The sequence below is a fragment of the Protopterus annectens genome, chromosome 13.part0 (genome assembly GCF_019279795.1).
Source record: "Protopterus annectens isolate FY-2018-M chromosome 13.part0, PAN1.0, whole genome shotgun sequence".
Taxonomy (NCBI): domain Eukaryota; kingdom Metazoa; phylum Chordata; order Ceratodontiformes; family Protopteridae; genus Protopterus; species Protopterus annectens.
In genome coordinates, this window is record NC_056747.1 from 1,091,016,420 (window position 1) to 1,091,088,508 (window position 72,089).

A 72,089-nucleotide genomic window follows, 5' to 3' on the forward strand; every position below is an offset into this window, starting at 1 on the left:
GATAGCTAGGGATGTGCAGAATAGATGCAGGGAAGGTCCTTAGCTGTCCATTTCTTCTACAGCAACAGCTGTGCCTATATACTGAATTTGGATGTACATTTGGACACTCAAACTCCTGAGAGGGAGGTGTGAGGACAACAATAATGTGTTGTGAAGCCAATTAGACAAGATTACATATGTTCAGTGGGCACATGTGCTAAATGGACAGCTATGTATAGGGTGCCTTTTTTTAAGGCGAGAGTGGGATGTTGGGGAAGGATAGTAGATATATTTGGGGAGGTAGGTTGGGTAGGAAGACAGACAAGACAGATAAGACAGCATACAGGGGTGGTATGTGACACATGTGCCGATAAACACCTTGGAGGGCGAGGGGTGTTTGGTAATCGGTAGCTCACGAGCCCCCATATTGATACAATGGGACTGTGGTCCCCACCATTGAGCAGTCACCACTGCACCTTCATGACCCCAAAGGTGGCTGTGCTGGGGGCTGAGCAGGAGGGGCAGACTGACCCTCTAAGTGCACCACATGGCCCTCAAGCTGGCATAGCAGATCTCCAAATTCCTTGCAGAGCTCGCTAAGCACCAGATCCTGGACTTGGCTTTGGGTGACAGGATCCTGTCTGCACTCGGGGGGGAATGATCCCCATTTGCTGAGGCAGTTCCACCTGAAGGTGGTGCAGGGCCAGTGAACAAGGAGGTCCTGGAATGGGTCCCAGATGTACTGGGGCCTAGTGCCATGGCTAGATGAGGCGCAAGAGGTGGATCCACTGGGTTCAGCCTTCCCTGACATGCTATGGTGTTGCAGTTTTAGAACATAAGTTGGTTAGTAATGGTAATCACATTCTAGGATTAGTTATAACAGCATGCATTAGTATTCCAATTAACCCAAAACAACAGATTTGGAACATTTGCATAGCAAACAGAACACATGCATATATGGAACCACAGTGGGCATGACACCAGCTTGCAGGTTACATTGATAGCAACTGGCCACCAATGATAGTATTTGAACAGGGAACATTCATTGGAATAAATTTCAACATTTTTAGAACAACAGGACACATGTCCCAACAGTAGGTTTGGTGGAAAACATACCCATTCATTTATGTGTTTACATTATTGGTGAAAATAAGGTGGGGGAGAGATAGATGTCAGTTAAATGTAGATTCTTGCTGTGGCCACAGCTTTAATGATCATTGCACTACTCATTACTATTATTACAACTATGGCGTTGGGTTGAGCAGTGGTATGTTTGCACACAGTATAATTACAGCCTTCTAATAGCTACTTTATACTTTATCTTACCTGGAAGACCTGTGGAAGGAATGTCTGTTAATACTACATGACTTTTTCTACCCATATTCACATAGTCAGGGTTACATATGTGCACTCATACTGTGTGTGTCTGTGTGTGTGTGTGTGTGTGTGTGTGTGTGTGTGTGTGTGTGTGTGTGTGTGTGTGTGTGTGTGTGTGTGTGTGTGTGTGAATGTGTGTGTGTGCTACTGACACACTCTGCCTTGATTTCTATCGGTCACCCTGGTTATTGTTTGCAGGGACCAGTAGCTGTGACAGCATGACACTTGTGAATATTTCTTGGGGGAGACCACTTGGTGTATGTACTTATCTTGCTGTCATTTGCAGGCTTGGGGTTGGACCATGGGTGTTGGACACAGTATAACTACAGCCTTCTTATAGCTACTTTTTATCTTCTCTTACCTGGAAAACCTGTGGAGGGAATGTTTAACACTACCTGACTATTTCTACACATTTTGACAAAATACTAGTTGAAATTATGCATACAGCTTCTACCACTATTGGGGTTTGAACCGTGGCTGTTTCTGCTAAAAATATAACACGTGTGTGTTTCATCAGAAGGAGCTATTGAGAAACTGCTTCCTCTTTCTTGAATTATTTCATTCTCATTCTCTTTTTGTTGTACAGTCTGACCTTGTAATTACAACATTCTTATACATACATTCCTATACATACCTTTTGACATAGCACAGTGTGGAAAACAGTGGTTAACACAACATTACTATTCAGATATCAGATCTTGGTGCATGACATTTTTAATATCAGTTAATCTCATGTCTTATAGAAGCACTAACTTTGTCAGATGGCACTTGATTGTTTAATGCTTTCAGAGCTATAGTTGCTATGCATAACCTGCACACATTTCAAATCATACCATACCAGACTAAACACAACCAGTCCAGGGTTTTGAATTTTATTGACAGGCAGTTACAGTTTTATTTATATATAACCTATATGAGACTATTACTGTAATATTATCTGCTTTATTCAGTACAAAACAAACCCATTTTTAATACTGCCAGGTGACATTCTACTGCTTTATATTTGTTTGGTATGAATGCTACAAGCTAGATTGTTACTCACCAGCCTCGCGACACAGCCTTTGCAACCTGCTGGCATGGGCTTCCTGATTTACAGCCCATTCAGCTGGAGTTGTAATGAAGATAGAGAAACATTTATGCATACCTATCCATCACATACACAGGCTGGACTTTAGTAAACAGTTATTGATATGAATACTTACACATGCCAGGAACATCACCCCTCTGCCATGCTTCTTGGACCCACTGGTCCAAGAGCTGTCTCTTCCTCCGCTTCAAGTCGGCATAGTGGTGCTGGACCTGCTCACCAGTCCGAGGGATGCCAGTGGCACTGGTGAGGTCACAGGTGAGACTTTTCCAGGCTTCCACTTTATATTGAGAGCCCTAGTACTGGTCTTGCAGCAGTCTCACATCATGGTTTTTAACAAGCAGCCTACCATGACCTGGGACTCCTGTATGCCCAGCAGTACACCTGAAAGAGCATACCCTCTCCAACACCTGTCATACTGCCTACAGTGGGGAGCTGTAACCAGTTATGAGCTGTATTCCCACCTGTGAGGTTTAAATATGGCTGATTTTCTGCCCTTTGCCATCTTTGGACAGTTTTGAATATGCTGAGCTAAGTTAGGTTACAGGCAAACTTGCTTAGCTAAGATTGGTAGTGCTTAAAGGGGCAGGTTCAGCACTGCTTACCAATGGGCAAATCCACTTAGCTGTGATACTTATTGCTTAGCATTCATATTTGCACAATGCTTACACCCGGTCAGCATAGCTGTGCAATGCTTAGCATTGCTTATGTTTTATTTTATGGACTACCATGTGTGGGATTAATTCATCATTCCTGACATATTATATATTTGTTTACATTCCCTGACATCACCAATGTGCCTTCATTACATTTATTCTTGTGTGACTATACTGTATGGGGCATTTGTGTTTATATGGGGGTTTCACAACTTTATTACACTGACACCTCACATCTGGACCTACTACACTACTCTGGTTAACAAATATGTGTTATTTGTTACCTAATTATTAAAAAAATTATGTACTGCTTTCACATGTGAAATGCTAATTAGTTTGACTGGGGGATCAAACCAAGTTCTAACCACTTCACTCTTTCTGCATTGCTATGTTTTGGAGTATATACCTATTTAGCTCCTTATGCTGTATAAGCTAGGCTGAGCAGAGCTGCATGATGTGCACACCCACTCAGTTACACTTAAACTTTATTGGGGACTGAAAAAAAATAACCTGTTGTGTTTTATTTTTGTACTATAGGGGTATGCACATTGATTTCTGCAACATTATCTGTGGGGGCTGTGCTTTTACAATGGTGATGACATGGCAGGCTTTGCATTTGAGGTATGCTCCACAGACGCTAATAGTGTCTGCCATATCTCTCAACTGTACAGATTGTCACAGACTGCCCAGATATTTGCCTTATATTTTTGTCCATTTTTCATAGAATGGTGGCTTTCTGGCAGATTAATGGCAAATCATTAAAGATTACTGCTAGAAAATACTGACAGACATTTGAGTTTTAGACTTCATACCCTTCAGCACATTCATGCTAATGCATAACCTGTTATTTTATCAACTTTCTAAGTCTGTATGAGCAAGACTTATTTGCTTTCTCCAGATTTCTTACTCTAAGAGGTTGAGAGGTATTCCGCGGACAATCTTGCTGCCATTACATTGCCATACAGCAATTATGGAGTGCAGGGAGTGTGTGTATTGTGAGATCATTGCTCTCAGACAGACACACCCCCTGCACTCACACACAAAACCATGTCCTTTTAGAGCATGGCAGCGTGCCTTCATGCATATGCATGGCACACTGCCGTGCTGCACAGCAATGGTCCCTTCCATGCAGGAATAAGCTATTCCAGCATGGAAGTTTGCTGAATCCTGGGATGCAAGTTTGTACTTAACTCAGCTTGTAATACAGTTGATTGTAGGATATAGCAGCCAGCCAAACAGCTCAGATATTGAGCAGAAATAAATTCACAGATATGTGACTAACACTTATAAGCACAGAGAAACCCTCTAGGCTAAGAGTTTTACACCGAATATTAAAGAAGTGAAAACAACAATAACCCCCACTAACTGCAGAAAGAGAGACCACAATATTTAATGAAAAAAATAAGCAGAAAAATAAAATGCAGTACTATCTTTAACACTGCAAGTTTGTACTTAACTCAGTTTGTAATACAGTTGATTGCAGGTATATAGCAGCCAGCCAAACAGCTCAGATATTGAGCAGAAATAAATTCACAGATATGTGACTAACACTTCTAAGCATTGTAGAATGTATTCTTGATTCTTATAAGGATTGTAGATCTATTCATGTATTCAATTTCAAGGATAACCATACCTCCTTCAGAATGAGACATATATAATCTTGGTATACATTGATTTTTATGTATCACTTGATAAACATGAAACATTTTTCTTGTTTTCCTGTCCAACTTGTCCAATACCTTTTGGGACAAGTCAATCACCCCAAAACTGAGAGTTTATCTAAACAACCCTGTCTTGGTTTGCAGTTGACTGTGCATCTGTATTTTATTTTTAACATTGTTTTTCACTGTAGGAAGAAAGGGATAGCTTGTAGACAATGATATTTACTTTAATTTATATTTTGAATTACAGCAACGACACACAGACTTGTGAAAAGACAGACCAAACCACGGATACCTTGCTCGAGCAATCCAAAAAAAGGAATACAGTTGAATAAAAGTAAACAGTTAAAAAACTGTTAGAGAAAGCCAAACGATCACCTTAACGTCACTTTATTTAAAACGTTTTCGCCTTGCTTAATAGCTTGGCTTCATCAGAGGAATGTAGAACCAGTTTCAAAGTACAACTTATAAGTACAAAAGGAAGTGATGTCATAATACTGCATCTTTTCTTAAAAACATATTACATGACAAAAATACATACTACTAATAAGTAGGGTTTAAATAGAAAAATACATGTAATACATAAGTATTCCAGTAAACACAATTAAATCCCATAAAATGAAAAATTCATTTAAAAATACATTTAAAAATAGATAAAGGAGAAAAAAGAAGTAACTCTACCTATTATTATGTACAAAGAAATTGTTTCTTTTAAACAAGAACACCTAGTTAAAAACTATCAAAAACTTGTATATGTGTTAGTATGTATAAAAATATAAGGATCCCTTATCAAATTAATTTTTATTTAACGAAGGTAACTTCTTAATTTTAGAATAGGCATAATATTACAATTATCATTCAATCCAGGCCAATGAAAAGCATCGGTCCTGAATTGCCACTCCAACTCTTTAATTTCCAAAAGAAGTGTAATAGGACCCCCCCTAATTGATGTATTAACTTGGTCTATAGCCATAAATGAGAAACTATGCCCTTCATAATCAATCAAATGTTTAGCCAGCGATTACTTTCGCTTCTTAAATGTGCTCATATATTCTATCTCGGTCCGTCTTCCAATATAGAAAGACGGACAGCAGTTGCAACAACATAAACAACAGATCTACTTTCGCAGTTGAGGGGGTATCTAATATTATACTTATGATCCCTCAGTTTAAATGTCTGGCCAGATTTGATTTTACTACACCTGTTGCAAAAACCACAGGATACATACCCAATTTTTGTTAAAACTTCTATCTGAATTATTCTTCTGTAATAGTTCTTTTAAATTTGCATTTCTTTTATACACAAATTTGGGAAACTGCCCAAATTTCTTCATTAAGTTTGGATTGCTCAAAATGAAATCCCAGTTTTTCTGAATAATGGCAATAATTTCCTTTATATCAAACTAAAAAGTGGTCACGTAACATAGGGCTGGATCAAAATCAGTTGTTTTTTTAAGGCCCTCACAATTAAATTGTGTAACTGGGGCTTGGATAGGTTGGAAATCAGCTTCTTGTTGAAGGATTATTCAACTCCTGGTTTGTTAAAATCGCTTTGTAGAAACCATTGCATCTTTTAAAGACACTTCTTTCAAAATCATGTACAAATTTAGAAGGGTAACTACGCTTCAAAAATAGTTCTGTAAGAAAAGCACATTCTTTATAGAAATAATCCAACGTACTGCACATTCTCGCTGCTCTAACAAATTGTCCTTTGACAATAGCTTTTTTCTGTCTATAAGGATGGTGGCTAGAGAAGTGCAAGAATGAGTTACGTGGGTTTTCTGTGTATTTTTGAAGTGAAGGTGCTTGTATTGAAGTCTTTTTCTAGCTTCACATCTAAGTAATCAATGCTAGATGTAGAAAAGGTGTAGGTGAAGTTCAAAAATTCTACAGTCTTATTGATAGATGACATAAAGGAATCAGCCAATGTACTATCACCATCAAATAAGATAAAAATATCATCTAAAAATCTCGTGTAGTATTTGACTGGTTTCGAAAGCTCAGGTGAGGAGAAAATAAAGTGTTTCTCCCAATAGCCCATAAAAAAGTTGGCTACTGATGCTCCACAAGGAGAGCCCATGGCCACTCCCTGTTTTTGTAAATAATATTTCTTATCAAAGATGAAATAATTTGTGGATAACACTATATCCAGAATTTCTGTAATCACATCAATTTCCATTTTTGGAGCTCCTATTTCAGACAACAGTAAAGCCAACCATTCAAGTGCTTCTTGGTGGGGTATAGAAGTATATAAGTCAACCACATCAACAGTGAGAAAATTAACATCACTGTTGAAGGGTTGACTACTCATGGCTTCTAAAAAGGACCATGAATCTTTACAAATTCCTGGTAGGTGTATAATATATTTAGATAACAATTTGTCAACAAGCTTTGCACTAGGATAGGTCAACGAGGACCTACCGTCAATTAAGGCCCTCATTGGTGGACTAACCAAATCCTTATGTACTTTTGGTATGCCGAACATGACGGGTAATTTGGGTAATGTCATGTCTATATAATTATAAGTCTCCAAGTCAATTTTTCCCTCGAGATATAAATCCCGAAAGTACCCCCTTGTTCTTTTTTGGGCGACTTGGATCTCATTAAGAGAAACTGAGTACATAGTCGTGTCAAGTACAGAAAGCATTTTTTCTTTATAGGTTTTGTCGTTGAATAATACAAGGCCACCTCCTTTGTCAGGTTTTACAATTCTAACAGGTGTGTTACATAAATTTGCTAACAGTTCAGATTGAACCTTACTAGTGTTAAACAAAATGTTAGAACATTTCAGAGGTCTATTATTAAACAAGTGTCTCAAATCCACCTCACATGCCTGCTCAAACGGAATCAGAGATGGATGAAGGGGTGGGTTGAATACACTTGGTGACTTTAAGGATGTAATCAGAGCAGAATCAGAAGATTCATTGTTATAAAACAATTTCAAATTGAGTTTCCTGACAAAACATTTCAGATTTATCATTTCTTTTGAAACGTCACCAAACTTGCTGGGCACAAAAGTATGGCCATAGGATAATAACTCAATTAGTTCACCAGATAATTCAAAGTCGGTGAAATTATAAATTTTAAAGTCACCATTCTTATTCAATAATACCTTTGGGGCCTGTTGGACATTAATTTCTTCATTAGCCCTAGCAACCCCTGGATGAACAGTCAAGGAGTCTCCCATAAAACAAGAGGGAGAAGTCATTTCCAATTCCGTCTCCTGTTGTTCCGTGACCGTGGGTTGCGTTGTTCTAAAAAAGTATTGTTGTTATTGTTGTAAAAGTTATTGTTGCCCATATTGTTATTTACATTTGCACTTTTGATTCTATTACTGCGCCTTGGACCAACATTAGAATTATTGTCAGGAACTTGTTGAAAACCACCTTCATTATTATCCTCCTCAATGTCATCATGGGTTTCAGCATTTGAATTATTACTAGCCCCATTAGATAATGGTAATTTATGATCAGTAAAACGAAGTTTGGGGTAGGCGGTGTCATTTTGATAGGCCTGCCTATCCCTCACCAGTTTCTTAGCTTTGTTGAGTTTAAGTTTAACAAGCATTGCCTCTATACTAGTTAATGTCCGGTCATAGTCTATTTTAAACATTTGAAAGTTTAAATCTTCTTTCAACTGTCTGTCCAGTAGGTCAATGTCTTTCAACAATACCTCAATTTGAAGCTCATAATGTTTTGTTATGAGCTGCAATAGTTGAAATCCTTGTGTCTGAAACAGGTCTTTCAATTCATTAAAGAACAGTTCAGTGTTAATAAGCCCTGATGGTGCAAATGGGTTACGAAGGCCTTTAGGAATAAGCCCTTCTTGAATGCACTGTTTAAAATACGATGATTCCAGTTGCAGTTTTTTTTAGTTTAAGAACACTATTATCAAACGCTTTCAATTTATCTGCAATACTACTAGTGGAGTCAGAAACATTAACTGAACCCATGTTGTATCCGTGGTTTGGTCTGTCTTTTAATTTATATTTTGTTGTTTTACTTTTAATGTTCAGTGTTTGTTGCTAGAAAGGGATAGGTTTCAGACAGGTAAACTATAGCCATCCTAGGGGAACTATAAAGCTATAAATTCACACAGACTGTACATAGGACAATCCACAGCTTATCTTAATAATCCTGTATTGGTTTTTGATTTATCTTTACTGTTAAAAAATAGGTGTAATTGTGAGCAATAATGAGCAGAAGCTATGGTTTATAAATGATTTTTTTGTGACTTTCATGACTTGTATGGTCAGAGCAACAACTTTACTGTACTTAATTTGATATTTAGTTGTATATTATTTGTGTGACTTTTCTCTTAGAAGTTGATGTAAGTTCTCTTTGAATTCTATGGTAACTGATTTTGATTATGCCTCACTTTTAGAATATTTTTATTAATTTGCAGCTGAATACGGATTATTTAATTGAGTATGCCATTAATGATTTGCTAAAGCAGAAATATCTCTTACAGTGTAATAAATGCTATGCATATTTAAAGATAACACTGGTGATCTGCATTCCTCGTGTCCAAAGCTGGATGATTTGCTTACCATTATTAGCAGTCAATCTAGACTCACTGATGATGATTGCACCTGTGCAATTGGCATGGCTTGGAGTACTGTTGCTACATATATCAGTGACTAGACAGATGAGGTAAATAATGTTAGGCAAAGAGCAAATAGAACACATTTAGTAAAGGATTTTGAAATTCTGGATACAGATAGTCAGCAATCTGAGGATTCAGAACATAAAGAAAAAAGGAAGAAGTTCCTAACAAATAAAGATGAAGGAAAAAAAAGAAACGGTTAAATGTTTGTAAAGCAAAGAGATACTACTAAAAAGGATGTTATGTAACACACAAATTACAGGGAATTATAACATTTTTTTATCAGAAAACCTTCAGTCTTCAGAAAAAGGCAGCATTTTTCCAAAAAAGGAGGTAGAAAAAAAGAGGCAAAAGGCAGGTGAGAAGAAAGAAATCAGAACATGAAAGGATTGAAGAACATTACTGTATGAAAAAAGAGGAGAAAGACAGATGTTGACAACATGGCTCAACCTGTGGATGTACAAAGCCAGCTGGATAAGAATTGTCTGCTTGCAAACTTAATAAGCAATGAAAATAATGGGATTAATTAAACTAATGGTGATGAAGATCATTCTTTGGAACAATTCAGAGAGCAGATATTACTGAATTAGAAGTTGAAGAGTCTTCAGATCTGGTCAGAAAATGTATTCTTGCAATTGTAGATTCAGTTGTTAGAGGAACTGATACTTACATTTGTAGAGAAGATAATAAACATTGAATAGTGTTATGCTTGCCAGGAACAAAAAATTGAGGATGTGCGGTAGGCCTTTACAATGCCTTAATGTAAGAAAATATGGATATGTTTTTATTCATGATGGTACAAATGATCTCATCAGCAAGGACCCTTTAACTGTTAGTAGAAAACTTATAGACTTTTAAACAGCATAGAATGTTCAGGTGTTAGGACGTATTTTTCACAAATCACATATAGAAAGGGGAGTCATATCACCATGAATAAAAGATTTTTGGGGTAAATGCCTACATGAAAAAAAATGTCCTGTTTAAAAAAAAAGAAAATGTGTAGAGCATCGGATCCTAGTTTTGGGCATGCATTTGTTCAGACAGGATGGCATGCACTTGGCAAGATTAGGAAAGAGAATTTTTGCAGAAGATATTTTGCAATATTTGACAAATACAAGGCAGGACTTTTGACAGCTCAAACTTTTAACAGTTCACAGATAGCAACATCTGGTTCATCTCTGATGGTTATTAATTTTAGGAGTATTAGTAGTAAAATTTTCTTATTGGAAAATGTGTTTTCATAAGATTTATGCTGTTAATGTTTGTACAACATGGTTAAAGAACAAAACTGAAAACCAGCTATGTCTGGGTATAAATGTTTTTACTGTAACGGACATTCTGACAATATCACATGGAGGTGTTATGATAGGTATTAAAGATAGTTATGAGACCTGTGATTATTACATGTTCAGTGATAACACCAATAGTATAGATTGTGTAACTGTGATAATAAAGACAACCCTGGAACACATAAAGATTGTTGGAGTGTATAGACCACTAAAGTCTAGTGCAGATGACCTACAGGAATTCATACATTTCTTGCATGAAACACAGGAGGGAATAATAATAATGTCCGGGGACTTAAATTTACCAGAAACAGACTGGAATAATATTGATTCAACAGCATTAGTAAGGGCATTATTCACAATGCGTGTTCAGAAACAACAATTGCTTCAGACTGTAGAAAAAAAACAAGGGAGTAGAACATGCTAGGCATTGTTTGCGGTCTTAAAGAAATTATGGTTACTTCATGTCAAGTTTTACCACTGTTGATGTGTAATGATCAATGGGTAATTAAAGTCAATTTTCTGCTAGATAATTTTGCCAAACTGAAATCTAAATCAGAGCACAGAAGAGTAACAACTGATTATAAGAATGCAAAACAGTCACTGTGTAAAGCAAATTAAAGTGATGCATTCAGTAGAAAAACTACAGAAGGAATTTGAAAAGTTTTGAGTGTGGAATTGAATGCAAGTAATCAAAAAAATTTTTAACATCAGGATCTAGGCCCACAATGTCATGAGGATATGTTTCCGTAAGAGCAAGATACTTGAGTAAAGTGAAAGACAAAAAATATAAAAATGGAAAAGAGGTTGAACTACACTTTTGAAAACTGGAATAAACAAGATAAACAAACAAAGTATAGTATAAGACAAGATCAAGAAAAATGTTTTTAACATAATGAATATAAAAATGATTGAGCATAGCAGGAAAGCTTTTTATATTTCTATATAAGATGTGGAAGGAGTAAAGGCATACAAATTGATAAGTTGTTTGTGGATTCTAAAATTTATTCTCAGACATACCAAATTATAAATATATTTATAAATTCTTATGCAAAACAGTTTGGCTCCACAAAGGAGGTGATAAGTTGCCCTAGTGACATCCAAGTAACCTCACATACTGAAATCAAATTAAATTATATTGAAAACGAGCTATGCAAACTAGATCCAAAAAAAGCACAAAGAGAAGACAGAATTATTAATAGTGACCTGATAACACTTCAGCAAAAATGTATATCTATTATTTACTAGGTCATATAAATATGGGCAAGTTCCTCAAGAATGGAGACATACACTTATTAAACCTCTCTTTAAGGGAAAGGGGAGTAGGACAAACCCAGAGTCATACAGATCCTTAAGTCTACTTTCATGTTGTGGAAAATAATGGAGAAGGTAATATTGAAAACATTATTGTCAGAAACAGAAAGGTTGGGACTTGAACCATATATTAGCATGCATGTGTTGAAAATAGCTCTATTAAATAGATCTGTTACCACCTGTAACATGATATTCTATTATAATATAATGTTATGAATGAAAATTTGCACTGTGATATAATTTATATATATTTAACTTCAGCATTTGATGGGTCATACACAAAAGACTGATCAACAAATTAGAACAACTAGGTGTCGATGTACTCTTGATAAGATGGATAGCTGCATGGCTTTCAAATAGGACATAGCAAGTATCATACAGCAATTGTACAGGTGAAATTCTTGATTGCAGACAGGGTGTTCCACAAAGCTTTGTCCTAGGTCCATGTTTGTTTAGATTTTATCTTTCAAATCTGTCCTTTCCATTTGAAGTTTTCTATAGTCTGTATGCAAATGACTTGAAATTGGGTAAACAGATTACATGTGTTACAGACAGGTCATGTCTGCAAAAGAACTTGACTAAATTGACCATTTGAGCACAGGAGAATAATATGCTGATAAATACATCAAAAAGTAAGCATATGAGATTTGGGAGACATAAACTGAAAGGTGAATATTTAATACAGAAGTTATTGAGACTGTGGATTCATTTAAAGACCTGGGTATGTGAGTAGATCTCATTTTGAGTTTTTCTTATCATATCAACCAATTACTTAATGATAGTTATAGAATTAAAGGTTGTATAAAAAGATTTATAAAGTCTAGGAAATCAAAATTGATGAGGTCATTGTTTGCTAGTTACATTAGACCCAACCTTGATTATGGAATAAGAATATGGAAACCGTATAAGAAAACAAGCATGAGTAAACTGGAAGGAGTACAGCAGAAATATACCAAGGACATCCATGAATGTTAAAATTTAAGTTACTATGAAGACTGAAATATCTGAACTTCTATAATGTTTCATACATATATTCAAGAGGATACCTTATTCAAGTATATAGGGCATTTAGAGACAACTACCTCTGGGAATGTTTGGGGTTATCAAAAAGTAGTAGAAAATCATCAGACAACCTATGTAGAAGACTGTATAGGAATGAGAAGTGTACTAACTGGTTATGGGAACAACTGTTTTGGTATATTGGCAGGCTAGAAGGACATTAATGCCCATACTTGAAATAGTTGTATGTATGTAAAACTATAAGTTAGAACAGGAAAAGCAAATTAATTTATAGCTTAGACGTTTCTCCTGTATGTCAAGGCAGTTTTCAGTATTAATTTTAGTCTTCTAAAGTGTTTCTTACTGAGTTTTATTCACATTTCTTCATGTTTTATTGCCTATCCTTCATCAATTCCCAAATATTTATATAGTCCCTCCTACTCAAGTTTAGCAGCTTTCCTGCTTTAAATGTTGCTTTTGCACATTTGTCAAGCCCAAATTACATTATATAATCTGAGAAAGTTTTAACCACTTGCAGTTGTACTTTCAACTCCTCATCTGCTGAACTATACTGTCTTAAGTCATCCACAAAGAGTATATGAAAAGTCTTTAGACAAGGCTGTTTTGTCGGAGCCAAACTGTAGCTATGGATCTATGTATCTATGTATCTATGCATCTGTTAAATAAATATATTAATGGGTTAAGGGCAAGACAAAACATCAGTAGCAACAGAGAACACCCTGGAATATTTACCTTTTAATTTTTAGCCCTGGGATAATAATTTACCTTTTGTCATCACTTAACTGCAAATTAGTTTGTCACTGTTTTATGGCTGCTATAATATAATTGATTAATACAGGATGCATCTTATATGTCTGTAAGTATTCCTTTATCCTTAAATGTGGATGCTGTTAAATGCTTTTTTGTCATCTCTTCATACCATACCTAGATTCTTCACCGTTTTAAAATTTTCTCTTATGGCTTTATTTAGCAACAAATGAGCTTTTGTTCCATTTGACTTTCTTTTATTACCCTTTTACTCTATTACTATAATTGACTTTTTCTATATGACTATAAACTCTGTCTGTATCAATTCAGGTAAATAGTTTGCATATCATCAGAAGGGAGAGTATTGGTATATGGTTTTTAGGATGGCATGCAGGTTTACTCTGAAGGAGTAGTATCATTTTATTACTTTTGTTAACCAGGTTGTCTCTTTGGGATGCACGTATAAGCAATTCTTATTCAGGGCCAAATCTTTGTGTAAAGATGATAATACCTTTAGCCAGAAGTTAAAGTATTGCATCTGGGCCTGGGGTGTGCTAGTTAGCAGCTATCAATAATTTTATTTCATTTTTTCTGGATGTTACTTCATCCCATTTCATACTTTTTATATTCAAATTCTTTTATAGTCCATATTTAGGAAAATGCAAGTAATGTAAGATGATAAGATAGTTTCAATGGAATGTAAATAATGCAATTATGTTTACTTTAACAGCAATAAAGATTTTTTAATGACTTGTGATAAGCTGATGAGGTTGTAATAAGACTGAAATGGATAACATTTAGGTCATTTTCCACAGAAATTGCCAACACTTAATTTGTCAAGAGTCTGTTCCTTTTCCCATCATTACTGTGACCTTGCAGGTAATGTATATCGATAGAGGAGTTATGGGGGTGTCTGCCAAAATTGAGGGTTAGTGGTGAAGTCCTATAAACACATTATTCAGAATTTGTAGAGGTTGAATTTTGTCAGCTTCCATTTTGATGAGGTGAGTTACAATGCAGCTGAAACCTTCATATCTTTGAGGATCTTCTATGCTGTCCTGAATGCATTATGAAAGACCTCAATGTAATTATATATTTTTGAGACAGTACATGGGTTGAAACAGTTATATCTGTTAAAGAAAATCTGATTTGATTTTTTTTTATTTTTTAAAGGAAATTTAAATCTCCCATGGGTTTTGTAAATGCATTTCCCCAAACATTGATCTTGAGAAAGTCAAAATCATGCTACATTCCATTGGCCAGAAGGATAGGCCCTGAATGCATCCCAGATGGCCTGGGGTTGATTGCCAAATGACCTGGTGTTGACTAGTGACACTGGCTGTGGAGAAGATAGAAAGAGAAGTTTTAAGTAAGTAACAAAACCCATCTCAACCATCCTGGGGGTGAGGGTGAGGGGGACATCTTGTCCACTGTAAAATTGGCATCTACTGAACAGAGAGGTACAGAGCATGCAGCACAGTGAGTCAAAGATATCTGCATAGCTCTGTCAAGCCTTATTCATGAGATAGCCACAGTTTTCTGCGTGTGTGTGTGTGTGTGTGTGTGTGTGTGTGTGTGTGTGTGTGTGTGTGTGTGTGTGTGTGTGTGTGTGTGTGTGTGTGTGTGTGTGTGTGTGTGTGTGTGTGTGTGTGTGTGTGAGAGACAGAGAGCATTAAGTGTTTTTGTGCATGGCAATTACAAGAAAAAGGGGTTAAAATCTAAACCTGGAAGGAAAAATTCCTTGATACCTGCATGAGGGACAGAGCTGCCCCTTCCACAATTGTCTTTGTAAGAAGAATTTGGTCCAGTTAGGAAGGGGAGGTGAGATCAATGGCCAGCTGGTGTACGTTAAGCAAAAAGAAAAAGAAAAGAGAAAGTCGGATAAATGCTCACAGCTCCTACAATAGCTGTTCTCTTTATAGCCACAAATAACAGGAGAGTATATCTAATTAGTAACCAAAAATGCACTCACACGCTCATTTGTATTCCTAAATTGCAGGTACATCAGACCCTTTTTTAATCATAAGTTACACATGCAGACTGAAGTTCTGGACTCCAGATGGAGGAGTGTACAAGGTACAGCCTTTGATTCTCACTTTTGAGGAAAACTGGTAGGCTTAAAACAGAGCCATACACATGAATTTACTTAGGTAGGAAAGGTAAAAAGTAATACATTGTATGGAATAGATTAAATGTCAGTTGTATTTAAAGGAAAACGCCACCTTAGAATTCAAAAACCACATTTTTTCATATTATCTTTGTTTTGGAGCTCTTTAATGCCTCAGAATTACTCTGTGATTCTTTAACAGTTTTAATGTGTTTCCCTCAAAATGGTGGATTATGGGGCCTTCCTTGGTAACGTGATCTTGTTTTCTTGTTTTCATTCCTTCTTCCCAGAATACATTTCAAGTACTCTTTATATTACTCATGCTAGACATAAGGAAGCTGTGTTGTTTTCTCACATCAATTAAGAAAAAATGGCAGGACTAAACAGATCTTCTGTAACAAACCTACTTCTATGGTTCCCTGACTGAGCCTCATTTATGTGTCTGTCAGAGCTTTTTCTATGCTATAAAGAGCTGTTAGCAAAATAAAGTAGGTATATAGCAGACTTTTGTAACTGGATCTTTTGTCATTCTAAAAGAAATGACACACCTCCAACACACTCTCATGCTGTGGTGTGAAAACTCTCACTGCAGTAAATGATCCCTGCTGTACATTTCCAAGTGATAACTAGTACGACTCCAAGCTAAATATATCTGCTACTTCCTAATACCTCAGTGGGAACATTTTTCTCTCTCATGAATAATACAGAATTAAAATGTTCACCCTCCTGTTTTTCTATTTCATATTTATTTAAATGTTGGTAACCAGGAAAGTGAACTGGTCCCAGCACCCTTTTCAGCCATGACTTGGGCTACATTGGCAAAAATAATAAGTATTAAATGCACTTAGCAACACAAAGAAAAAAAATACTGACATAAAGACAGTAGCCAAGATTGCATGTGCAACAAATAGCCAATGTGTGACAGTGACCAATAAAAAAATAAGCAACATCATTTACTAGAATGCACACATTAAAAATGCTTAACTCTACTATGTTGCTTATTATAAATAATGAATTGTATGCACTCATATTGTGTGCACACACACACACACACACACACACACACACACACACACACACACACACACACACACACACACACACACACACACACATATATATATATATATATATATATATATATATATATATAGACAGAGAGAGAGTATGTGTGTGTATGTGTTTGTGTATGTGTATATGTATAAAGTACATGTACAAAACATATGAGTGTGTGTGTGTGTGTGTGTGTGTGTGTGTGTGTGTGTGTGTGTGTGTGTGTGTGTGTGTGTGTGTGTGTGTATAACAGAGAACTAGATTATATGCCTGTGTGTGCACTTCATGTCCTTTCAACAAAAACAAATCAAGCTCCTTATATTCAATCTTGACACCTGCCACTATACTGTATGGCACTGCAATCTCTAAGACTCAGGAAACTACTTCATATACAGCACCTGCATCCAAGATCCTTGACCTACCTTTGAAAACTAGTGCTTACCAGCCGTTCTGCCTCAGTAAATAATGTATGTGTTATTGTCTCCTAACTTATGTGTTGTTCTCTCCTAACTTATGTTTTATTCTCTCCTAACTCTAAATTATGCAATCCCCAAATGGCTCCCTGCACACCATCAGAACTCACCAATACCTTCCATCAATTCATTCTGCTTTCTTCCCTGCCTACACCCCTAACTAGCCTGCCCATCAAGCCTGTGTACTAAGTAAACTTTAACACCTTACTTAGCTTCTAAACTAACAGTTACACCTTCCCCCACTATCCACTTCTCTCTGACTTTTCTTCCTTTACTTTAAACCCTGACCTTCCCACTGCTGGTTTTTGTAGTCTGTGTACTGCTGCTACCTCTATGCTAACACCCTGTTAATACTCTGCCTAGCCTAAATCTCTCTTTCCTACCTACTTTCCTTTTGGAACCCTCCTATTTCTTGATATCTCTTCCCTCGCTTTTGGTATTCCTTTCTTCTTTTCCTCTTAATTTAAACTTAATTTTAAAACCACTTGCCTTGACTGCTCCACATCTACTGACTGTTTTTCTTTGCGAGTGGCTCTGACCAGGGGTAGCCCCACTCCACTCACCTTCGCTATGCTCGGACTCACTCCACTCCCCACCCTACTCCCATTCCTACCCACCACCCCCCATATCCACAAACCTATAGTTGGAAAGACACCACCCACAATCAACTCTCAATAAATCAGATTATTTCCCACCAAATTAACAGCAGAATCTCAAATCTGTCCCCTCCCCATAGGATAACAAAACCTATCAAACAGCTAAACCCTATTCACCCTCCCACATACTACCATGTACTACATCTCAAATCATTTTTTTACTATCATTCTCCATTTTATTCACAGTATTATTATTCTTAAGCTTAGCCACAACACTCACAAATAAAATAGCCAGAGACAGCTATTCTACAACAACATCCTGCAACAACATGCCCCAAAATCAAAGCCTCTACTCAAATATTTCCCTGCAATTATTTTACTATCCTTTCCCCTACAACTCCAATACCAAAATAAAAAGACAATGTTGACATCAGACCCCACATTATTGCCCCAAATCCCAATCTCAAAACTAAGTACAACCCATTATATTCTCACCTAATTCACTAATTACTAGAGAGTAGAGATATACACCCCAACCCCAGACCAAACACACAAGCAAACTCCAAGAGCCTAAACCTATTTACATCAACCTAAGAAGCACATGCAATAAAATAATCCCTCTACATGCCTGGAGAGAATAAAATAAACCAGATATATTAGCCATGACAGGAACCTGGCTAAACCAAAGCATAAAAGATACTGAAATTATACCTCCCAACTTTGCCTTATACAGACTAAACAGACCAAAAGAAGGGTGGAGGAATAGCTCTCCTTTATCTCTCCATACTCAAAATATCTCTGTATCCTCACAGTATACCCGAATTCCAAAATGCCACATTACTAATAACCTCCCTAAACCTTAACAACTGAAAAAAAAATCTGTATCATTGTTGTCTACATCCCTCCTAGAAACAATATACCAGTCGTGGAAGATATACTGTCCTGGACTACTGAAAAATCAAGGTAGAAACTCTTATCTTAAGTGACATGGATATAAATTGGCAAACCATCATTGCAGACTCCTCCACCACAAGTATTAACCTGTATGGTTTCAAACAAGTAATCACCAACCCAACTAGGTTCAACAAAGACTTGACAAGTCACCCCACCTTAGACTGGATTCTTGCATCTCACTCCTCCAATTTCTCTTAGTCTCACTAAGTGACCATCTCCCATCTTTTGCAATCAGAGACATCATCCTCCCTCCTCGCAAACACACTGTAAAAACAGTTAGAAATGCTACTAGACTTAACCAACAAACCCTCAACAATATAATATCAAGTATTAACTGGACACCCTTAAAAATTCTACCCCTCAATGATGCTGTACAATATTTCAATACCTCCTTCCTGAAAATAATTGATAGCCCTGCCCCTGTATGAACAAAAAGAATAAAGAAAATGAAAAAACACGTTTAACTGCTAACTGCCTAGACATTATGAAACAAAGAGCACAGCTTGGCATAAATGGAAACTTAACAAAACCCAGCAAAATCTCCAATCCTTTAAAACACTACACAACACAGTTGCTAAACTAATGGATAAATGTAATGAAACCAACTACTTGAACCTCCTGCTACAACACAAACACAACCCCAAAAAACTCTGGCACTCTGTAGCTAACTTTCTCAACCCAGGAATTAACAAGGATCACTCCCCTTCACCCAATACGCCCCATCACAAATAGCAGAGGAATTCAGCAAATACTTCAGAAAATCTATATGAGACCTACTCACCTCCAGAACTAATTCAGGACACCCCAACCCAAACCTAAAAAGGGCTGTACTGAAGATCATACTGTAGGATTCAGAAACACTGTCAACACTGTGCACATGGCATAATGTGGAATTCAGCTCCTCCACCAAATCAGCAAGCCATGATTCATAAAGTTCTGTTTGTGAACTGCTGCTCCCTAAGAGCACAGAGCACAGTGTCTACCAATGGTATGAATGTCAAATATAACTGTACTGTGGTCATTCATTCCAAAGGTATACTGAGCTGAGTGCTAAATGATAGCCACTTCCTTTCTCTGCAGTAGTGCCCTGCAGTGGCTATTCATTCCAAAGGTGCACTGAGCTGTCTGGTAAGCAGCAGACACTCTAACATATGCAGTACTCCTGCTCTGAGATCATTCACTCCAAAGGCATACTGCACTGTGTGCTAAGCCATAGACATTTCACCATGTGCACAGCACTGATGTACTGTGAAAATTTACTCCAGAGCTGCATGGAGTTGTGTGATAAGAAATGGTATGTACACAGCACAGCTGTACTTTAGGCATTCATTCCAAAGGTGCACTGACCTGTGTGCTAAATGATGACCACTCCCTTTCTCTGCAGTAGTGCACTGTGGACATTCATTCTGAAAGTGTACTGGGCTGTCTGATAAGACTGGATACTCATCTATGTGCACAGCATTGTTGTACTATGACAACGCACTCCAAAATGTATATTGCTCTGTGGACTGAGCAATGGTCACTTTTCATGTATAAAGAACAGCTGCACTAAGACCACTCATTCCAAAAGTGCACTAAATTGCTAAGCAATAGTCAATCTTCCATGTACAGAGCACAGATGTTTTGCTGTCATTCATTCCAAATGTATACTAGCCTATGTGTTAAGCAGGTCTATATCATTTAATCAAAATACATATTCATCAAATACATATTCATCGAACACTAATCAGCAAAATTAATTTCAGAGATTCCAAGACTTTTACCCAGGGTTATGAAGCACTTGGCCATCACCACAGGTTTTCCCTTTTCCCCACTGTAGTGCAATTCTGGAGTTGGTATATATAGTCGGGGGATGTGGTAGGCGAAATCCCCCCCTACTTGGGTGGGTTTGATTTAGTGCACCGTCTGTTCCAGAAGGCTGGTGGGCAAGTGGTTTATAACCCTTGTAAAAACTCTAGGGTTAGATGAAATGAATTTTGCTGATTAGTGTTCCATGAATACTTATTCAACAAATAAGTATTTTGATTAAGTGATATAGATCCATGGTAAGCAATGGTCACTACCCATGTGAACAACACAGCTGCACTGTGGTTATTCAAAACAAAGATGCTTTACTTTGGTCACTGATTCAAAGGTGCATTGAGCAATGTGCTATTTAATGACAACTCCTCCATGTAAGCATCACAGCTGCACTGTGGACATTTATATCAAAAGAACCAATGACTACTCTACCATACACACAGGACAGTTGCAATGTAGACATTCATTTCAGAAGTGAATTGAGCAAAGCATAAAGCAATGAGAACTCCCAGTGTATACTGCATATCAGCTCTGCATCTTATGAAGCCTTTTCTATGGTGCTAGGTATGAGACCACCTTCATTACATTGATAGAATGTAAAAGACTATTGTACTATATGATTTACAAGGGGATACACATAAAGCATCATGGGAAGGGGGATGTTTAATTGCACAGGCAGAGTGTACATCCTAGCAATAATGAACAATGGTGAAGGCACAACACATGGAGTGTTGGGGTTTTCCTTCATTACACAACTAGGATACAAAAAGGTAGAGCAGCATTGTCTGTTCTTTAAGCACACAGCACAGAAGTATGCTGCATGGTCAATCAACATACATGGAAAACGCAGAGATAGACAGCAGAGTACAGTCTATAAGGTCATCATACAGAAGTGGTTAAAGGGTTAATTTTATATAGGGATAAGGATCACAGATTTAGCAGTGTGAATCCCAGAAACAATGAAAAAAAGCACTCTAGGGAATCCATTTAGTAAGGTGCTTAAAAGTATAGCACTGTTCATCTTAAAAGTAATAGGTGGTCAAAGCACTTCAAAGGGTGTGCAATAGTGTGGTAGGGTACACTACATGACAACACTATTTAGGTACAGCCTACCAGAACACAAGGCAATCAGCAAAGCATCACCACTGTGACACTGGATTCATAATATAGCAACACCATTTTTTGTACTGCACTTGGTAAAGGAGAGATAATTTAATGTTTGAACATAAAGTGCACTGGGCAGCATAACTAAGAATCTTACAACATGATATTGCTTTTTCTGACACCACTGCCTAATATTGGGTGATGGAGTACCATACTGCACCCAGGGGATAATAGGCTACAGAGCAGACCAGTGAGGCTAGGCTAGTACATAGGAATGTATAATATAGTTTATGAAAGTTGTGGAACTGTATTGTGCTCATTGCTCATTCCTGTGTATGGTCTGATTATCTGCATCATAACTTCAGATTCATAACCCTAAATTATGGTCACCCAGTATGAAATCTTGCTGGGTTACAGGAATGTATTAGGCTGTGGTTATATCATTGCATACCAATGTTCCATTGTCACTGACAACTAGCACTTTCTGTACTGTAGGTTTGTAGACAGCATTTCTTTGCTTCATATCCCATCCTCCTTAGCCACTGATCTTTTAGCACCATGTGCATCTTATCTTTGCAGGGAACTCAGTTTTGCTGTGCTGTGACCACCCTCTCAGTATTCCATTGCCACTAACCCAAGCAATTCATGGCTTCTATGACTGTAAGGAAATCAATGCTGCTGTACTTTGAACATCATCCTCCTTTGTCACTGACCCCTTTAGCACCTTGTGCAGTAAATGTATGGTGCTCAGTCCTACTATCCTGCACACCCCACCTCCCATTGTCACTGACCCCTTTAGCATCTTATTCACTGATTCTTCCTTTGTCACTGATCCCTTTAGCACCTTGTTCACTGAGTCTTCCTTTGTCACTGATCCCTTTAGCACCTAGTGTACAGAATGTAGAACAATGGTGTTGTGCTATACACCCTGTCTTCCATGGTGAATGGCCTCCTTTGCACTTTATGAATTGCATGTTTGTAGGGTGCTCAGTGTTGCTATGCTGTGTACTCTGTATTTCATTCTCACTGACACCTTTAGCACTTTCTGCACTGAATGCACTGAGCTCAGTTTTGCTGTGCTGTGCTCTCTGAGTCCCTTTGTCACTGACCACTGTAGTACTTTGTGCACACAGTGCAGGGTGCTTAGTACTACTGTCCTGTGGACCCAGAGCCCCATTGTCACTGACACCTAACCTTTCCAGTGTGTTCCCTGTGCATGTCTATCCCAGACTCCTGGTTTATTTATTTATTATTTATTGTCTATTTATTAATCATTTCTTAACCACTGTCATTGATCCATAACCAGCTGGAGTGCTGTATGGTGCTGTATATTTCATGATGCATGCCCCCATCTTTCTACTTACTCCCCCCCCTGCACCTTTATATTATATTTTTGTAAAGCACAAGGTGCTATTCTACTGTGATTATCTCTGTTTGGACAGGGTATTCACTTAAGAGAAAACAGAAGATTTGATTTGTGATCAGTGATGAACTGAAATTAATACCACAAATGATCAGACATATCTCACCAGATAAGTTTCTAATGACTGTTGGTATATTATGGATAAAATTAAAATGTTTGTCTATAAAGAGTACTTTTCAGGTTTATTTATTTCAGTCAAATTCAACCAGATAAAATCAGGCTGACCAGCAGGGAGCCCAGTATGTTATCGAATATAGTTCATGAGGACTTGGACTTGTTCTTGGACTGTTAGTGTATGTGTGTATGCATGTAGAAGATAATAGGATTGGGTTTGGTTTGTAACGTTAGAGCTATTTTTTGTCTGTTAGTAGATTAGTTATGTCCTCTGGGTCTGCGTATGTGGTATTACTTACTATTCTTTCTGCTCACAGTGCTGGACATTGTTTCTGAGATTTCTAACATAGTTACAGAAGGCTTTGAGGGTATCCTTCACCTGAATGACTGACATACCTAGCTCTCTGGCTTATGGCTTCAGTTGCTCAGGAGGTTCACTGTTTAGTTAGGTTTAGCATTTTTTTTTTTTCTTGAAAAGTTAAGTTTTTTTTTTTTTACATTTTTTTTTTTTTTTTTATATACTCTGTTCTATTTTGGTTTTTACTATACTATATTTAGTCTTCTTAAATATTAAATTATGTATTATATGAACTAAAGAGGGAGACAGATGCGTCTCTGCAGCTATATAGATGTGTATAGAATTTGAATTTGACCAGGGAGAAAGTAGCAGTTGGTGGGAGCAAAACTGCCACATATTGATCATCTCCAGTTTTTTGCCCCTGGTTGGGTGGACTAACTGGTCCAGAAGGTTAGTACTGATGAAATTCAGAAATTACTGGGCATACATGTTTGAAGATGTATGCATCCACATTAATCATAGGATCATGGGAGGTTACTAGGCTGATGACCCTAGGGCCCTTTCAAGCCTAGCCAGGTTTTACCCTTATTTCCATGATCAGCACCTATTGCCCCTGTCCAAGAGGGACACAAGTGGAACCCCCAGGGTGAATTTACGGTTAACCATCCAATCATCCAGATTGCATTTAAAGAGGGTCAATGAGGTGCTTTACTTGACATGAAGCGGGAGTCTGTTCCAAAGGTGTGGCAACCTCTGTGAGACAAATCTATCCCTCCAGCTGGTTCTATTAATGTCACATACCAGGTTAAGGCCTTTAGAGAGAGTAACCCATGTACCATTTGACTTACAGATATGCAGGATTTCTGATAAAGCAGGGTCATAGATTGCCTTGTATGTAAGGCAGAGACCACCTCTGAGTAGTCTTTATGAAACAAAATAAAATGACAGTGATTTCAAATGATCCTCATAGGACAGATGCTGAAGACCTTGAATTTTCCTTGTGAGGAACATTTGTGGTTTCTCCAATTGCTGCAGGTACTTGGGAAAGGTACATACCAAAAAGGGCATTGTACTCAGTTATTGGCCTGATGAGGGAAGACTACAGGGAGGTTATAACTTTATTTTTTTTCTGGCGGCAATGCCCTAACTTATGAGATGAGCAATATTAAATGTCCTTCTTACCACTGAGGAGACATGGTAATCAAAGGTAAGCTTGCTGTCAACCTGTGTGCCCAGATCTCACACCACTAAGTGCGTAATTAGGGTGTTGTTATTGATGTGGTAGTTAGCGGGAATTAATGGGATGGGAAGGGCTTAATGCATAGGGGTTCCATACTAGTTAGGTAAGAGGTGTGGACTGAGGGGAACATGGGGGGGTCCTTTAGTTAACTAGCACGTGATAAGGGGTTTTGTTAATAGTAAGTAGGACTTGGAGGAGTTCCAGGTCATTATCTAGGTTTAACAAGTCTGGAGATGTCGAAGTATTTGCAAATTCTATGTACACCATATGCTACTTAATTTAGGAATCAGGGCCTGGTCTTCAAAAATCTATACTGCTCCAGTTTCCGATGCTTAACCCTCCCCTCCTTTTTTTTTTTTTGTTATTTTGAGAGAGAACTCCATTTTTCTACATAGAAGTCAGGTTTTCATTATTGGTATGAAATTTTCAGATCTTACTGATGGAAACACTAGCTGTGTGTTTTTGTATGTCTCCCACATAGCCATCATGGATGGATTTGTTAAATGCATATGCTGATTTACTGAACAGATAGCTGGTTTGCTGAAAGAATAGTAGCATCATGGTGATGTATCCTAGGCATTGTAAAAATGCTAATATTAATATTTTCAAAAAATGGATATACACATTGGGAAAATAAGCCTTTGACCTGGAAAGGTAAAATATACACTTGTGAAGTCCCTGGCTCCCATCTGTATGAAATGCCTATATGTATGCAGTACCAAAGCATTTTAACTGTAATGATTACACTCATAGTGTGATTGCAAAGTGCACAGCAAGTTAAACCAGTGTTAAGATCTGTTATCATACAGAATGGGCTCCAGCATAATTGACTGTGTAAACATTGTCTGCTATTCAGCTGCACACTCCTACCGGCATTCCTGTCAAATCCACAGCAGTTCAGGAAATCCTTTTTAATTCTGTGTGTATTTAAATGACAACATAACATATAAACTAATCTGTTTCTGTCCATTTCCAGACACAGGAAATTTCACCAGTTCTTCATACTGTACAGGTCGAACCTTCACTGACACGTGGTTCTATCAGCAATTAAACTAAATCATCTGGCAGACTTTATGCCACTTAGCAAGCTACAAACTCAATGACAAATCAGATTTATAAATGCATTACAAATGTAAACCGTGGTTTGCTTGGCATTTTATAAAACCTCCCTCATCTCCCCCAGTTAAATGTAATCCCATCTTGAAACCTGCTATGGAACTGCTTTGAAATATGTACTGCTGTTTGAATTTCATTGAATGCGATATGCACTGCACAATGTACTGTGTTTAATGAAAACTGTAATTATTACGGATATCTTGATGTCTTCTTTCTCATTCTAGACATAGATGCCTCCATTGTATTACTGAAAACCTCAAACCCTTGTACATTACATTTGAAATCTCTGAGTAACAAAAAATTTCAGAAAGGTTGGCCATGTAAGAAGAGATTGATCCTGCAGTTTTGTGTGAACTTCCTGACATGAAATGCAGCCTGTAGTAAAACCTGTGCATCGCCAACAGACCTACTTTGGTGACAGCACCTGCATCTCTGATGCTTCTGATGTTTGTTGACATGCATAAATCAGGTCAAACCAGGCTACTATAACACATAGATCATTCATTACTCCTCTTCCAGGGTCTGAGTTACATTCAAACTTGGCATCAGACTGATTTTCTTGTTCTTTACAATGCATGAGTAACCAACACATCTACCATGAAAATTCTAAGAAGCCTTGTTATTTTTTCCTGAGTGGTTTTCATCTGGTCATAAGAAGGACTGATTTGCTTAGGTACCTCCAAAAATGATTACCAGACTGAGTTCATAAGTGAGTTTATATACTTTACAAAATTAATGGACCAAAGCTTGACTCACACCACATGATCTTGATGTGATCACCTCCAAATGTCACCAGAAGCTGTGGCTAGTATATAAAGCTAGAACGATCCCTATGTGGGACTCTTGGAACACGACAACACATTTATTCCCTTTTTAATAGGCTTTTTATACTTATTATAGACGTAACATATTAGCAGTGCTGCTTACATCATGCAGCAGAATTATGTCCCTTTAGCAAAACCCGGCTGTTCATTATTCCATACTGCACTGGGTTATAGCCCACTTTACTTTGCACACAGTCTATGCTTTACTGAAACATGTAATAACCCAGCAAGTATCCTAACAAAATAAGTACTTACCAGGAACCTTTATATTCACAAATGCCCTTCCATGTTATTTCTAGCATCACACTAAATTCAGGAGATGATGTTATCCACTGTCTATGCTCTGTCTTTCTGTAAAACAAGTACTAAGCTGAAATGCAGTGACTATCCTATTATTTTTCTGTCTAAAAAAGTAATAAAGCTAGATTCCAACAAAAAGTGACTTTTTCAGCTGTAAAGACAAAGGTGGATAGTGCCACATTTGCTCTTAACCCTTTCAGTTCCAGTACATCTAACTTTCCTCATTGCATTTTATGCTAAAGGTAACTGCCACATAAATACCTACGGCCTCTGGTTTGCTTCACTCTTTAGACTTCCTGCTGTAATCTTTCTTCTCCTCGTATACCCTAGCCTATAATCCATTCCTTTCTCCCAGTGCACTATGTGTATATACTTATAAATTCACATCTTAATTGAGTATGCCCCTCATCTAGTAATAATTTGGCAGATGAACTTCTTTCATATAAATGCAAAGTATTTCATGTAGGCAACAACATCCCTAATGCAAAGTATCAGTTTGGGGGGGTGGAATTGATGTTAGCAAAGCAGAAAAAAAGATTAGTCACACCAGAACTGGGCAGCCAGGATCAGAATGAAAGGGCAGAGGGGGTTGTATCCTTAGCTGGATAGATGCAGAAGCAATACTTCCATTATACAGGGCCTTGATCAGACCAATACATGTAGTCCTGGAGGTCATTTAAAGAGACAGACATCAAGCTGCTGGAAGCAATTGAGACGACACTGCCAGAATGGTCAGTGGGATGGAGGGGAAGGGATATGCCTACAGAATACAATGTTAGAGCTTTTCTCACCTGAGATAAGAAATAACATCATATTGGTATGTGAGCTCATGTTACAGAAACGTGAAGGGGGTCAGCCAGACCAGTAAAGAGAGAGAGAGAGAGAGACAGTGAGAAGGAAAGTGAGGGCACAAGAAGCAGATTTAAGAGACGTCTAGTGAAAAGAGAATCAACAGATGCTTCGAAGACTTTATGACATTTTGGAAAATAGTAAGGCGAACGGCAGGGACGCAGGATAAGTAAAGTATTAAATGCACTTAAAATAGCAAACTTCTTGGCTTATTGTCTCAACAACGAAAATGCAATGTAGTGTAATATAATATAAATAATATAACATATAATATAGTATAATAATATATTTGTTGTATATTGCAGTTTTGTTGTGCATACTTTTCATACCATAAGAATTAAGTAAATAATGATTTTTAAAACTCTTTCTTCTGAAAGAGATTTTTTTCACTGTATTTTCTCTGTGTGTCATTGGAGTCAATGCCTCCCCTGTAAAAAGGGAATGTTAATGTTTCAGTGATACAAAGACATACATCTAGAACATTTCTCCCTGGGCATCTGCTGAAAATTGGCTTTGTTCCAAGTCAGACTTTCCCAGTATACAAATGCTAAATAAATAAAATGCAACCTTATTACGCAAGTGCTAGTAAATATATAATTTTTATTTTGTTGCATGGTTAATAGTCATTAAGCAAAACTGTCAGAATATTAACTTTCATCCACCTTTTATTTTCATTTGGAAAATAAAAAGCAAGTTGAACTCACCATGTAGGTATTGTTTTCTCAAGACATAGTTTTCATTTGAGACATTCAGACAGTTGTGGTTATAAAAATCCGAATTTGCATTATTCTGGTTTTACTTCTGTTTTCTTCCACTGGACATTTATGTAGATTAGTATACTGCCCTATGTGATGGCCACTTCACCACTGCATCCTACTTTAGCCATACTACAAGAGGTGTTTTCACAGCCACTCACTAAATCAGTCTCTAAGCGTCTTTCGATCATGTCTTGTCAACCTATTTCTGTGGATGACAGTCTTTTCAGAGTTGTTTTTTATTCCTCCTTCAAAAGTAAGGTTTTTCTTTCACACTGCATTTCAGCATGTTTGCATTCTTCATGGTCTCTGCTACTATTCCTCATCTTCCCCCAGATTCTCAAAAGCTTGCATGGCGTGCAAGATCAGTGCAGGAGCTCAAGCAGGCAATATGTCTGCCGTGCGATCCAGGAACAGCCTGCAGGGGCATGCACGAGCACTCCTGCACTAATCCTGCATGGACAAAGCCCTGGTATGTAAATCACCCCATTTGCAGGTGAAATCTGTGCAAATTAGGTGATTTTGCAATCCAGGAAGCTTGCAAGAGTCCGTGCAGGACTAGTGCTATCTGTAGAAATGTACTCGGTTAGTAACTTAGTACATTTCTGCAAAATCCAAAACAGAGCTGTGACAGCTTCAAATAAAGGCTGCATATCATGTAGTAAGCATGCCAATGGCCAAGTATAAGGCCATTGGCATTGCAAACATTAAAAAAAATACAAAAATCAACTTTTATTTTTTTTTAGCCAATCTCAGCTGTTTAAGTGTAGGGCAGCGGTGTGTAAACAGGATCGGGGAAAAATAACAAAATGAACCTAAATTAAGCATTCTAACTAAAATCAGTATTCTGCCATGCAAGTCAATGGCAGACAGAAGACAACATGGCAAGTGGGTAGTGGTTGCTAAGGGGGGAGGCTCAGTGTGAGACATGTAACTATGCATTAGCAGGCAATCCTATGCAAATGACAGGAAGGATAGTGAATCCCAGTTTTCCACAGCATGTGAGTTAAATCCCAACAGTGTAAGAGTAGGAATAGCTTGGTGCAAGCCTAAAAGTTAGATAACATCATGGGGGGGTTTGTCAGACATACTGTAAGCGGATTGGAGCTCTGTGGCTCGGGTTTGCTCCTAGCTTAGCACAGCTAAGCTAGGGGGTGTGTCTAAACCTGCCTAGCACTCTTTACAAAGCCTAAGCGGATGTGCGTGCCACGCACCGGGTTTTACAGGAAGAAAAAAGAAATTAAACCAGGAAATAGCAGCAGTGTGTACATTTGAGCACTCTGTGTGGCATGCCCACGGGTTTAAACAGGAAGGCAATGGGAATGGAAAACAGCATTAGGAAGGTAATCAAGGGGAACTAGCTTAGCTGGCAGGTGAAATGTATCAGAATCAGCCAATTACACAGGCAGCAGACCAGCCCAGTCCAGAACACTACTATAAACTATGCAAACACTTTCCCCTCTGGTTTTTCCCACACTCTACACCACCAGTGTATACAAGAAGGGAAATTTTAACAAACAAACCTACAAAATAAGAAGGGCTGCAGCAGGCAACATAGAACAACATGTGCAAGAGGCTGAGGGTGGAGAGGATGTGAATGCTGCCGATCAACCCACAGTGAGGAGGCGGAGAAGAGTGTACAGACCCAGGGTAACCTACCATGGGCTACATGAGCTGGAGACAGTGGAGCGCTATAGGGTGGACAGAGACCTCCTACAGCAAATCGTTGAGCTATGCCGGCCACACCTGACACACCAAATTGACCGAGGGGAACCCATCCCAGTTGATACCAAGGTATGTGTAGGCCTAGGAATACTAGTCACAGGTACCTCCCAAAGCTCAACTGTGGATATCATGGGGATCTCACAGGAATCAGCGTCCAGTGTATTCCACCAGTTCATGGATGCCATGCCAGCACATACCAGTGAGCATGTATATTTCCTCAACACCCGTAAGATGTTGGACAGCAATATGCGTCTCTTCCACCAAATAGCAGAATACCCTGAGGTAGTGGGTGCTATAGACTGCACGCAAATATGCATCAAAGCACCACCTGGTGTTCAGAGTAGGGCCTTCATCAACTGCAAGGGCATCCCCTCCATCAACTGCCAGAACATATGTGATGTCCAGGGCATTATAATGAATGTGTGTGCTGGCTGCCCTGGAAGCTATGACGATTCCCGCATATGGCATCTGATGCAGCTCTACCAGAGATTTGCCAATGGAGACATTCCCTACAGTCACCTATTGAGGGATGCTGGTTACACACTGGAGCCATGGCTAATGATGCCCGTCAGAAATGCACACACACCTGAACAAGAATATCATAATGAGGCACACGCACAGACCAGACTTATAATAGAGCATGTGTTTGGGATGCTCAGATCATGATTCCAGTGTCTGGACACATCTGGTGGAGCCTTGCAGTACTCACCAGCTACATGTACACAAATTGTTATGGTATGCTACACAATATGATCCTGTGGAAACAGCTGCACCAGGAACAGCATGGGGCAGGGCCACACAGCCCCCCCACTGATGCCAAGGCCTGCACAGGCACAGAGTGACTCAGAGGAGGAACAACCTGAGCCTGCCCAGTAGGCAGATGGAGGTGTGCCCAGTATGCTGGGGCTGCTGCAAGGAGACAACGCATAGCACATACACTGACACAGTAGAGACTTAGCTAATGACACCTCTCTCTGACTCACACATACAGTAAAAGAGATGCCAAACATGATACTACCTGTGCTCAACCATGTATAGGGAGTGTACTATGTGCATCCAACATAGGCAGCCCCCCAGCACCATCTGCAAGTCTGGCACACCCTCAAGGTAAGTCAATCAACCTACCAACTGCCACCATGACATCTGTAACACATACTGGAGTCGCCATGGTAGCCAGTACTACAAAGGTGACAAAACCCAGTGCAGGAAATGTGCTGAGTGACATGTGTGTCCATATGACCCACACATGCCAGTCAGGGTGGTTCACATACCCAACAACAGTCTCAGCCAGCAGAACAGGTGTAGACAAAGCCAAACAGAGCCTGTGCTATAGCCCCTGAATTTTGGCTATGGTTAACCTCTCCCCCCAGGCCTACACAACAGACTACAGCAGGACAGACAGTGGGATGTTAATTTTGAAGGGTAGGAAGTCAGACACTAATATGTAAGGCATTCAAAGCTATGATCTGTAGTACACTGGTATGCCTCTAGTCAGCATGATAGGTATGAATACAGAATGAAATGGAGTACCTGACATAACAATACAGTCATAGCAAATGTGTACAAGTATCAGGTGTGTCCCCCATCCTATGTAGTAATTTAATAACAGTCAGGTGTGCCCCCCCCCATCTTGTGTAGAAATGTAGAAATAGACAGGTGTGCCTTCCCCCATCCTATATAGTAATGTAATAACAGTCAGGTATGCCCTCCCATTCTGTGTAGAAATGTAGAAATAGTCAGGTGAGCCCCCCCTACCTTACGTAGTAATGTAATAACAGTCAGATGTGCCCCCCAACCCTGAGTAGAAATGTAGAAATAGACAGGTGTGCCCATCCATCAAGTAGTAATAATATATAAGTCAAGGTGCCCCCAACCTTGTGTAGAAATAGACAGGCGTGCCCCCCATGTAGTCATGTAAGAACAGTCAGGTGCGCCCTCCATCCTGTGTAGAAATGTAGAAATAGTCATGTGAGCCCCCACCCATGTAGTAATGTAATAACAGTCAAGTGTGCTCCCCCAACCCTGTGTAGAAATGTAGACATAGACAGCTGTGTCCCCATGTAGTAATGCAAGAACAGTCAGGTGTGCCCCCCATCCTATGTAGAAATGTAGAAATAGCCAGGTGATTTCCCCCACCCTACATACTAATGTAATAATAGTCAGGTGTGCCCCCCACCCTATGTAGAAATGTAAAAATAGACTGGTGTGTCCCCCCACCCAAAGTAAAAATGTAGTAACAGTCAGGAGTGCCCCCCAATCCTGTGTAGAAATGTAGAAATAGTCAGGTGAGCCCCCCCATCCTGGGCAGAAATGTAGGAACAGTCAATGCCAAATGCTTGCTGGATACCCTGCAGAAACAGCATGCCACCTGTCGGTGTACAATACAAAGGTCAGCATTGCAGTACAAACTACCTGGACTCGATCCACACATTAAATACAGATGGGCATACTGGGCATGCTCACACAGTTAGGGAAATTAAGGCAATGTCAGTCTGGGCATGCTCACACACAAACACATGAAGGCCATGTCTGCAAACACCAGTGGACCAGACATATCTGGCAGTAACAGTTGTTACTGCAGACACTTGTCAGTATGCACCACTCATGCCTTGCACACACAGTGGATAGGAATACAGACATATATGTCAGGACAACACACTATAATAAGCCAAAGGTAGATGTACATAGATGTGTGGAAGAGGGTGACTGTGACAAGGAGATATCCAGACCTGTCCCACCCAGCACACAGCCAAAGGGCCCCAACCACATGAGGGTTAGATGTCACTCACTGCAGATACTAGCCACCAGTATCTGTCAGCATTATAGACTATGAGGTGCACGTGCCAGCTGTGCAACATGACTGTACCTGGGGTATCAGGCCCATGTTGTGTACACAAATTATCATCAGATGTGCCAGTTTTGGCCACCTTTGGTGGGAACTGGTAATGGACAGCAGGTTTACCCTGCACCTACATTGATAGTATGCTAATGGCATCTGTCCATACAGGGCATGTTTTCCGGCATGGTATGTCCTTTGTGGGTCACATGTGATTGCACCACAGGTGTTGCAGGTGTCCAGTGGGGAACATGGGGAAGGTGCGCTGTCTGCATGTATGTGCCTATTGGACAGATGGACAGGGTGTCATGCCCTCTGTAGCCCACTGAAATCACTCCATGGTTACTATCAGTAGCCAATATGCAGTGTACTACCCACATATTGGCTGTTGCCTAGGCATATGTGTGTGTGTGTGTGTGTGTGTGTGTGTGTGTGTGTGTGTGTGTGTGTGTGTGTGTGTGTGTGTGCAATATAACAGCTAAGCTGATTTGCACACTGGTAAGTGCTGCCTACACTGGGTAAGTGCCCGTACATTTACCCATAGCTTATCATTGCTTAGCTTTGTGCACACCATGCCATGCCGGAAAACATGCCCTGTATGGACAGATGCCACTGACACCAGGGAATGTCGTTAGCATGCTATCAATGTAGGTGCAGGGTAAACCTGCTGTCCATTACCAGTTCCCACCAAAGGTGGCCAAGACTGGCACATCTGATGATAATCTGTGTACACAACATGGGCCAGACACCCCAGGTACAGTCATGTTGTACAGCTGGCACGTGCATCTGTATACATGTACCTGTGAAATATGACCCTGTGTGTGCCTGCATGTGGCATATCAACCTCTAGATGAATGGGTTATGGTCCATGAACATACATTGCTATCCCCATAGCCATACGTTGACAAGCCTGTTGAGGTCATCCACTGTGAAATACACCTTTGTGAGAGTAGTCGCCCATTAATCTCCATGGTGTGTCCCATAACTGCATACTGCTGTAGTGTGATAAAATAGTTAGGTAGGAGTTCAAATCCCAGACATTGCAACTGTGTGTGTGTGTGTGTGTGTGTGTGTGTGTGTGTGTGTGTGTGTGTGTGTGTGTGTGTGTGTCTGTGTAAAGAGCAATGCTTTTTAGGGTAGTCACACTCCCTATAATTCAAATGTTCAACTTTGGCAAGGCTGTTTATGTCATCCACCTAGTAATACACCTCTGGGAAGGCTGTCACCCAGTGATCTCTGTAGTGCATCTTGTAACTGCGTACTGCTGTAGTGTGATAAGTTAATTAAGTAGTTGTTCTAATCCCAGACTTGGCAAGTGTGCGTGTCTGTCTGTGTAGAGAACAATGCTTTTTAGGTCAGTCACACTCCCTATAATTCAAATGCGCAACTTTGGCAAGGCTGCTGATATCATCCACCTAGAAATACATCTCTGGAAAGGTTGTAGCCCAGTAATTTCCATATCATGTCCTGTAACTTTGTACTGCTGTAGTGTGGTATATTAGGTAGCTCTTCTAATTCCACACTTGGCAAGTGTTTGTGTGTCTGTGAGTGCAATGCTTTTTAGGGTAGTCACACTCCCTACAATTCAAATGCTCAACTTTGGCAAGGTTGCTGATGTCATCCACCTAGAAATACACCTCTGGGAAAGTGGTAGCCCAGTAATATCTGTAGTACATCCTGTAACTGTGTACTGCTGTATTGTGATATAGAACTCTGGTAGTTCCCACCCATGTTAGTTCTGGATGGTTTGTGTGTGTTTCAATGTCTGTGTAGGGAGCAATGCATTTTAGACGAGTCACACTCAGTACTTTTCAAATGCTGTACTTTGGCAATCCTGCTGATGTCATTCATTGTGAAATACACATTTGGGGAAGGAGTTCTCCAGTAATCCCTGTGGTGCATCCTATAACAGCGCCATGATGTAGTGTGATATAGACCTCTGTTACGGGTTCTATACACACATATGCTGGTTGTGGATATTTTGTGTGTGTGTCACTGTCTGTGTAGGGAGCAATGCATTTTAGCCTAGCCACACTAACTACAATTCGAATTTCCTACTTTTCCAATCCTGCTGATGTCATCCAATGTGATATACTCCTCTGGAGAAAGAGTACTTCAGTAATCTCCATGGTGCGTACTATAACTGTGTAGTGCTGTAGTGTAATAAACTAGTTAGGTAGGGGTCCTACTCCCAGACACAACAGGTGTGTGTGCCATGATGTATACTATAACTGCATAGTGCTGCAGTGTAATAAACTAGTAAGGTAGGGGTTCTACTCCCAGACATGACAAGTGGGTGTGGAGCGGGTTTTGCAAATTTCTTATATGGTGGCCCTAGTATATATCACAATGTCCACAGATGTGAAATGGATGAGTGGCTGGGGTACAAATCCATACCCATACATGACATAAAGGCCAGGCAATCACAGTTAGCAACCCCAGTATTACCCAGAGCACACTCTCAACCCATGTCTCATACACACACACACACACACACACACACACACACACACACACACACACACACACACACACACACACACACACACACACACACACACATGCACATGCCTAGGCAACAGCCAGTATGTGGGTAGTACACTGCATATTGGCCACTGATAGTAACCATGGAGTGATTGCAGTGGGCTACAGAGGGCATGGCACCCTGCCCATCTGTCCAATAGGCATGTACACGCAGACAGTGCACCTTCCCCATGTTCCCCACTGGACACCTGCAATACCTGTGGTGCCATCACATGTGATCCACAAAGGATGTACCATGCCAGAAAACATACCTTGTATGGACAGATGCCACTGACACCAGGGAATGCCATTAGCATGCTATCAATGTAGGTGCAGGGTAAACCTGCTGTCCATTACCAGTTTCCGCCAAAGGTGGGCAACACTGGTACATCTGATGATAATCTGTATACACAACATGGGCCAGACACCCCAGGTACAGTTCCACATGACACTGTACATGCATGTGGAAGGTGTGCACATCCAAGACACCGTCCATGTCATGGACTAAGGAGCACATACATGGCAAGTGATGCACAGCATTGGCCACACACAATAGTCACCCAGGTGACTTGATGGGGGATGCATACCCACCTGTATGGGCAAATGTAGAAACTACATTCCTGAGCCACAATGATGACCATTGTCATGTGGCCTGATGCCAAGGTATACCCATTACCTAGCCTTGTATAGCCATCTGGCACAGTCAACCACCACACACCCATGTAGAAATGCACCCATGCATGTCAGTACTGGCACCCTGTGTGTTTGTGTGTGTTGTTTGATGTGTATGATCACATCCACACTCACTGCAACCCCCATTGGCATACTGTTGCATGCTGTCTGATGTCAGACACCTCCCCATACCCTATGCCCATATCACTTCTGTATGACCCCTGTAGTGCATGTGATACCTGCACAGTAAAGTGTTGTGGCAACCTCACTAGTGATGGGTTGTATTTCTGGCCCTGCTAAGTGTGTCAATATGTGTGTGTCCCTGTGAGAATGTGGCTGTGTTGACACTGGCACCTGTTCATGTGGACAGGCACGTGTACTACACCTACCGTATAGCTACCATATCCCTGTTGCAGATATCACTCACCATCACGTATATGTTCTGAGGGCTCCACAACATGTAACCTATGTGGCGCATCCAATAGCTGCATAGAAATGTGATAGCACTACATAGTCGCCAGGGATTTGATACCCTGTGCTGGTAGGTGTGTAACATAAACATGCTTAAATTTTACTCTCCCAACCCTCCCTGATTTGTCTTTGCCTCTGTCTGCCTCTCTCACTCCAACTCTGGTGGATGTGGATACCTACACCTGCTTTGCTTAGGCAGCAGCATGTGTATTTTAATTGAGGCTCATGATCAGCTGATGGCCTCTGCATGAATTGCAGTGCTCTCCTAGCTGATTGCATGTGGAACAGCTTTGGTAACAATCCCATAGCCAATTGCATGGAAACACACTCCAATATCTAGGAACATCATGTTGGTGTTTTCCCTTTTCATTCACTGTGAGCAGGAACTAGATCTGTTGTTTAGCAAGCAGCATCTCAGATGGATTGGAGATTTACCTCTAACAACATACACTGTGGAAACAGGGCAACACACAGGATGGGGTTGTGCCTGACCTGACTACAGACTGTAAGTGCTGCTATACTGCATTTGGAGTAATGTTGGTTTAACAGTGTGTGTGGATATTGCTGTCCTACATGTTTTAATCCCTGCCATGTCAGTTCTATGTTTAGGAGGAATCCCCATCTGTAGGGTTATCTGCAGATTGGGCAGTGTGTTGTGCCTTTGCTTTCATGTGTTACCCACAGAGCATCTATCTGTGAACTGCAGAAGGTAGTGTGAGGATTGCAGTCTGTAGATGGTGAAAGCCATGAAAGTTACTGACTTCATATCTCTCATAGGACATATGTTGCAATAAACCCTGTTACAACAGTAAATGTATGAGGTTATCACACCAAGATGTCAATATTGGCCCTGTGCATGTACTTCCAGCCACAACTCTGTCAACCTTTGTACATATGTCGTGCATTAAGAGGTGCATATGTGCTGTACAACATCATTAGTGTCATCATATCTGATAACAAGCCAGTGAGATGTCAGACTGCTACACATGTTTTGTGCAGTAGGGGTTATATTTGATGACACAACCTGGACATTCTGTGGTTGTTTGTGCAGTACTGAGGTCTGTGTACTTATGGTGAATGTCTACAGTGTGTGTATTGTTAATATGTACTTTAGCCTGTATACAGACTGTGGTAGATGTCATTGTTCTAGATTCCATCCTATCTGATGTTACATGCTGCTCCACTGTATGTTACCATATTGGCTTATGTATTTGTAGGGCCATACACACACACACATGTCCCATACCACAGGCAGCCAGCTTACCAAACTGTGAAGCAGCCCAGTTTATGTAGGGTTAGTCTGTGAGTGGCACATATGAGAATGGTGTTGAACAGATAGTCCATATAATGTAATATTATGTTAGCTTACCATATATGGCTGTGGCTGTGTTCACATTAGTTGTGGTTATGCACTTTCACACAGGTGTATCTTACCCTGTGCTGTGACATGCCTGTAGAGCCTGCTCTATATGTAGGTACATGTGCATTCCCCCTTAGGAGATGTAGGCCAGTGTTGAGCCAGTCTGCCTGTTGCCTGCACAGTGCATTGTTACATGCCTAGCAGCTTAGTGTACTTACCCAATGAGATGTCATGTGCAGATACTTGCCAGATGTACTGCTGCCAGGCCTCCCTTAACAGTCATGTATATCAGACAGAACAGTGGGATGATGTACAGAGGTATGTCAATATCTAGTGGGTAGTATGTGGCCATGGCACCCCTGCACCAGTGGATATTATGTGTCAGGTCAGACAGGGGTGTGTAAATGCATAACCTATGGTGGCGTATGTATACCAGTTGTTATGTATTATACCCATCTACATGGTTGTTAACATCCATATTGTCAGGCATGGTACACATGTTGTGCACTAAGGGGTTCTGTGTATACCTCTTGACTGTACAGAGTGTGTCAGAATGTCCACATATATTGGCCAATATCTCTGCTGCAGTCCTCAGGGGCATTACGTGCTAGCAGCTGTACTGTACTATGATGTCCTTAGGATGTCTGTCAGTAGTCAATGGCACACATGTAAAAAGCAGATGTGACCTCCCACACACACCATGTCTGTGATGACTATCCCAATTACAGTAGCAATAGTCTACTAATATACCTGCTATACATACCTGACATCCCCTTGCACTATGAAGTTGGGACTTTAGGGGCTGGGGTAGGGCTACACTCCATGTCCAGGACATATGGTGAAAATATATTTATATATAATTATCCAGATATCTATATATATGATTACACATATACATAACGACATATATAGATGGGTAGGTATATGTACATAGATATACATATACACACCCAAATGAATACATATGCAGAGCAATATATGTCTACACATAGGTTATAGGTTCATAAGTAGGTACTAGGCTATTGGCCCTAGGGCCTATATAAGTCTAGCGAAATGGTACCCTGGCTTTTGCCACCCAAGAAAATTATTTTCCTATGCCCCTGTCAAGCAGAGCCACAGAAGTGATCCCTGGGGTGAATTTCCTATCTCCCATCCAATCATCAAGATTTTTCTTGAAGAGCACTAATGAGGAGCTTTGTTTGATATAGATAGGTAGTTTGTTCCAGAGTATGGGAAGTCTCTGGGACAGGAATCTATCCCTCCAGTGTGTTCTGTTTATTGTGGTGACAAGGTTTAGGTCCCTAGAGCATGTAGCTCAGATGGATTGGTATTTCTTTAAGTGGAGCATGTCCAACAGCTCTGGGTTTGACATAGCTTTGTATGTTAGGCAGAGATCGCCTCTGAGTAGGCGATATGCGACAGAGTAAAGCTGGAATTTTTTGAGATAGTCTGCATAGGGCATCTGGTTGAGGCCGGTAATCCTCTTTGTGAGGTATTTCTGTGGCTTTTCCAGTTGTTGTAGATATCTTGTGAGGTACATACCAAAAGGGGCATTGTACTCTATAATAGGTCTACTGAGTGATGAGTAGAGGGGAACAATGACCTCTTTTTTCCCTGGATGAGAAACCTTTAGCGATGAGGTGTGCCACATAGAAGGATTTCCTGACTACTGTGGCAATGTGATTATTAAAGGAGAGACTACTCTCCACCTGTCTCCCAAGGTCTCTTATCACACTTTTGGTGTTAAGTAGACTACCGCCTAAATGGTAGTTCATAGGTACAGAGTTTTTTACCAAAAGGGATGACAATGCACTTTCTGGCATTGAGCTTGAGGCCATGGCTTTGACACTAGGCATCTGTCTCAGATAGTGATATATATTCACATATACTTATGGATATCTACAGATATATTGACAGTAGTAGGTATATCAGAATAGATATTTATGCACATATAGTTATAGATATATATATGTATATATATATATATATATATATATATATATATATATATATATATATATATATATACACCAACATAATTAGGCTGCAAACTGGGCGCCATAGTCGAAAACACATCTGACACAGATATCCTTCAGAAGGGCCTCACAGAAACAGATGACTGGTGCCAGAGCCATGGCCTAAAGTTAAATGCCAAGAAATGCATAGTCATACCCTTCTGGAAAAACAAGGTTACCCCTAGCTACCATATAGGTGGCAATCCACTGAGCACAGAAGAAGTAATCAGGGATCTGGGGACCCAGGTTGACAGTAGCCTTTCGTTTGACACTCATGTTGCTAAAGTAGTTAGGAAAACCTTCTACATTGCCCACCTGATCATGAAGGGATTCACATCTAGATCAAGGGAGGTCATCGTCCCCCTGTACTCATCACTCATTAGACCTATGATTGAGTACAATTCCCCATTCGGAATGTATCTGACCCGACACCTGCAGCAGCTGGAAAGGCCCCAAAAGTTCCTCACCAAAAGGATAAAGGGTCTCAAAAATATGTCTTATGCTGCCCGACTGAAAGAACTCCAGCTCTATTCAGTCTCATACCGCTTGCTCAGAGGTGACCTGTGCCTGACATATAAGGCCATGTCAAACCCTGATTTGATGAATATGCTTCACCTCAAAAAATCTAGATCCCTCAGAATGACAAGGGCGGGAGACTTAAACCTCGACACGTGCTGGAGGGACAGATTCATCACCCAGAGACTCCCTATGCTGTGGAACAAAATCCCGGTACATGTGAGGCAGAGCACCTCGCTGGCCTTGTTCAAGAGGAATCTTGACCAATGGATGGGGGATCGCAGATATACCCCAGGGATTACTTCAGTGTCACTGCTTGACAGAGGCACAGCAAAATAATAGGCATAGTTTTATTCAAACTAAAGGGGTGGCGAAAGCCAAATAACTATGGGCTAGGCTTATAAATGCCCTTGGGCAGATAGCCTAGTATGAACCTATGAACCTATGAACCTATATCTATACACATAGGATGTGCATACATATACAGCTATATACACATATAAATATATGTACATATAAGTATACCTATATATAGATATATATATATAAATATATATATATATATATATATATATATATATTATGGTTTGCTATCATTATGTTGACGTGCATTTGCACGGCTATGAAGTATTCGAACATCAGATGTTCGAATACTTCTATACACGGCAGGTGACATGAGCGAAGGTTTGCATTGGCGAATGAACTGTGCATTCGCAATTCTAACTTTCGGTCATGGGAGGATCGGTACAGTGCGGTTAGGGAAATGCATCCCTTTCTCACTGTAGTGCGATCTTGAGTGAATATTAAGTTAGGGGTGGGGGGCACATCCTCCCATGCAGGGGGCAGCCCCCGCATAACTGTGTGTGTTAGGTAGGTAGGTGATTATGGGAAGGGTGGGCTGTGTATCGCGTAAATGTGGCGACATTTTCGACAATACACCCTTGTTTTCGAGTTTATTATTATTCGAAAATGTTCATTTTCGATGCATAAATTCGAAAATAAAGACATTATTTATTTTTACTTTCGAATTTATGATAGTAAACCATATATATATATATATATATATATATATATATATATATATACACACACACATATGTATATATACATATATGTATATATATATATATATATATATATATATATATATGTATACATGTGTACATACGAAGAAATGTACACATGGCCATATATATGTAGTACTATTACAGATGTGTATACAGACATATGTATGAGTATACATGTTTATGTACATCTATACACCTATGATATGTATACAACCATATTCCTGTCATGAGTAAACATCATGGTTGTGTATACCATCCCACATGCATCTCACCATATGTATCTGCTATGTGTACATTATGATAAAAAAACATATGTGATGCAACAGTCATATTAATAAAAAGGACTACACAATTTAGAAAGTAAAGGCAATTGTTCAATACTACTCAATATGTGTAGTGACAGCTATATTGGTAAAACAACTGCTGCCTCCATAGTGGTTACATGTTGTGACTTCAGTGTAAAGGGGGCTGGATTCAAGACCTGTAAGTGCTGTTCATTTTGTTGTTGGGCAGAACATACACTGTCAGATATAGAGTGGTTAAGGCAGTTCTGAGCAGCTTTAAGCACATTTGCACAGGTTTGCACAAAGCTAAGCAGTGCTAAGCTATGGATAAATGTACAGGTACTTACCCAGTGTAGGCAGCACTTACCAGTGTGCAAATCAGCTTAACTGTTATATTGCAGCAATGGTGATACTTGCCAAGCATAGCTTAGCCCCAGTAATCAGGACACACAACCCAGTCTGCTAACTTGTAATAAGTGTATGTAATGCCATGTACAATACATGCACCTATGTGCTGTCATTACAGTAGCAAGGGGTGTGAGTGTCATGTGTGGGACTCAGATATATATGAGGCTTGTACATACAGTACTGTTATCCATGTGAATGTGTGAAATACAGGTGTGGTAGCCCAGGGTATGTGTTGTCACATTGGCATGTAGTGTATCATGGCAGTACTACTAATGACAGTGCTATCCCAGGCAAGAGCAGAGTGCTTAATGTAGTGCTGACAACAGGCACACCTGCGAGCATGACTGGACATTGATGACTCCTTGTTGTATCCCTGGTGTGTGAGCTGTGTGACAGTATAAACCCCTTACTGGTCTGTTAACGCACTCATGCTACCGCATAGCTACCTGCCAAGCTGATGACTGTCAGTCCCTCTACAGATGTGCAGATGGCAGGTATCCAGCTGAGATATGTACAAGCAACCTACACTTGATTGACGCCCTACTCCGCATGTGGCATGTGCATGAGATGCATATCCTTGTACTACCATTGTTGGGGTATACTATGGGTTGTATCACAGTCATGGCCAATGTGTGATGGTGGGTATGACAGAGTGTCATCATTGGTTTCAGGGAGTACAACATTCAGTGGGGGATGTGGGTGCTGTTTACACGGCTATTACACCAAGGTACACCAGGTATATGTGTCATGTACCACATTATGGCTACCACTGTCACCATCAATCATACAGGTAACTGTTATCACAATCCAAGCCAGTTATACATGTGATGTGTGCAGACTACCTGTAACACATTGGAGACATGGTCAAGGTAGTTAGCAGCAATAGGCCCTGGTATCTCAGATGTGTGTCTGGCTATTATGTATCTGTAAATGTGTATATGATGGTATGCCACACTACATATCATTCACATAAACCCATTACATCCCCCATCAGCATACTGTACATGCCAGGGAATGTTCTGCATGCACCATGTAACCTGGGACACACCTCACCCTAAACGCTGTGTGGTGTGTGCAATGTAAGCCACACACTTCAGTATCACAACATTGCTAGGTAGAGTCTTGTCCCAGTATTGGCAAGTAACAGTGTGCTTGTATGTGGATGGGTCTACATTAGGTTGCAGGGTATATACACTTCAAGCAGGCCACCTGTTCATGTGGCACAGGCAATAACCAGTATAGTAACCTGTGATATGTGTTTGACTGTACCCCAGATATGTCACTGCAATGGTGTCAGCACAGTGACATACCCTGTTGTGCAATATGACTGCAGGCCATCCTCATGCTGACACATGCACACCTACAACACACATGGATAACATTTTAGAGACCACAACCAACCAGTGTTACTAACAGCTATAAGGCATCATTGCTGGACAGCTGCACTACCTGTCAAATATGCCTCACACTCTACTCCCTACAGCATGTTACACTACAGGACAGTGGTACACTGTTGTACAGTCACCATGTGCATCAGAACCATATCAGCCTGTCCCTGCATCGATGGTATGGATGACAGGGATGGGGAACAGGTATCATCATATGCACAGGGCATCCTCGTGTTAACACATGTACACCTACAACACAATTGCATAACATTTTAGAGACCACAACCAACCAGTGTTACTAACAGCTATAAGGCATCATTGCTGGATGGCTACACTACCTGCCAACTATGCCTCACACTCTACTCCCTATAACATGTTACACTGCAGGAGTGTGGTACAATGTGGTACAGTCACCATGTGCATCAGAACCATATCAGCCTGTCCCTACATTGATGGTATGGATGACAGGGATGGGGCACAGGTATCATCATATGCACAGGGTGAGGTGTTGGTTTGCCAGAGGCTGAGGGTGGGCCATATATTTGACACCATGTGTGTGGGTAAGGGGTGTACTCTGGGGAGCTGGCTGAGGTGATGTGTTGTGATTGCATAGTGTGTGGGTATGCATGCACACAGTTCTTGTATGTGGCTGCCCTACTCAGGTGTTTATGGACAGCTGCAAACCATACCTGTCAGGGTGTGCAGTTCACTGCCTCCAGCCACAGACACTTGGACTTGCCTGCCAGGGGTTCTGCGGGCATGTCCAGGTATAGCCATTGATGTGCTACTCTCACATGCTGATGACATTTGTCCGGTGGTACCAGGTCCCTCCTGGGACTGGCCAGGACCATGTGCACATGGCCTGCTGTGGTGTGGTGTTGACAGCACATCCCCTGCACTGCCGGGGCTGCTACTGCCACTACGGGAGCCCCTTGGTCTCCTAGTATGTCCACATTGACTGCCAGCTGTTGGTGTTGCTGGCCCACATCCACATGGGTGTCACTGCACCCCCACCACACATTGAAGGACAGACACACCATGGCCAATGAGGGCCATCATCTCATCATGCCATCTATCCACTTACTCGGTAGAAGCACAGATTGCACCCGACAGTTCACGGAGGTTGTGGCTTACAGATGCGAGAGCAGCCCTCAGCAGCCTAAGGCCCTGTCTGGTGTAACGCTCAATATGTGACATTACAGCCTGAAACATGCTTCTGCTGGTTGAAGCTTTGTCGCCTATGCCAGGGGCATGATGTCCAGCGGCCCTACCATGAGTACCTATATGGCAGCCTGCCGGATATCCAGCCATGCCTGCTGTGACTGGACACAGTAGTCATCATCACCACACTTTCCTGTGCACTGCCACTGAATGCCGGCTGTCCCTCTGCTATGGCCACTGGTGATGGGGTGTGTATAGGCACTGAAACTGTGTGCAGGAGTGAGGTGGTTAAAAGGGGGATTTCAAATGTTAGTGCATTGTCGGCCACTGACAACCCCACCTGTCCCTCAACATTATTATCATCTTCATCATCATTATCATCATCAGTGCCTGTATGGACACCTACATCAGATTGCATGCAGGAGGGACCCAGACCCACCTCGCCACATGTGGGGGAAAACTATAAATGCACTTTAAAACCTGTACAGCATTGCCTAACAGTACACACACACACACACACACACACACACACACACACACACACACACACACACACACACACACACACACACACACACCTACCTGTCCATGGCTTTACAGACAGTCCCATGTATATGTCCATGTGTTACCCCATCCTGCATCACACTTGTTAACATACACACATTGATACCACTCATTAACATCACAGTCCTCTAAATGCCCACACAAGCGGCCACTACTCAAGGCCTGTTGCTACTTTACCTGCCTGACCTGTGTGTAGTGGATTTACTTGGCCTCAATGCTGTCATTCGGTATGCACCCTCTGTATGGCTGGAATGATGTGCATGGCCCCTATATGTGTGTGGGCTACTATGTTGTAGCCATAATAGCTCCCACTGGTGTGTCATGTGTATGTAATGCTCAGTACATTCCAGATATGCTGCTCAGTCAGCCCATCATGTGACACCTGTAATATTTGGATACACTCCCTGGTGTTGACTATTACTTTCCCAATGCACCTGTAGAGCTGCATACACGGGTTGTAGGTGACCTCTCTGCTGACTGTGATATTAAGTGTGTACCTGGAGTCTACCTTCCCTCTGGATGCCTGTTCCATGCTACAGACCATATTATACTATTTGCTGTCCTGTGATTACACACATGACAGGTATTCCTGGTGTGTAATGTAGCAGTCCATGTCCATGTAGTGCACGGTCCCAAAGAGGGGTACTTCTGTATGAACACCCCACAATCACACATGTGCATACATGGCCACACACACAAACACACACATGCACACATGCATCATACATGCATCTACCTCCCACCACTTCACCAGAGTGACCCTGCAGGCAAACTAACTAACCACTAGGATGCACACACACACACACACACAGACACACACACACACACACACACACACACACACACACACACACACAGGTGAGGTTGCACAATGATCATACACACAGTCCTCCTATTACCCATCTGCCAACATGCAGAACATATGGTACAGAACTGCATGCAGTTCAGCTACAGTCAATCCATGCTAACAACAGTATACATGTGTGTGATGCATGTGCTGTGACTAGGTGATGCCCCATCCCCTGGATACCACTGCACCCATGTACACAGTATTGCTGTGCACCTGTTCTGCACCCTGCCATGCACTTTGCGCCACAACTCACAGGTGTACAACCCATTGCGGAATATGTAATACTGTGTCAGTTATGTCAGCCTTACTTCTCAAAGCCCCTATGTTTTTCAGCAACACATACCTGGGATAATATGTGGACTGTTGTCATTGGTGAATGCCTGATGCCTGATTTACAGCTGTCAACATCAGCAGACCATGTATGACCACTGAAGAAATGCTTACACTGACAACCGTCAGAGCATACCATGGCTATGGGGGCTGTACACACCTTTATTGATTTTACACACACATCCTTGATCTGCCATGGGACCACAGCACCACATATCTTAGCAGTACACAAGCCCGGTATGTGACATATGTCCTGTACTTTCACATGCAGTGTTTACATATTGTGTTAGGTGTGTGGCTGCTGACCGCAATGCATACACACCATATGGGCATATGTGTGCACACCCTTATCATGACAGTTTATCACACCTCTTGCATGTACTACAACAGTGATTGCTCATAGCAGGGGTATACCAGCGTGGGCCTTCTGCAATTGCCAGTGTATGTTCAGTCTACCCTACACATGTCCCTCTATTCTGCATGATTGCAATGTCTACTCATGTGCACATCCCATGGTGTGCACGCAATGCCATCACTATTGCATAGTGAGTAGGGTTATGGCTGCCACAGGTCCTGAACCTGACTATACACAGATAGAGCCATTCCTACTATCCTTAGGATCCCTGCTGCAGTGCACTGGTGTGTCATGCTGAGACCCCCCCACCCTCAGCTTTTATGCAGATGCATGACAGCTAAGCCCTACACATTTGTGTCACTTTGCAGTGTCCCATACACTAAACACCACATGTTGCAGCCTAGACCCAGCTGATAATGTGGACTACTGTAATGCCTTATGCCATAGTGTATCTCTGCAGCAGTTTGTATTGTCTTACAGGTATATGCACTTTATATGGGTGTTGTTCAGAACATGTCACTACTTAGGCCATGTCTACCAACAGTATGTTACTCCCTGTGGACACATTCCGCAATGACATGATGTTAGTTGTCATGCAGGTGTGTGATATACCCTTTCAATACCCCATCATGATCGCCCTTGTGAGACTGTGCATTTCACAGCAACAATACATGCACATGTACAGCATGCATTTAGGGTAGGTGTGTTAGATGTGTGCATGGAATATACCATCACCATTACATGCCTGGTGTGTTGGCATGCATCTACATAAAACATACTCACCAGCTACAGGCTGCTGCCCTGGTGTTATCCTGGAGGGACCTACATAAGAAGGTGACAGAGACAATGTCAGTGGCCACACCTGTGGCACTGCTACAGGCTAGGTGCAGTACTACCATACATCAATGGTAAATTCCCACAATACTACCACATCTGGACATCTGTTTATCACTACAATGCAGCAACACAATATATCTATGACATGTCAGATATGCATGATCTACCTGTACCACTGCATATATTTACACAGCAGTGGTCTAATGATGTGCCCTGTGTCCTTACCTGCACACTCCTCTGCTGGCGTGTGGGTGACACCCACCTCCACGAAGGAGTTCAGTGGTTGTTGGTGTTCTGGATGGGCAGGTGCCACAAGGATGGCCAGGAACTCCTCCACATGTGTTGGGGGGATGGATGGCATGGCCACCCCATGACAAGGTGATCCCCCTGGATTGCAGCAGTACACTGACAGGCATTGAGAAGCAGGTCACTGCAATGATGCCGGACCTGCTCATAACTGTGGTTATGCAGGCCGACATCATTGACCCTGTGGACTAGATTATTCCACAGGGCAGTCCACTCCTGCTGCTTATGGACTGTCCTGCCAAAGAGTAGCTGGTAGTGCTGTACCAGGTGGCAGATGATAACCTCATTTTCATCTGCTGAATACACAGGTAACCTGCTGTGTGACATATTTCCTGAAAGACATAAAGATGGAAACAGGTGTGAGCAACTCAAACTGCAAGTTTACCACAGTTCGTAATACACATCTGTGTTACCCCCACCATATCAGTTTCAACAGATTGTACACCCAACTCATTAGGTATGGCTACAGCTTAAGTACTGTTTGGGCAGATTTTGTATTGCACCACACCTTCTGCTATGTGATTGTAGCCATGTCCCCTATGTGGACGCTATCATTGCTAGCCTGTTACAGACTATTCACCTGCATGCCATTGTCAGGGCCACTATGGTTACATATATGCCAGTGGTATGGCTACTCTGAGATTGCTGCACATCTGACAGTCTGTGATATTGGGGATATCTATGCATGCTGTTGGACATGTACCGGGATTGTGTAGACTATTACTACCAACAAATGTTCTATAACAGTGACACAATAACATGTATATGTTCTATTGGCCAGCTGATCTACCTCTCCACACCCATCTGCCCATGATATCTGGCCATATCACATGTGTGTGCCAACCTGGGGCCTCTTCAGGTACTGTTACAGCAATATCATCAGGTGGAACCACCTGGGGGATGTTGCCCCCCCCCAGGGCACACACCAACATGTTCCTGTCCCCTGTGCTCAGATCTAGGGTCTGTTATTTACTGAGCTCCACAGACACATGAGGGATGTGTTACATCAGTCTGAGGCACCCAGTACACATTCACATGGCCAACATGCTCCTCCTGCTCAGCCTCCTGACCAGGCACCTTCAGGACGTGGACTGCTGTTGTGAGTTGCAGTTGGTGGGAGGCTTGTTCCCATTGTGCCCATATTGATGACCATGGGGCATCCACATCACAGACCGCATACACACCATCCACGGTGTTTACCCACCACATGTCACATACCACCCTTGTATACTGTCCTCTATATCTACCAGTCCTGACCACCTCTACATGGGTATCTGCCATACTTCCCCATATTCCCATCGCATACTTCACAGATGGGGGAAATGTGGTGCCAAGAAGGGACTAACATGTGACATACCTGTGCACACACTGCCAGCTGTAGATATCTGTGTGTATTGCTATGTGTACTGCTGCCTCACACATAGCACACATCACTGTGGTAGTGATATAGGGGACATGTCTTTACATACATATATGTTTGTGTGTGTGTGTGTGTGTGTGTGTGTGTGTGTGTATACCTATGTAGACATGTGCATATAGGTATATATATCTATATGTGTGTCATATATATGTGCACATATATATGTCTACACTTGGGTATATATATATTTTTGGACATACATGCTGATATACATATATATCCTTATATATTATATATGTGACATATGTACACATATGCATACCTATATGTGGGGTACATTTAGACATCAGCTCCACAATCTCACAACACCTTCCTGCACAGCTGCACTGTACTGTCTTGCTACAACACAGACAGGTGCCACATATGGATACAGCCTGACATTAGTGGGGTATATGTGGGACTTGTTTTCAGGTAACCCTATTGCACACCTATGGCATTCCAGCATGCTACAGTACAGATTCACCTGAGTATCCTGACAGTGGTGGGCTGTGGTTCCCACATGTCCATCATAATGGCATTACTACCACCACCAGCTATTGGCCACATCATATACATACTCCCCATTGCAGAGCACACAGTATGATGGCTTACATCTTGTCTGTCAGTGCTGACCTGTACAGTTAACAGCTATGGCCCACTACCCACAGGGATAGACACTATTGTCCATAGCAGTTGTTCAGTTGAACATCAACACAACACCTGATGGCACATATAACTCATTCCACATCATCTATCCCATTATGATAGACCAGGTAATACATTCTAATACATGTACATATACTTCACATACCTGTTGGAGGAATTATGCCTTTACCAATGGCAGCTGCCTAAATGCCTGCATCTTCAGCTGTTAATTTGCTGAGCTGTAGTTTTTTTTTCACTTTCACTTTTGCTTTTGCTTTCTCTCTCTTTCTCTCTCACTCTTTCTCTCTCTCTCCCGCTCTCTCCAGTGAATGGATTGAGCTGCTTTGAGTAGATTGCAGCCAGGCTTTAGTAGGTGATACACTTGATCAGGTGATGCCCTCTGCACCAATCAATGTCCTACACTTGCTAACTGCATGCAGCTTGCTGTGTAGTACTTCCAATTACCACTGTCATGGCAACCACCTACAATCCCTACATCATGTGGGCATGGTCTCTCTACCTTTCCTGTGTGATTTTTCATAGATAGATTAGATTCAGATTCATACTAGTACTACTTTCAACTTGCGCTTTTAAGCCTAGCCAATTATCCCTTGTGAGACTCAAACCCTGCACCTTGTGTTTGTAAGGCAAACACCTTAACCATTAGGCCACCCTCCCACCCAGGACATCCTTCCTGTGTGTGGGCATCAGTGTTACAGACAGCAGGTAGCAATACCTCTTACAGGAGAACCGGCACACTCAGGCCAGCTACATATCTGTAGGAGGCTCCAGAACTACAGACAGAGTGTGAGTAGAGTTGTGTTATGCTTTGTATAGTACTGGTCTTACATGGTGTGTGTGTACATACTAGTTTATCTTGGAATGAAGTCTGTCTGCATAGCTCTCAACTGTGGGCCTATCCTCTTGGTGGCCAGAGGTGTGCCTATCATGTTTTGTCTGTCCACCACACAGGTCCTGTGTCAGATATTTCACTGGCAGTGTGTGTATTGAGTGCTATCAGTACATGGCTACATCCATTTATGTTTCTATCCTCAATTCCCTGACTAAGAGTATGTTGCAGACTATCCTGTAACACCAGTGACTTGCTTAGTGTATGGCAACTTGCTGACTATCCTGTAACACCAGTGACTTGCTTAGTGTATGGCAACAGTTTTCCACACATAGGCCTGTGTTCCAACCTCTGTCCTCCACCTACATGCCAAGCTTTGCACATATAACATGCTGTCAGGGGTTGTTCTGTAGTGGGCTGTGAATATATCACACTGCCATTGCTGCTATCAGTCCACTGCAGTTGTATCCCTCACAAATATGGTGGGGCTGGGGCCATATATGTGTGGGCTTCACCTACACAATACATGTGTGCTCTTATGCATCCCAGTGTATGTAACAGTGGTATATGTCCCTGTATTATGAAGTCTGGGGGGGATGCACCATAAATGACCTAGGCTGTTACAAAATGTGGGGGTATCAGGATTGAGCTGCCTTAAGGTATCTGGATGCACAGTACCGCATACTTCACCTATATTTACATTACTTACATACATTGTGTGCTTCTGATGGTGTCAGTTATGCCTTGTTATGTAACACTTACATCCCATTCAGTCAACTGAAGTCTTTACCACCTAGTGATTTTGTACGGAGTGTAGATAGAGGCTCCTGAACTATACACCTGCATTACATACTGTTGATTGTTTGGTATCCTGTGGCCCAGTCTGCCTTTACTATTGTAAAATTTGAAGGGCTTGGCCTGGACAGCAACAGTTGTGAAAATTTCCAGACTACTGTATTGGTATAACTGTTTCACAGTTGCATTACTCTGTTTATATGGATATCAGTGTCTGAACAGCTGTATGACATGGCATATAGAACTGTAATAGTACACAAATAAAAATTTTCCATTTCTGCAAACCTGTATGTGGTGTTTTTTCCTATGACCTCTCTGTGGGTGCATGTTGCAGGCAACAATTGTCATTTGTATGGGTGGCCCATACAGTGTCCAGTTGTTCAGGTGTGAACTGTAGGCATAGTGGCTGTTCCATATTGTGTGCACCTTCTACATATGTATCCTACTGTACATATTCCTGCATGTGTATGTGTAGTCACATGTATATATATATATATATATATATATATATATATATATATATATATATATATATATGTGTGTGTGTGTGTGTGTGTGTGTGTGTGTGTGTGTGTGTATCTGTATCTGCATATATGTGTCTGTGTATATGTATTCTGGGGATGATGATAGCTTCCACATTTTACACTTTGTATGGGAGGCAAACTGTACTGCATGATATGTTATCAATACCAGCCTGACATCATACAGGTGGGATGTAGTACTGTTAACATCTTGTGCCCATGTCATGTCAGGTCCTGGTTATGGGAACTGCAACACTTGGTAGTGTATTGCAGGGCGGACGTGTTTGGCTGTGGGGGGGTATGCCTATTCGTACAAGACATATATTGTTTGGGGCCTCTCAACCCCATTAACAGTGCATGTGGACATATTTGTTTTTGTTAATCTACCATTGCTATCTACAGATGTATGGCCATATATACCTACATAGCTATATATATCTGCGTACATATATGTACCTTGCTGTGTATATGTAGACATATAGGTGTAGACATATATATGTGTCGATGTAGACATTTGCATGTATATATGTTCATATATATTTATATATATATATATATATATATATATATATATATATATATATGTATATATATATATATATATATATATATATATATATATATATATATATATATATATAGATATGTTGTATCTGTTTAGATATTAATATATTTACACACGCACATATGTCTAGATGTTGGTATACATTCTCTGTACTGTTGCATGACTGGGCTGGATGATATGTTTCTGAAAACATCGTTGTTCTGTATATTTGGCATGGCCTAGTGGTAAATCACTTTGGCTATGGTGTGCACAGTCCTGGGTTTGATCTTTGCAGAGGCTGTTTATTTATTTGCTGGGCAGAACATGGTGCAGTGGATACAGAGTGATTAAGGTACTTTAAAGCAGTTGTAAACGGATTTGCACAAAGGTAAGCACTGCTAACTTCTGGTTACAGTTTTTTATACTCATTTAGCTTCTAAATTGCTTAATCTGTGTAGGCAGTGCTTACCCCCATGCAAACACGCTTAGACCCGCTTACTGCTGCTTAAAGGTGCTTACTCTCACTTATCCCCATGCTAATTTCTTTAAAAGAAAAGAAAAAAAGGTTGATAGGAAAGTGGTGAAAAAGGGGCACAAAGAGGGGAAAATAGCTAGGGATGTACAGGAAGGGTATAGGGAAGCACCCTAGCTGCCCATTTCTTCTACAGCAACAGCTGTGCATGCACACTGAATTTGGAGGTAGATTTAGACACTCAAACCCTGGGAGAGGGGTGAGGACAACAATAATAAGTTGCAATGCCAATTAGACTGGATTATATGTGTCCAGTGGACATGTGTGAAAAATGGACAGCTATGTATGGGGCGAGATTTTTTTGTGGGAACAGATTGCCCTTTTTTTTTTTCAGGTGAGTGTGGGATGTTGGGGAGGGGTAGTAGGTATATTTGGGGAGGTAGGTTGGGTAGGTTAACAGACAAGATAGACAAGATGCATACAGGGGCAGTATATGGCACATGTGAGGGGTAAACACCTTGATGGGGAGGAGTGCTGGGAAATCAGAAGCCCACAAGCCCCATAGTGGTAACAGTGGGACTGAAGTCCCCACCCATGGGCAGTCACCACTGCACCTTCACAGCCCCCAAGCTGGCTGTGCTGGGGGCTGAGCTGCAGAGCCAAGCTGACACTCTAATTGTGATACACAGCCCTCGAGCTGGCATAGAAGATCACTGAACTGCTCATTATCGGTCTACGCACCACGACCCCGACCTGGCGACGGCTGACAGGTGCCTGTCCACGCCCACTCCTGGTGGGGGTGAGCCCCATCCCCTGAGGCGGTTCCACCCGAAGGTGGTGCAGGAACAACAGACAGGGAGGTCTGGGGATTGGCCCCAGACATGCTAGGTGCCCGGTGCCTCGGCCAGCTGAGCTGGGACAGCTGGGTCTGCTTTGACCGGCCTTCCCAAGCGTGCTATAGTGTTTAGATTTCAACATCATATATGGGTTAGTAATAGTCAACACATTCCAGGGTTAGATATAACAGCATGCATTTATATTCCCATTAATCCATACACCAGAAACAGAACAGTTGCATAACAAACACAACACATGCATATATGGGACCACAGTGGTAATAAGAACAGCATGCAGGTACGTTGATGGCACTATGCCAACAATGTTGGAATAATTCAATATGGCACATGCTTGGAAACCATTAAAAATATTTATCAAACAATTGGACATTATCAGAGTCAATACATAGCAGTTGGGGTGGGTATGTTGATTATTGTTGGAGATAAGGTGGGGGGAGGAGAAAGTTGTCAATTAACAAGCAGAAAATTCCTGTAGTCCACATTATTTTCCTAGTCAGAGCTGCTATCTGTACCTTACAAGTCTTACTACACTACCCTATAGACGTATATTGGACACTGATATGGCTGTCGACATCATTACACATGAACCAGTTTTTCCTGTAGTATACACCTCTTACCTGGTATACCTGTGGAGGGAATGTTTGTTAACACTGACTAAATGTTTGTACGCATACGCCTGGATTCTGGGTTGATGTTTTGCACTATGCTATCCAGTTCTTTCTGCGCAGACTCTGGCCATGTGTTAACCACATGCTGGTGTGCCTGGACATATCTAGAATACTGCCCTCTTCCACCTTTAGTGACCTGACACACACATATACATGCTTTCCTACACAGTTATATTATGTAGTACAGTGTGGGTGACAGTGACCAGTGATACTTTATTAGTCAGAGAAACTGCAACACTCACAATCCCCTACAATACCAGGGTGGACAGTACCAGTACAGGTTATATTGGTCTGTATTTCTCAGCACAGTGTTCATATCCAATGTACCTGTGGGAGCAATGCTTGTTAGCACTGCCTGACTGTTGCCACACAAGGTTCCAGATTACACATCAGTATTATGCACATACATCTCACTCTGTTACTGTACACACTCTGGTCACAGCTTGACAACATGGGAGTGTAGATAGGCCATACTTGAAATATTACTCTCCTAAAAGTTTCGGGGGTTGCTACAGTGACAGGTGTGTTCTCATGATGGTTGACAATCACTTGTATTTCCTATTTACACATCTGGGATCATTCCACAGACTTGACAGGGGTCAGGCAGCAGATATGAGCACATATACTGGAGATGCTGGCTTCATGTGTACAATTGTGGGGTATGAATCTGTATGCAGTCTAATTCCACTCCCAGGATTCAGATCATGGCTGTGTCTGTTACAACTTAAGCACTGTCCATCACAGTTGTGTCTGCTATATTGATATTGCTGTATATCTCCAATCTTCTTTCTGTCTTATTAATCACCTGTGCTTATGCATTCTGACCTTGTATAACAACACTCTTATATAGAATTCCTAGACAGTTATATGTTGTAGGAAAGTGTGGGTGACAGGGATGTGTAATACCTCATTATTCAGAGCAACTACATATCTTTCTTGTATTTCTGGGCACAGTGCTGGTATCTGACAGACCTGTGGGAGCAATGTTTATTAGCACTACCTGAATGTTCCCACACACAGTACCAGGTTCCACATTAATATTATGCACATACATCTCACTCTGTTACTGTACACACTCTGACCACAGTTTAACAAGTTGGGGTGTAAATGGGACATACATGGCTTCTTAGTCACATAAGGTATTGGGGAGTTGCTAGTGTGCCAGGTTTGTTGTCATAGATGTGTGTCAATCAGTTGTATTTCCTGTTTGCTGCCTATACGTCTGGGATCATCTCACTGATTTCCCAGGGGGACAGGTTGACAGGTAACAGATATGGGCCACTTTAATAGACATTCTGGACATATCTGTACAGTTGTGGGGTATGATTCTGTATGCAGACTACTACCACTGACAGGATTCAAACCATGGCTGTGTGTGCTACAAAAACAACAGCTCACGTCTCAGTTGCATATGCTATTCAGTTTTTGCTGTTTACATTTTCCCTGTTTACTGTCTATGTGTCTCTCAGTTGTACTAAATGGCCTCTGGGGATTACACCTGTCATATACAGGCATTCCTACACATTCAATTTATGGTGCATGGTGTGGGTAACATTGCTTAATACTACAGTACTATTATATGATTGCAAATCTACATTACCATATGATACCAGAATATGCACATGTAGTCCAGCAGTTAGACCTGTTTTGTCAGGATATTACACTTTTATTACCATATAAACAATATGAGACTCTTCCTGCCATATTCTCTAGTGTAAGCAGTACTTGCCTTGAACAATACAGGTTTTATACTAACAATTAATTTACTACTACTTTTATTTTTATTTCCTATGACAGTAAAAGCATGAGTATTACCGACTTGTCTCATGTCGCAACCACATCAGGCGGCAGATGTGGGCCTCCTTGTTCGTGGTCCACTCTGTTACAGCTGTGGGGGACATAAGAGGAATATCTAGCCATACCTATCCATGATATACCTGAGCTGGCACTTATTACACACATACTGGGGTGATACTTACGTCTGGAACATCCACTGATGCTCTAGCCTCTTGGAGCCACTCCTTTAAGAGGTCCCCCTTCCACCGCTTCAGGTCAGCATAGTGGTGCCTGACCTGCTCCCCAGTTCGGAGTATGCCAGTGGCACTGGTGAGGTCACGAGCGAGACAGTCCCAGGCCTCCCCCTTATATTCCCTGCAGCAGTCTCTGTGCATGGTTTTTAACTAGGAGTCCTGCCATGACCTTGGACTCCTGGATGCACCAGCGCTGTGCCCAGAAGTGCACTCCTTCTCCCCTTACTACCATAGTGCCTGCAAGGGGAAGCTACAACCAGTTATGAGCCATATTCCTGCCTCTTGGGTTTAAGTAGGACCAATTTTATGCACTTTTCCATGATTGACCAGTTTTGAAAAGGCTAAGCTATGGGCAAACCTGCTTACCTAAGGTTGGCATTGTTTGAAGGCGTATACCACTGGCCATAAAGAGTTAGCTGGTCTACACATTGCTCACACCTCCTAAGCTGGCCTGTGCAATGCTTAGCATTTTCTACATTAGACACTCATTATAATGCCTTTTTGGCATTGTGTTATTATCCATTACACCTTATATGTATGCCTAGGTTCCCTAATTGATGTGTACATACATTCTGTGGGGTCCTTGTGCTTTATTGGGGACTTCAACACTCTATTACAATTACACCTCACTTCTGGGCTTACTGCTGTACTCCAGTTCATATATTTATGTTATGTATTGGGTTATGGAACATATGACTGTATACTGATGCATTTCATAGGTTCAGTTTGGTTATACTATGGTGAGGACATGTTTACTACTACCTCATTCTTCTGTACTTCTGTGATGGCTTGGTGGATAATTGCTGGGACTGTGGTGTATAGGATTCAAGATCTGCATGGCTGTTTATTTTGTTGATGGGCAGAGCAAGGGCCATTGGATACAGAGTGATTAAGGCACTTTTGAGCAGTTGTAAGCAGGTTTGCGTGACGGTAAGCACTGCTAGTCTGCCATTACATCTGCTTACAGAGAGTTCACTTTAGAATTGCTTAGCCAATGTAGGCATTGCTTACCCCTGCGCAAATGCACTTAAACCCACTTACTAGTGCTTAAATATGCTTACTACTGCTTATTTGTGCTTAAACCTGCTTACTAGTACCTTATTCATTATGACACTGACACTTCACATGTGCATTTCCTGCAGTACTCCAGTTCATAAATATATGTTATTTAGTGGGTTTTGCAACAAAAATATTGGTCATAATGTGTTTTGCCATGGAAAATGGAATGTGCTGCAGGGGGACTTGAAGTGGAAATGCCTGCTCATAAGGCAAATACTCTGCCCACTACACTATTGCTATGCTGCTTCATTTGCATATATCTTCCTTGTTAACCTCTTCAGCCTTTTAAGCTGCTTTAACCATAGTTAAGTGATGGGCACACCCGTGCACCTACGGTTAGCTTTAATTGAATTTAAAAAAAAAAGTAAAAGGGTTTCTTCATTTTATTTATATGTATTGTTGCTGTTGTACACATGGGGGACTGTTGTTGGGGATATGTGGACACCTATGAGTGGTCTCACTCATTCCTTACCCCTTTCTGCTGTTCTACATTGCAGGGGCATGTTTATTCTGAGAGCTCTGCTCTCAGACACACCCCCTGCACTCTTACACGCTCTGTGTAAGCCTAGGAGTTTGGTAAGCATGCCTTATTAATATGCATGGCGTGCTGCCATCCTGCTCCTAAACGGTCTCTTCCATGCAGGACTAAGCTAGTTCTGCACAGAAGATTAGTAAATCTGGAGGCTTGTCTGTACCACAAATAGGCTTTTCTTCTGTAATTTGACATATTATGTCCACCATAATGTGCCTCCAGCATAGTATTCTATCTTAACAATTTAATAAAAGCCCTACTTCTCTGTCTTTAACCTACTAAACCCTCAGCAATGTATAGAGATACAAAATTAAAAACTCTGGTGGCAAATTTAGATCCTTTATTAAAAATTCATTGAACTCTTTGGACAAAATAAATAATATAAATTTTATTTCTATGTCTGATAATGTGTTGGTGCTTGTGTGACTGGCAGCAAGGGTTAGAGAGCCCAAATTTGCTCCACTGCCACAAATGTGTTGAAGCCACAGGGATTACAGAGTTCACATCTGTATCACTGCCACCCAGATATGTATTCACTAAGGTTATTGGCCTTATTAACTTGCAGCAAATGTGCACTACTGTCTTGTGTTTTGCCCAGCACCTTTAATACCCAAATAAGCTACACAGTGTTAGCTCCAGAACAGTGTTATAATCACTGACTGCACAGGATTTCACCTACATGAGACTGAGATGAGTGCCCTCCATAACATTTTACCAAACGCAACTGAGACTTAACCAAACTCTTTTTCATATACATATACAGAATATTTCCCAGAAGGCGTTACTGGTACCCCTTCAATGGCAGTACCCCTTATCTTTATTCAATGTATGCTGACACCAGTTAGCGTATTAGTCTGACATCAAAACCTCAACAGCTGTTACTCTTTTATTGAGCCAAACAACATTAATTCAAGGTGGTTGATGATCAAACAGGTTCTCTGTTCAAAAGAGATCATAGCAATAGTCACTATTAAAATAAGACATAAGCCACAATATTTTTCAAATGAACAATGGAAATTCTTTGCTTTTGTAAAATAAAATGATTAAATATACAGAAGTATTTTAGTTGCACAGAGAAAAGAAAATTATTTCATATGTGATATTCTAATGATAAAAACAAAATGTAGCTGCCTCGGTAGTTAGCTGCCTCAGTAGTTTGTTTACTTTCAAGTATTGATCACTGAAGGCTGAAACAGGATGAAGTAAATTTGGTCCAAGTCTATAATCCAAGCATCTTGATGGAGCTTCCTCTCTCATTTAGAATCTCCAAAGCACAAACAGTAGTCCCAGACAAACAGAAAAAAAAGGACAGTAGTAGCTCTGGTGTAGAATATTCTTTGGTGATTAGATAGATTTTTCCAGCACCAAAATAGTAGCTCAAGAAAAACAGAAGGAAAAAGGACACCAGTGGTTCTTATTCAAAGCACACTCCTCTGTGGTAACTCATTAAAACCTATGTGGTATGGAATGCCACACGTCTAGCAGCCTACACGTCTAGCGTTCCTCATCATTTTCTGAAAAATAAACTTAAAAAGCATAAGACAAACAAATTCAAAAATGTTATGAACATTATCAGCTATTAAAACTGTACAAATAGCAAAGTTATCATTAAGACATATTTTTTACAATGATATTAGTCAGTGCATTCATAGTCTTTCCAATAAATACTGTCATATATTATAATGCACATAAAATCACAAATTACACTTTTTCCACACTTTCATAAACAAATTTTAATATGTTGAAAACTATACCACCTATATATGTATATATATATATATATATATATATATATATATATATATATATATATATATATATATATATATATATATATATATATATATATATATATATATAAAATCACTAATGAAAAATAGCAATATTATTAGTATACTGTGATAAGAACCAACACTTTCAGTGAATTCTCCTGTCTCCTACATAGGTGTTTCACATTATACACCTCAATAAAATGTAGGTGTCTCAGTTATGAATGTATGAATAATAAGTGTAAAGAAATATTAATTTCCCTACTGCAGGACATCCTAGACTAACAATCTTAGTGTCATTTTAACATCTCCTTACCTTTTCTAATATTGCCTATTATTAGCTGTGAAGTTGGTGCTGCGGTAGCGTTGTCGTCTCACAGTAAGACGTTGTCCTGTTCGATTCTCAGCTAAAGCGTCTTCTGTGTGGAGACATGCTTGAATGGGTGTACCTTCATTGAAGGTTGTGCATCAGAGCTGGCAACTCGGCACGTAAAAATCTACTGCCAATCATTATCGGACCGGAGTTCCGCTGTGGCGACCCCTAACTGGGAAAAGCCAAAAGACACAACAGCAATATGACATTAGCTGTGAAGTTACTTAATTTAACAAGCTACACCCCCTAAAGTTCTGGACACCATAAGGAGGTATGGGCGTGAACTAGAAGTAAACAAAAAAGGCATTATAGGTTTGAGTAAGTTAAACATATTTAAAAAATAAATATAATTTGTCTGTCCTTTTGAAACATGTTGCAGGCAGTTCTGTTCCATTATAATGTCATGTAGTTTCAAAGAAAAGTGGGTAAACAACCCTAAACACTTTTGTTTAATTAAAAGAAAATATTATAAATTCAACATATTTAATTAAATGCACAGGTATTTGCATTTATAGACCCATGACAACATATTATCATCTGAAATTTTAGAACACAAGCAAATTTACTTGAGATACCCCCAATAAATATACCTTGAGGAGAAAGTGTATTTTCATAGTATAATCACTCAAATCCCTGCCTTAGAATGGCATGGATGTTTTTATTATCACAGCAAACCCCTTTAACCATTTTCATGTGTTGTCTTTTTACACTAGCAGTTACCTTTGCCTTTTTTCAGGTTGCTGAATCCTTGTATTTACGTGGAGACAGGGGTGCACCTTGAGAAGTTAGAAGTGAATGTATCTCAAAACCATTGTTCTATTGATCGCATTTCATGATACTGGGCAAGGGATGACTGATGTAACAATACTACCTCATTCACTAAACTGTTAGACAAAGCTTCACGGAGAAGGTCTACTGCAAGATCCCCCTCTAGTTGGTCATGTGACCCACAGTACATACTAAGTAGTGATGACTTTCTTATCATGGTAGGGTTTCCCTATGTTAATACGGTAAAGTTTGTACTTTTACCTCCTGCCTGACAACTCCATCACGTACGTAACATCACCTACCTTTCTTTCAGCAGTGAAGGGTACCTCACATACACCTGGATGCTCATCATTTTTTCCATCAATAAGCACCATTACCTTTTGTCCAACAGTATAATCGTGTTCTCTCACTATCTAGGCATATCAAATATTTTGATGCATTTTTTTGTTTTGGCTAAGGTGTGTCTACAAACACCAAGGTATGCCTCTTGCTTTTGGTGTTTGAGGTACTAAGAGACCCTAGAATATCCACTAAAATGGTTCTCCAATAAAAGACAAAGGTACCAAAGCAACCTAAGCTTTGTCTCCTGCCTTGTCAACTTTTTGGCACACCTGAAAGTATGCCAAGATGACTATAATAGGCTATGGGACTACAATTTGGTCATTACAGCTCCCTCTAGGCCCCATGTAGGAGTCCATTCTATGTACAATAGCACTTTGTTCCACTCACTCTGTCCTTTGTTGCTTAAAGCCTCTTTGGTTGCTTCCCATACATTTTGTAAGGAAGGATCTGAGAGCAGTACCTGTCACAATTATCTCTTTGTGATTCTTCCAGTTCCATATCTGGATGAAGTCAATTATCTTTTGATAACTGTGAGTCAAAAGTCAAAATCCAGTATCTTTTGATATCTATGGGTCAAAATTAGGCTTACTACTACTAACTATCTCTTCTCTTTAATTGTCCACCTCCAGAAGAAGCCCAGTACCTTTTAATACCTGTTGCTCTTCCAGGCTTGCTGCTAGTTTCATGCTCTTCTCCTAAACTAGAAACATCACCAGCCTCTGTTGGAAGCGTGGACCCCAGCTGGGTTTCATTTATTATGTTTTCAGCACATGATTGCCTCCAAGTCAGACTGTGTGTAACTGCATGGGCACAAGGCACTGTGCCATTAATATAATTTCCTATTAGGACATATACCAGCACATCATGAAATACTGTTACCTGCTTGATCCCGTGCCCCACTTCCTAGTCCAAATGAACCCCAGTGAGTGGCAGTAGTAAAAGTGTCACTTTCATGTACTTCCTGGTAAGTAATGCTGCTGTCTAATTTGTACAGGCTTAAAAATAATTATGCTTGATGAAGGATCCCTCTTAGCAATGCAGACCATTTTGATACTCTGGAGCAAATGCAGTTTCAAGATAATCTGCAACTACCATGGCATTAGCACTGCCAGATTCCCTCTCATACCCTTTGTTCCCCACTCTGTCTCTGTGCACATCAAGCTGGCACATGTCCCACTTGATTACAGTGAAAACATCTAATCCAAGGACCATGGTATGTACTGGTACCAGTGACTTTCTCCTTTTCCTGCAGAACATAATGTGATGATTTAGACTACCCTACAAGGATGCCCTCATACTGATATGTAGTGCTAGATAAACCCATCTTGTGCAGCTGTATCTTGCTTAATAAACAGAGGCAACAAATTACAAACATCTCTTCATGTTACTAATAAAACACAAAACTTTATTAATAAGCAGTGGAGTTAAAACCCCACATGTTATCCTTGATGAATTTGGTTCAGATTCCACACTCCCACCAAATATCCATTAAAAAGGTACCAACACCACCCCTGTCTTTATATTGCGAAAATAATTCAATACTGACCTTGATACCTAGGGTTGAGTTTTGCCCTCCTTTCCTTTGCATGCTGTCACTCCTTCTCCATTTCTTCCCAATCCCTCTCCTTCTCTATGGTCAGTTCATGTCCTTGCTCCTAGTTTCCCTCTCTCATCCCATCACTCCTTCTCCATTTCTTCCCGATCCCTCTCCTTCTCTATGGTCAGTTCATGTCCTTGCTCCTAGTTTCCCTCTCTCATCTCGTCACTCCTTCTCCATTTCTTCCCAATCCCTCTCCTTCTCTATGGCCAGTTCATGTCCTTGCTCCTAGTTTCCCTCTCTCATCCCGTCACTCCTTCTCCATTTCTTCCCAATCCCTCTCCTTCTCTATGGTCACTTCATGTCCTTGCTCCTAGTTTCTCTCTCTCATCCTCTGTCAAGCAGTTTTGTTCCCTTTCTTGTTTTGATATTGCTACATCTCATCCACTCTTCTCTATTCTCTTAATTTTAGCTGCATTTTGAGATAATCTGGGGACACATTTGTTGGTCCTTGAAACTCACACTGCAAATCTACAGCACCTGCCAGACTGTCCCTGTGTCTGGTAGACTGAACTTAAAATGCACAGAAGGCAGCTGTTAAGTCTTCTTTATTTAAACTAGTATGTGGGAATCCTTCTGATTTATACTCTTTAAGCAGTTCTGTTACTGATATTTTGGGATATTCCTGTGAGCTCATCTTTTCAGTATCCTAATTGCTATGAGTAAAAATTAAAACAGCTGTTATGCATGCATTACAAAGCCTGAATTTATACCTCTGGGACCAAGCTGACAATGACACAGAGGTTATGAAGTCACAGTATGCACCACTGCCATACAAAAATTAATGTAACCAAGAGTTTTCCCTTACCAGCTTATGGCAAATGCAAACTGTTGCCTTGGGTTATGATCAGACCTGACACACTCAAATAAGAAGTGCATTGTAGGCTTCAAATCAGTGTTATAATCACTGACTCCCCAGGATTTTACTACCTCAGTCTGAACTTGGTGCCTTTGCGTATCTTCTTGCCAACAGTAGTTACAATTTAACCAAACTTTGTTTTCATACATATACATGTTCGTAATATTTTTCCAGGATGGCCTATTGATGCCTTTCCAGGGACTGTATTCCTTACATGCATTCCCTCACTCACCTAAAAGAAGTGTCCTCTTGCCTCACATTGACAGATCAACTTAATAGACACCTCTATCAAAAATCTGATTGCAAGTGCTTTTCCACTGGACACAAAACCTAACTCCATCCTCATCTGCATCACTCCTACCTTGACCTTAGATATGTTCTCACCTGCTGCTTCCCTCTCATATTTTTTTTCTAAAATGAATTGAATATGTAGAGCACATCAATGGGCCCAGACAATATCCCAGGATGCTTTCTAAATAGCATGAAACATGACCTATCAGGGCCTCTGGAATTACTATTTAACTGTAGCCTCCAAACAGGTTTCATGCCTCATGAATGGAGAAAGGCAACAGTCATCCTTCTGCACAAAGGTGGGCCATCTACAGACCCATGACGACAGACCCATAAGTCTCACTAGTGTTATATGTAAAGCCATGGAAAGAATTATCATGAAGATGATTAACAGAGATATAGTAAACCTCCAGACACTGGACCCAACCCAATTTGGTTTCATCAAAGGCAGATCAGGGCTACATAACCTGGTGGACTTCTTTGAGAAGGTCAACAAAACAATGGATGAGGGCAAAATTGTTCACACTGCCTACCTTGACTGGGGCAAGGCATTTGACACAATACCCCACTCAGGAATTGTTGACAAAATCAAGAGGTTAGGTACAAACCCATATGCCACCCAGTGGATAGCCAACTGGCTCACAAACAGGACCCAGGAAGTTAGAATTAGGGAGTCCACCTCTACAAAGAAGCCAGTCATACGTGGAGTCCCTCAGAGATCAGTCCTTAGACCACTCCTTTTGGCATTTACTTCTCAGAAGTCAAGGCCAATGTCAGTGGTCTCTGAGTGACTAAATTTGAGGTGATTGCAAATTAAGAGTTTCATTAAATCTCACACTGCACAAATGTTCCCCAGGAGAGCCTGACACAGACAAACAACTGGTGTCAGAGCCATAGACCAAAACTAAATGCCAAGAAATGCATAATACTATCCTTTGTGAAGTCATCCATCCCTGGTATCTATCATATTGGTAACACACCCCTTAGACCTGACCCAGTAGTCAGAGACTTAGGGATACACATAGACAGTAATCTAGTCTTTGACCATCATGTGTCTAGAGTGGTGAGGAAACCATTCTATATTGCGCAACTTATAAACAAAGGTATGGCATCTAAGTCCAAGGAAGTCATTGTTCCACTGTTTTCGGCATTCATCAGACCTATCACTGAGTACAATGCCCCCTTTGGTATGTACCTATCATGCATATCCAACAAATGGAACATCCACAGAGGTTCCTCACTAAAAGAATATGAGACATGAGTAAAATGTCCTATGCAGACCGTCTCAAAGGCCCTGTGCCTGTATTCTGTCTCCAACAGGCTTTTGAGGGGAAATCTATGCCTGACATACAGGGCATTAACAAACCCCACTATGATGGACCTCCTGCATATCCACAAAACAAACAGAACCATAATTACCCATTCTAAAGACTTAAACCTTGCCTGTGATATAAATAGGTCCTGCTGGAGAGATAGGTATATATCCCAGAGACTATCGCATCTATAGAACAGGCTCCCCATCTATGTGAAGCTGAGTTTTTCCCTAACCCAATTCAAGTCCAAATTGGATGGGAAACCAGAAATTCATCCCTGGTTTGGCACCTATGTCTCTAATGGACACAGGTAACCTCTAAATGGTTCATCTCCCAAACCCCTGCTTACACTTATCAAGGGTATCAGAACTTGTCAAAGATTTGGGATCCATGGCTAGGCTTAAAATGGCCCTTGTGGTCATTAGCCTAGTAAACACCTATGAATCTATGAACAGCCTTGAAAACATGTAGTCACACAGCTACAGTAGCATATCTAGCTAATGGTTATGTCTAAATATGCCTGGAATATGCTTGGATTCAAATCCATTTACCTGCAGTTTGTATGACCCTTCCTCTATATTTGCCTTTCCTTAAAACAATAATGATGTCAGTTAAAACAAAAACACATCCCACACATGTGAAACAAGGATTTTGTAAACTACTACTGCCATTTTTATGGTCATTCTTTGCAGGACAGTTGGCATGGAGCAGCATTCCTCATCAGTGATGACTGCAGAGAAATGGCAGTCCTCGTCCAATGGCAAAAACTCAAAAAATAATCATGCATGTGCTAAGATTTTGCCATTGACCTCAAACCTGAGCTTGGCATGAGTGAACATCAGTAAGCATTCAAGATATAAACAGAACTGCTGTAAAGGTAAAGTATTCCACATAAAAGTGTTTGCACTTCGTATTAATGAAATGATGAAACACCTTATAGTGCAACAGTTACACGGCACCTTATAGTGCAACAGTTACAGGGCTGTAATAAGTGAACACATCTTCATTTAATTATTACAACATCAGTTTGCACACTAACACAGAAGAGCATCCCAGACATGAGAATATAAAATATGAAGACATGGTAGACATAATGACATATGCACATTGTTACAAAATAAACTACACATTTCCCAATGCATGTAAAGATGCAGGCTATGTTACGTACATATATTCTCAGCCATATACACATTTGTAGACCTTATCCTGCACACGATTAATATCAGTTGCTCAGTGGTGTTACCAGTTAATATATATAGTATAGCAGCCCATATCTTATTTTGCCATGGATTCAAATATAATGTGCTCCATGCAATAAATCAGAAAATAGTTTTTATTTTGCAACAATGCATTCTGTGGTAGTGTTAGAAAATGTTCACAAAGACAATACAGGGGAACACCAATATCTTACATCTGTTTACATATTTGTGTGTAAGACTGTTAACCACATGAATGTTATAAGATCTCCGAGAGTATATGCCCTGATGTGGGAAATTTCGTAGAGTTATCACCAGTAACCAGCATAAGCTGACTATATACATATGGGTGGCAGTTAAGATTGTGTATAATGTGAGCAACTGTCTTGTTGACTGCATATGGTCAGCTACGCAGTTGATTAAAAGGTGTGTGAGATCAGATTCACTATACAATCTCATAGTACTGAAATGTTGAATTTCAGTATTTCAAGACTGAATAGTCAAAAACCCACAATCACGAATACCACAACCGGGATCATTCACACACACATACAAACCAAGATATAATCACACACACATACACCTACCTAACTAAACAAACATAACAACACACAGAAACAAAACAAACCTACCTATAAGTACCCCCCTACTTATATATTCTAACTCCGAGGTCGCACTAAACACACAAACACACAAAAAACACCACCGCACACACTCACACACACTAAAATCCCTACCCAATATCCTCAGACACATAACACTTACCTGAAACCCCAGATAAATCCACAAACCTCACCGCACGTAATGAACGTGACACCACAATAGCGGCGGATTCGACATTTGGGGATTCGACACTTCCGCATTTGGCATAGTGTAGTTTAGAGTAACTGCACTTTCCACTATTTGGTATCGATGTACTGAAATTCAAGATTTCAGTACATCAGGATTGTCTAGTGTATCTGTAAGATCGACAGTCTCCAGGAAGGTGACTATTTCTTTTTCTCAGGGATTGTGCGATCTCGTAGTTTCTATAAATTTTTAGCAGGGGAGTGCAAAACATCTTGCCCCTGCAAAAATCAATGTTTTATTTTATTGTTTAAAAGTTTGAAATTACATGTACCAAGGCTGTTTCTCAGTGCATGTGTAGAGCTGTGTTGACTTCAGTGTTTGCAACCATATGTGGCCGATATTTATATATGTCTTGTTATTATCTTGCACATCATACATATATAACAGTGAATTGCAACTGATGCACACACACACACACACACACACACACACACACACACACACACACACACACACACACACACACACACACACACACACAAGAATTAATTGCAACAATGCATAATGCAATGATCTGTACAATTGTGCTCAAAAATGCATGGGTGGCACCTCACTTTCCTACAGCTGTCTGCATCACCCAACACCATCCAATTGAATCCCTCTCTTTTCAGCTTTGTGAGTTCCATTCTGCACACATCCTTCCCCTTTGACTTGTCAGACATATGACAGTCTTAGTCCCTTTGTGACTTCATCTATGACAGTATTGCTATGTAACATATCATTTAGTCCATGTGTACTTAACAGTACTCTTACACAATATATATATATATATATATATATATATAGATGTAGCTATATTTAGATATATAGATATAGTGCAACAGATTACAGTTTGTACTCTCACCATTGCACACTTGGTATTGAGTAGTGACACAAGCAAAACTTAAGTAACAACAACTGAAACTTCATGTCCTGTGACAATTGCCTTTGGTTGCATTCATATGTTACTCCAGTAAACAATATTTAGTCCCAATGTGTGACAGAAACTAATAGTAATATTAGTTTGAGGAGACAGTTATTATTATAACAGACTCCATGGTTTATTGTACTCACTACTTATGTTATCCTTTAAAGTATACACTTTCGGACAACTTTGTCATGACTTGTTCTATGGAATCAGCAGCTAGTGCACATCTAGAGAATGTGAGTTAGACAGGTGTTCAGATCCCGCAGTGTGTAGATCATATGTGTGTGTGATATTAAGAAAGCGATGACATGCAGGAATGGCTTACTCAACACATGTGATGCAAGATTTTGCACTGGGTTCTTATGGGTAGGGGATTTTGACCACCTCAGTGCTGTACTTCCTTGTAAACATGCACAGTTTCACAATTAATGTTTTTTTGTTTCTTCCATTACATTACCGTTGGCCCAGAACAGCATCTCTATTCAGTGGTGGAAAATGGTAATCCTCAATTGTCATTAGATGGCAAAAACTGCTGAGAATTTGCCTTCATCTTCATCACTGCTTCCTATCAAACAATGAAGATTAGAGTCAATGCTCAGAGGAATGCAATAGTGATATAGGCATATGTTAACACTTATTATGACCACTACCACAGCTTTCAGAATTGAATATAACCCTGCTACAATGTTGAAATTGTCTGTAAGTAAGATATGATGAGGCTTGGGAGCCACTGATTACTGTTGTCTGTTGCATGGTACTCTTTTCATTTGTCAGTCTTTCCATAATGTTGTCACACTCCCTTCAAATGTCTACTTCCTCACAACTGTTGTTCACATGTTTCTGTGGTGGGAATAGCTAATACACATGCCAAGTGACTGTGATTTAGGTAAGCAGGATCATACCTCTCAACTATACAGATTTTTGCAGAATATCCAAATTTGTGCCACATATTTTTGGTCCATTTTTCATAAAATTGTGGTTTTCTGGAAAATGACTGGCAAATCATTAAAAACTGGAGTTCGGAAATAATGACGGACATTTAAGTTTCAGACTTCATACCCTTCATAAAATTCATGCTAATGCAAAACTTGTTATTCTAGCAACTTTCTAAATTTGTGAGTGCAATATTTAAAAAATGTCCCTATTTTGGGGCCTTTGTCTCACTTTTATATATAGCTCTGTCTAGATTTGTTGCTCTAAGAGGTTGAGAGGTATAGCAGGAGTTCAAATCCTGTCTGGCATATATTGCAGCAGTGTATAACACAATTTTGACAGACAATAATGACTTACTGTACAGATGTGTTGTGATACATTCTACTTGGATATAACATTTTCCCAAGGGTGGGGTGTTTACACCCCTATGTGTTATGTTCCCTTTTAACCATGGCCATATTCATTGATACATAAACTGCCGATGACTCTCTACCATACATGTGATTTATGACAAGAGTCGTATAATTTATTCTGTGGCATCATTAGCTAGTGCATAATTCAAGGCAACATGAGTTAGACAGGCAGGGTTCAAATCTATTCTTATCTCACATGTATAATACTGATAGCTCTCATTATCATATGGTAATAATGTCATGTAAGCATAAAACTGTGGCAGCACGGTATGTCCATCTGACAGATTCCATACCTCACTGAAATCATCCATTGATTTATACATTAGCTGTTGACTTTCACTTCCCATCTGTGTTTGTACATACTTCCCTGTGCATGTCACATTCCATAGTATTAATTCTAAATGTACATGTCTATTGTATAGTCACACCTCTTGTGATCACCTTCTGTCATTGTGTAGTCATGTCCATGAATTTCCATTATCAATGTCAAAGGTAATGCTTTTGAAAATAGATCCATTTCATTTGCTTGATATCACCTGATTCAATCCCATGAAATGTATTTTAGAGTCACCTCTCTCTTGAGCACTCTGGTAGCAAGCCTTGTAAATGTTTTATTGAGAATTCGTTCTCGCACAAAGTCAGGAGTTCAGCTCCAGCTATTTCCATTTTATGTGCCTGCTATCAGGTTATCTATTCCCCTGAAATGTAGTTAGCAGCCATCTCTCCCCCTCTCTCATCTACTCTGTTAGTATGCCTTGCCAATAACCTATTGTTATGAATGTATTATTTAACAAAGTTGGGGTTCAAACTAAGATATTTGCATTTTGTATGCCTGATAGCAGCTCTTCTGTACCCTTGCAATATTTATTCCTGTCACATCAACTCCAACTGCTTCTGTAGAATGCTATGTTACTTCAGTGGGCTGGAATATGTGGGTGATATTAGCAGGGGTTCGCTGTCATCCCTAATTTTTTCTCTTGTGCTGCTATCTTGTGTTACATTCCTCTCAATATTAGTTATCTTGCCATGGTTGTGTTCAATATGTTGGTTACATTTTCACTATTATTATTTATCTGGCTTTGTATGCCACTGTTGTGATGGCCAGTTAGGAGATATGTATTATTATTTATTTATTTATTTATTTTATTTTATTTTATGTTACATTTCTTGACCAGGCTAGTCCATCTGGATACATGTCCATTTTCAGTAGAGGCCCGGGGAGAAAAGCTCCAACACAAATACACAATATAGTATAAAAGTTGTGACAGTTCAAGCTTGACGCAACTGTTATTAAAAAAGTCCAATAATGTTGTAGCAGTACAAGCTTGATGCAGCTGTTATTAAAAAAGTACAAAACTAATGATGAACATAATACAAATAGTAAAGGTAATATACAAAAAGTTGTTTACTATATACATATATACATAGAATTCAATTGGAAAACATGATTTATATGAACCGGTAAGGAGAAGTCAGTAGTTAGTGCAGTTTAATATTAGGTGAAAAGTATACATAGATATAAAGTAAGAAAGTTAGTCAGGGTTAGTACAAGGGCATAACCAGTGAGTACTAAGAAATAGTTTTAGTTTCTGTTTAAAAAGTGTTATTGAGGACAGAGATAGGAGTTCAGTAGGAAGTAGGTTCCAGTGTTTTCCTACAGAATTAGAGAACAAAGAATCTCCAGCTAAGTTGTTTGATCTGC